The sequence below is a fragment of the Balaenoptera ricei genome, chromosome 1 (genome assembly GCF_028023285.1).
Source record: "Balaenoptera ricei isolate mBalRic1 chromosome 1, mBalRic1.hap2, whole genome shotgun sequence".
Taxonomy (NCBI): Eukaryota; Metazoa; Chordata; class Mammalia; order Artiodactyla; family Balaenopteridae; genus Balaenoptera; species Balaenoptera ricei.
Window position 1 is genome coordinate 18,833,562 of NC_082639.1, and position 71,565 is coordinate 18,905,126.

A 71,565-nucleotide genomic window follows, 5' to 3' on the forward strand; every position below is an offset into this window, starting at 1 on the left:
TGGGGCTGCCATGGGGGGAGGGGTGCCAACAGCAATTTTTTATGTAGAACCTGGGGATGTTGCTAAATCCTACAACACAAAAGATGAGCCCCCAAAAGAATTATCCAACCCAAACATCAGCAGTGCCAAGGTTAAAATACCCTGTTGTAGAGTATGACCCAACTGACCCAAGTTCCATTTTACAAATAGCCTGTCTGTTCCCAGTGACTCTGAAAACCACACACTTTGCTAATCAGCAACGATTACTTAAATGACTTAACCTAGCCAATGTCATTACCAAAAACAATGTTTGACTTTAAGTATCAAAATACTTCCAGAATGATTAAAACACAAAATTAACAATGACAGAAATCAGGATATATACCATTTAATTCCCTTGAATCTGGTCTATATTAATCTCAATCTGAAAAGTTAATTTGAACTGTTTTGAAGTAGATAAGCAAATAGTTTCCATTGCATATTTTTCTGGACTATGATAAAAATTTAAAGATATGTCAAGCACCTGGCAAACAGCAAAGTGCTCTACAAGTCTTCTGAAAATGTTTATCACAATATATAAAAAAATGAAGAACTTCACTTATTTGTTCAAATTTGTCATAACCATGTGTTTAGATAGGTTAAATTGTTTATTTGCTCTTTTTATAATAATCTCATAAATATTTTTAACAAATTGCAGTTAACATATATGGGTTGTATGACACAAATCAAGAATACTCTTCCACACAAATTCTGGTTGTAAAGTATCAATATTTCCAATGAGAGTTCTAATGGGGAACCGGGTTTTTAAAAAATTCATCTTAAGTTTACTAAGTAGAGAAATTCTTTAGTACTTTAGTAATCATTCATCTCCACATCTACATTCTGTGTATTTTCTCATGGTCAACAAACTGATTCAAATGATTTAAGTTATCCCACCACCTAAAGAGAAAAGTCTCGGCAATAATTTGAAACCACGGAGTTATCTTAATTTCACCATGGGCTGCCTTTTCCAGAAGTTCTTCTAGTTCTTCCTTTGATACGTAACAATAGCTTTTAATCTCATTGGGATCTGGATTCAAGGTCACGTTCTTCTTCACAAACAAAATGTAATCAATTTCATGTTCTCCCCAGATACCATCAGATTGAGCCTTGTAATGAATTCGTGTTAGATAATTAATTTCTTCTGGAAGAACCTCTTCCATGGGAATTCCCAACTCGGCCTTTAAACGCCTCTGTGCTGCTCGCCTTACTCCAATTGCATTGTTTTCTTCAAGCTCTAGTGGATTATTTAAGGGATGACTACAGCAAGTATTCGTAAAACAACCTGGAAAGGTAATTTTAGCGTCTGATCTCTGCTAAAGCAGGAGCTTATTTTCAATGTTGAATAAGAAAACACTAAAAGCTCGATGCAATAATCCTCTCTCGATGTTCTCGTTCAGATGGCAGTTCTTCTTGGTCTCCGCCCCGATCCTCCGGTCGTTCTCGTCGATGAGGATGCACATCTCCGCCAAGAGCTGCACTTGCCGCTCGTCCAGCTCGTCAGTGCTCACCTCGGGCATCGCGGCCCAGCCTGCGCACCGACCCGGGGACCTCAGAAGACGACCAGCCGGAGGACGATACTCAGAAACCTCATTTAAGATGGAGTTGGGAGGACTGAAGGGAGAACTCTCAAGCTCTACTCTCGCTGTCAATTGCAGACTCAACAGAAAGAGACATACCTTTGCATCTCCAACAGGAAGAGGGTTACTATTTTACTACCCAGCAGGAGGAGGAATTTCTCTTTGCCTGGCAACAGCCTAGCCAATAAGAGACTGTTGTAACTCAGCCAATGAAAAGCACTACACTTCGAACTCCCAGTTTCCTCCAATAGACTCTGTGTTTATAATGGCCCCTCCCAACTAACCTCTTTTCCCCTATAAAAGAACATTCCTCTCCGTGTTCTCTGGACTTGCCTGTGGTTCACCATAGACTGCATGTCCCAAATTGCAATTCTTTGCTGTTCCTGAATAAACCCGTTTTGCTGGTAAAATAACAGGCTGTTTTATTTTTTTTTAGGTCTTCAGCTGTTACCTTGTGGGAGAATTGGTGGGACCTGGGAGACCCTCCCCAGTAGAGATCTACTGGAATGAGTTTGGGTTGCAAGGCCGCCACATAGGATTTTCTGTATCCTTCCATGGACCATTGTCGCAACAGGGTGAGCTGCCAGGGTGGTGGGTACAGCTCTGGCTTCATTGTAGCACCCTTCTCATGTACTCAGCTAGACGGATTCCAACTGCAAGTCCCTGCAGCTCCCTGGGAGGGAGTGGCTCTCTACACAGGACTGATGGGAGGTGGTGGATAAACCTCTCAGCTCCTGTCCCTGGCAGGGGAACAAATCTGGAGGGTCCAACACTGAATTCCCAAAGCTCCCTAGGAGGACTGAATCCTAGTTGCCCAGAGCCATGACCTGTTTGATTATGCATCTGGACTGGCTGCCTCCCCTCCGTCTCTTCCCACTCCCCTGTTGATGCTTCCTGGAATCGCTGCACTCTTTACACCCCCCAGTCCTCGCCTCTGGGTCTGCTGCTGGGCACCCAACCCAAGACCCTGTAGTCTCAACAGCGAGAAGGAGGTGAGGAACCTTTGAGAAATAAGAGCACACGCTCTTCCATTCGATTTTGCCTTTTTCTCTAAAAATAGAGCTCTTTATTTATAGAGCTCTTTATTTAAAACAGTTTAGGGTAGGCCCCAACAAACATTAGGAAATTATCTAAATACGACATAAACATAAAATAAAATTAGATGTCTAAATATGACATAAACATAATAAAATTAGATGTCTAAATATGACATAAAATAAAATTAGATGTCTAAATAGGACATAAACATAAAATAAAATTAGAAATAACTACAAATATCTTAGAACAATATATACTCTCCTCACTACCCTAAAGAATGGGAATGTTGCTTTCACCCAGGCATCACCCGCTCTGCCCCTGACATCTTTCATGCGTGGCCCTGGAGTTTCCACTATGCAGTTCCTGGCTTTTGGGGACGTGAAAGGGCTTTGTAAACAGTTCAGTGCTGAGCACACCTGACAAATGATAATATTGAATAGCATGCTCTTTCCTAAAGCTGCCCACGGTTTTTTGTTTATGACTTAATGACCATAAAGGAGCTGGAGTTTAGAATTAATAGAAAGCTCAGCCTCTGTCAGAAATTAAACTTTGAAAAAATGCTTAAGAAACACACAAGGTTTCAGAACAGAGATAAAGCGGTTCCTTCACACAAGCCTAAGACAATAGTGAGGATAGCTTTTAGTTATTTGGAATTTACTTCCACGAAGCAGCTCGGCTGGTTCCAGAAAGGACGCTGGGCTTGGTCTGGGTATTGTCCTGGGAACTGGCCCTGAGCCCCAGCCTTCCCCAGCTCCATGGCTCCAGTTTGTTCTTCCTCTTCTGTGCTCAATCATGGATGTGGACAAGCCTCATTGCAGGGAAACCCCTGCAGAAATGCATGTATGTGTGTGAGTCCCAGGAGTGGTGAAGGTCTCCTGCCAGCCTCGTGCCCCTTGGAAACCCTTGCCGAGACCTCGGTACTGTTTACATGGCCAAGGGAACAGGGGTTGGCCCAGCTGGCCAGAGACCGACAATCTCACCCTCAGAGACGTACACAGTAAGTCAACATTTTAGCTTCCTCGTTTGAAACAAAAGACAGGTGTTCAATTTAAAAAGGGGTTTGCGGGCTTCCCTGGTGGCGCAGTGGTTGAGACTCTGCCTGCCAACGCAGGGGACATGGGTTCGAGCCCTGGTCTGGGAGGACCCCACATGCCGCGGAGCAACTAGGCCCGTGAGCCACAATTACTGAGCCTGCGCGTCTGGAGCCTGTGCTCCGCAGCAAGAGAGGCCGCGATAGTGAGAGGCCCGCGCACCGCGGTGAAGAGTGGCCCCCGCTTGCCACAGCTAGAGGAAGCCCTCGCACAGAAACGAAGACCCAACACAGCCAAAAATAAAATAAATAAATTTAAAAAATAAAAATAAAAAAAAAATAAAAAGGGGTTTGCTAACGTTTTCTTTAGCAGTTGAAACTCCTAAGCACAATCTTACGTAGAGGGCCACTGGAGAAAATCAGGGCCCAGGGAGGCTGCTCTGGTTGCACTGGGGTGATCCTACAGCCCACGGCTCCCCCTGAGATTAAGACGCCTCCCGTGAAGCCCAAGGCCTTTTGGGAACACAGTTTGAGAACCCCTGGACCAGATGCCCTCGAGAAGCTTTTCCAGATCTTTCATTAATGTCCTACCTTCGCGTTGGCTTCAAAACAGCACAGCCCGGTGGATAAAATGCTTATGAAGATGCTTTTTACACAAATGGAGGAACTTAAGTCCTGGCAGGTGAAATGGCAGAGCCAAGGATTGTTCTGATCCCTCTGGTCCCTGCAGGGCCACAAAACTGACCAAACCTTGGTCTAACGAGTGAAGACTCAGCTCTGCTCATCCATATACTGGTGGGTGTAGGTTAATAAAGCTGTTGTTTGAGAACATCCATCACTACCCTCCGGTAAGGACAGTCACCTGTTTCCAGAAGACAGTGGTTTCTCAAAACTGGAAGAGGAAATGGGATGTCTTTACAACCACAATGGTCACCTAAAGGGTCTGAAGTGCTAAGATGGGGATCACAGGCCCAGGGGTCCGACTCCCTGCTGGGTTGCTACCCCACCACCAATGAATCAGACCCCCTAGAAGGTGGGCCATTTGGTATTTTCTTCGCTGGGAAAAGGGAGAGGGACCCTTGGCTGGGCTCCATCTTCTGAGAACTCAGTTTCCTGACCAGGAGGCAGGGGTCAGTGAGAGCAGGAGGCAGGAGAAAGACTAGAGGTGAGAACTCCAGTCACTCTGAATTTAGGGTCACAGGTGGGAGATGCCCAGCGGTCCCCTCAGCGTCTGGGTGGATGGAGAATCCTACCAGCCACCACGTGGTGAGTGCCAATGGTGTGGCAGGCATCACACGCCTCTGTCGGAACCCTCACCGTGCCCCAGGTGGGAGCTGTAGAAAGGAGACTCGGGTACAGAGAAGGAAGGTATCTCCCCTAAGGCCACACAACTGGGAAATGGCAGAGCTGGGATTTGGACCCAGGCCTCTTTGATAATGGCAACTGTGCAATGCATGACTCAGAGACTGGGATTTGAAGGACCATGCCCTTCCTCTTCCTCTCCAACACCCTCAGCCAACTGGATTTTTCTTCACTGGGGCCCACCCTAGGGGACTCAGAAATCAGGATGCCGAGCCTCGGGGAGGAGGGAGCCCAGCGGGTGCCTTTCTCCAGAAAGGCATGAGTCCTGCTACACTTGGTGTGCCTCCAGATTTCTTCCCTCCCCAAATCCAGATGGGCCCTTGTGCTGTCAGCCTTCAATGTCCCCTGTGACCTGACCTCGCCTCTTTCATGTTGTGCAGGGATGACTTTTCCAACTGGCCTGTCACCCCGGGGACAGTGGGGTGGTCTGACACGCAACCAACCTCTGACCTCCGCCCATCCCTGTCTCCACCCCTCTTGGCTCTCGGCCCAAAGCTGGCAGGTCACAGGACGGGGTGGCTTCTGACTGCTCAACCTGGCAGACACCTCTAGCTGGGTTCCCCGAGGTGCTGTAAGAACCCTCTGCTGCCCCAGCGATGGTGCTCCCAGGATTTCAAGTCTTGGTGGCATGCTGGGTCCCCAGAGAGCTCAGCAGCACCAGACTGGGAGGGACGGCTCACCTGGCCAAGTAGTGCCCCAGTGTCCTACCTCTGACCTCAATCCCCTGGAGGCTCTCAGCCCCGCAGCTGCCGCCACCGCTGTCCTCACTTTCTGATTCCCTCCCACCCTCTTCTTCCTCCTCCTCCTCCTCCTCTTCCTCTTCCTCGGGGCTGCTGTCCCAGCAGAAGGTCAGTGTCTGAAGAGAAACTGGGGGCTCCCTGGGGACCAGAATCAGCCCTGGCGATGGTAAGCCCCAGCTGACCCAGGAGGATGGGTTGTCTTTTGGGGGCTCTTCCAGGGAACTCGAGTCCTCGGAGAATTCGGGTGGTGGGAGAGGCTTCTGGAGCTCCTTCCCACCCGGTCCTCGGCCTGGCCTCTTCTTGGCCAAGTAGCCAGAAGACCCAGCCCCGTCCCAGGGGGAGGAGCCTGCAGCGCTGGCCCAGCTTCTGTCTGAAGAATCGCAAGCAGGGGAGCCTTCGACCTGGACCAGAGGAGTCCAAGGCCCTCCCGCCTCAGCATGCCCCGGGCTCTGGGCTTCCTGCCCCAGGAAGCGGGGTAGCTCAGTGTAGGGCTGGAAGCTGACACCTTCGTCCGTGTCCTCCTCATCTGTGTTCTCCTTGTCGTGCTTCTCCCCTTCAGCGCTGTCCTTCTCGGATCCCGCCTGGACGGTGGCTGGGGCCCTGACTCTAGGGGTCAGCCTGACCCGTCTGGTCAGCTCCTTTTGGGGACAGAGGATCAAGACATGCAGGCACTCTGGGCCACTGGGTTGAAAGGTTGCCCCGGGGTGTCTGTGTCCAGAGAGGTCCTGATTTGGGGAAAGGGGAGAAGAACAGAAAATTCAGCCTTTCCAGAAGAGTGACTGTTCTAATTTGGGTTCCCCTGGAAATAGACTCTGAGACAAGGCTTCAAATGTAAGTAGTGTCTTTGGGAAGTGATCCCAGGAAGTGTCAGCAAGGCATAGCAGCCAAGAGCGGGGTGTTATCAGGCAATTTACCCCGAGGGCAGCTGGAACTTAGCCCTGCCGGGGACACAGGCCTCAGAGCACCGTCGGGTGAGGCATGGAGGGGGTGGTGGCGGTGTGAATTCTCTGGCACGTGCAGCTGGTGATGTGCTCGGGCAGAGTGGACGCCAGAGGCCAGAGAAAGCCTCCAGGTTTCAGGTGCCAGCTGCAGGAGGTCGAGCTGGTAACTTACCACGTAATGGGAAGGCAGAGGGATAGGGCAAGGTGCAGACCCATCCAACACAGAGGCTGTCCTTCAGTTAGTGGGAATTCCCTGCAGGTCCCATATCCAGGAACGTTGAAACACTCCCGTGTGGCAGGGACTCTCAGAATCCATCCTCAAAGCCCCCACGGACCCGAGTGCCCACGGAGCCTCATCTACCACAGCCTCACTTTCCAGGCCTTCATCTGAACAAGTCTGACCTCTCCAGGCTTCCCCTGTCCCAGCTGGCCCCAGGTTCTAAGCAAGCGAGCTGGCAGACCGGTGGGGAAATTCCAGCGTCTTCCTGGGCAAGACTGACCCTCGGTTAGATTGTGAATCAAGTGCTGGGACCCTTTTAAGATGTCCCCTTTAGGTGCCACCCTCCCGCCTCCCCTCTGGGCATCTCTCCTGAGGCATATTTGCTATTTTAATTTGGTGCCAAAGGAATGAATTACTAATGGTGAAAATTTAGACAGGAAGATAGATGTTTCGCAGTCTGGGCCATCTTGATATTCTAGCTGAACTACCTCTAAGTCTAGCTCCACTTCCTTGCTCTTCGACAACCCTCCCTCTCTGTCGCACACCCCCAGATTTGCCATACCAGGGCCTGTGGCATCTTTGCCTGATGAAACCAGGGGTTCCCCCTGAAGCTCTTCCAGATCACAGGCCCTGTGACAACGACCAACAGCAGTGGCAGCAGAAGGGGTAGCAGCACCAGGAGTGCCCAGTTGGATCCTAGGAAGAAAAACATAATAACAACTAGAGAAGCAGGGGCTCCTGTCTATCAACGGCATCTGTGCTGTGGGCTTCACATACATTACCCTATTTAATCCTCATCAGAATAAACCCATCCTACAGAGTGTGGAAAGCAAGGTTCAGAGAGGTTATGTAAGCTGCCCAAAGATACAGTGAGTGGGGTGGAGCTGGGATTTTAATGGAGGTGAGTCTGTCTCTAGACTTGTGCTCTTAACCACCATATTATGAAGATCCTAAGGCCCAGGGGAAAAGTCCCCACCTCTGTACCACTTTTGCACCCACCTGGGGCCTCCAGGAAGAAGCAGGTGGGCTCAGAGAACTCGCTGTATTTAGGGTAGCCAAAGGTGTAGATAGTTCTGGCGCTGAGGCAGTGGTGTCCGCTGGTGTCTGGTTGGAGAGAAATCTGGACTGGCTGGCCATGGGGAGTGGCTGGAAACGGGGTCTGTTTGGAGAGAGAAGCAGAGGTGGGTGGACCTGCTGGGGGGCACTGGCTCCATGCAGCCAGGACAGGGCAGGGTTGGCAGGACACAGCTGTGACTCCTACACCTTTTCTTGCATTAAGGCTTAAGCTTTCAGGGAGCACGTCCCAACACTCTCTGGTTTCTCTTCCGCGGAGTTTCGAGGTAGAGATGGTCTGGGTTCAAAAGCAGCCCTGCCACTCAGGGTCACTCCCATGCACACCCCACCAGGGCCCACAGGCCCTCACTTTCAGGGACAGATGCCTCAGGCTTCCTACCCTCAGGGCGTGTCAATCAATTAGGGCGGGGGCGGTGGTCACTCAGCCATGACAGACACAGAAAACTCTAGGGCTGCCTGTCCAACACAGTAGCCACTGGCCACATGTGGCTCTTGAGCACTTGACGTGTGGCTGGTACCAACCGAGATGTGCTCTAAGTGTAAAATACACACCGGCTTTCATGAAAAAAGAACATAAAACATCTCAGTAATTTTTATATTAACTACATGTTGAGAAGAAAACATTCTATTGGATGAAATAAAATCTACTATGAAGATAAATTCACTTCTTTCTTTTTACTTAATTTAATGTGGAACACTTAAATGACACAATGTGGCCTGCGTTATGTTTCTACTGGACAGTGCTGGTTGAGAATATCTGTGAGGTTCTTGAAGGCGAGGACCACATCGGATGAAGATCTATCAATATATCTCTGGGATCCAGAGTGTGCAGGAGGTTAGGAGTGTGAGCGCTGGTTCAGTAAAAGACAGAATGGACAAGAACGGGGGTCCGTAGACTACATAAAGCTCCATCTTTTTTTTTAAATAGAGTTTTCCTGGAACACAGCTATGCCTGTTCATGTACCTATTTACTTATGGCTCCATTTGTGTTACAGATGGAGTTGAATAGATGTGACAGACGATAAGGCCTGCAAAGCCAAAAATATTTACTATCTGGCCAATTACAGAAAAAGTTTGCCAACCCCTGCCATAAATAAATATATACAGACATATGCACATGCATACACAGAAACAAGCCTGACATTGGATATACACCACATAGTTATTTGCGATCATCTCTGTGTACTTTTGGTTTCCTTCCTAGAATTTATCTGTATTTTCTAGGTTTTTTTTTCTAATGAATCTGGTGGCTTAACAAGTAGGCTAAGTAGGTTCTTGGAGCCTGTCATACTTCAGTCAGATTAAAAAAAAAAAAAAAGCTTTCATAATTTAAAAAAAAATTAGGTAGAAAACGGCTGTTTATTACCTGTAATGTGCAGGGGAAGGATGTCCTGAACTTGGCCTCTTAGGGGGAGGAGGGAAGAGGTGGGCCACAGGCCAATCACACTGTGCAGAGTCAAGGGGTGACTGCCAGGAGTGAGGGGTATGCAGGGAAGGCTTCCTGGAGGAGGCTTTCAGGGCTTGGAGGGTGAAGAGCACTGGGGTTTGGTGGGAGAATGAGGAAGGGGACCCAGCCTGGGGGCATGAAAGGGGTTTCTCACCTTATTCCTGGCCCCCTCTTTCCAGAAAGCCACCTCATAGTTCAGATCTGGTTGGGGCATGCAGTGGGGCAGCTCGTACGTGGCATTGACACTCAGGATCTCGTCTGTCCGGGTGAATACCAGGACAGGTGGGGCTGGCTCCACTGGCAGAAACAGAACAGGACCCATCAGGACCTTCTGGGGGCCACAGGGCATCCATCCCCCTGCCTCCAGGCAGGCCTGCTCCTCTCCCAGCCCAGAGACAGTTAACCTTCCTTTACTCGTGTCATCCCTTCCACTTGGGTGCCCTTCACATGTCACTGGTCTGTCAGCATCCTGCTCATTTGTATTAGTTTGTGTTGCTGCCATAACATATTACCATGAACTTAGTGGCTTAAATCAACACGGATTTATTATCTCTCAGTTCTGTAGATCAGAGTCTGGGTGGGCTTGATGGGGTCCTCAACTCTGGGTGGAAATCAAGATGTCAGCTGGCCTGGGCTCTTATCTGGAATTTTGGGGGAGAATTCACTTCCATGCTCATTCATGCTGTCAGCAGAATTCAGTTCCTTGTGGTTGTGAGGCTGAGGTTTATTTCTATGCTGTTGTTAGCTGGGACCCTCTCTCAGCTCCTGAAGGCACCTGCATTTTTTTTTTTTTTTTTTTTTTTTTAATTTTTGGCTGCGCTGCACAGCATGTGGGATCTTAGTTCCCTGACCAGGGATTGAAACCGAACCCCCTGCAGTTGAAGCACAGAGTCTTTATTGGACTGCCAGGGAAGTCCTGGCACCTGCATTTCTAATCACGTTGCCCCTTCATCTTCAAAGCAGAAACACCATGTTGAATCCTTCTCACACTTCAACTCTCTCTGATTTTCCCTTCTTCTGCCTCCAGCTGGAGAAAGTTCTCTGCTTTTAAGGGTTCATGGGATTAGATTGAGCCCATTTGGATAATCCAAGATAATCTCACTACTTTAACACCCATAAATTTAATTAAAATCCCTTTTGCCATGTAATAGTAACATTCAACATATTCAGAAGTTCAGGGATTAGAGCATGAATATCTTTGGGGGAGTCATTCTGTCTATCATGGTCCTCCCTCTGACTCCTTGAAATTCATGTCCCTCTCCAGTGCAACATACATTCTCCCCATCCCAAGGTACCCCAGGGTCTCATCCCATTACAGCATCAACTCAAGTTCTAAAATCTCATCATCTAAAGTATCTAAATCAGGTTCAGGTGAGACTCTGGGTACAATCCATTCAGTACAGCTCCTGGGACACAATTCCTGTCCATTTGTGGACCAGTGAAAATAAAGTACAAGTTATCTGCTCCCAATATAAGGTGGTGGGATAGGCGCTGGGTAATAGTTATAGACATTTTGGTTCAAACAGGGAGAAATAGGAGGTAAAAAAGAGTCACTGGGCTGAAGCAGTTTTGAAATCCAGCTACACAAACTGTACTAGGTTTTAAGGCTTCGGAACTACTTCTCCTTGGCTTTCAGCTCTGCTCTCTGGGCTCTTGGTTCCACCCTCTGAATCATCCTTCCTTTTCATGAAAGGTAGCAGGTATTTGCAGCTAAGTAGTTTTACCAGTCTGCTTCCTTCCAGTAGAAACTGGGGGACCAGTAGCCTTCTTTCTTTTCCTGTCCTCTCTGCCCCTTTTCGTTCAAGCTGGCAGTGTTTCTGCTGATATAAAATTCTCAAGAATTTTATGGGTCTCCTGTGGATGTCATGAGGACCCACTCCATTAGACAGAAGCCAGTTCCACAAATCTTTTTGAGATAAGCCCTTCTCTATTTTTGGCTTTAGCTGAGCTGGCTGAGGGATGACACTTCAGCTTTCTAGAGGCTCCTTGATTTGACTGAGGGGAACTGAACTGTGTGTCATACCCTTAAATCTCTTCAAAGAGCCTTTTTCTTGACTAAACACTTTGATCTTTCTGAGGTTTTAGTAAATGATTGTACAACCACACACTTTGCTGTTTCTCTACGTCACACTCTTGGCAGCAATTTCTTAATTTTAGTATCTTTTGCCATCTGGATAGGTTAAGAATTTCCCAAATCTTCAAGTCCTGGTTCCTTTTTGTTTAGGCTCTTTCCTCAATTTCTCTCTCTCCTCTTTGCATTTTGCTATGATTACCAAGAATAAACCAGGCCATGCCTTCAACACAACATTATCAAATCTCCTTGATAAATGTCCAAATTCATCATTTACAAGGTCAGCTTTCCACATACCGACAGGACACAATTTTGCTAATCTTTTTGCCAGTATATAAAAGGCATCCTCCTTCCTGAAATTTTCAATAACATGTTCCTCACTTCCTTCTGTGAGGCAGTGCTTTTAGTATCCATACTTCTGCTAACAGTCTGTTCACGATGATTTAAGAATTCTTGAAGGATACTTAGATTTTCTCTATGATGCTCCTCGCTTCCTTCCGAGCTCTCACTGGCAGAATCTTTTTTTTTTTTTTTTCTGGCAGAATCTTTAATGTCCATTTCTACTGACAGTCTGTTCGAGGTCATCTAGATTTGACTGATGGTTTGAAGATGGTGGGGGCAGTGACTTGGAATAAAGCGATGAGAGAAAATTAATACACCATTTTCAAGGTCCAGCTGAAATGCCACTTTTTCCATGCAGCCCTCCCTGAGTACCAGCCAGCAGGAGCTCTGGCCACACTGGTCATCCCTGTCCTGTGTTTGTGCTCAGGGAAAATGTGTGGCTTCCACAAGGTGCCACTACTTATGTGTTCAGGAAATATCCACTGGACACTGATATGTATTAAGCCCTGGGCAGGGAGCTGAGAGGAATGGGGAGATGAGGCCTCCATAAATCTTGACCTCAAAGAGTTGGAGGAAATTAGGGGGAAATGAAATACGTAAACTACCAAAACTCAAGAGAGAAAGTGACCAGGGTCACAGCTGAGGGCAGAAAAAGGCAGGAAGGGTCACTCAAGCTTGAGGTGTGCTGCAGGAGAATCAGAAGAACTTCAGGGAGGAGGAGGCAAAAAACAAAAGTAACCTCCTTTTTGCATCTTTCCCTCTATTGTTCTAATTCTTATTCCTATTCATCCAGCGTCTGCAGTGGTTCATCCATCATTCTTCTAGCCAGACAGCCTTTCTGCCTGCCTTCCCATCTTTCTTTTCCTTTCTATCCATCTATCCATCCTTCCCAACTATGCTTCTTTTCCTTCCCATCCACGCATCCTTCTCAACCATCCTTCCTTCTTCCTAAGCATCCTGTCTTCCTTTCTTTCCAATTGACATTTCTTCCTTCCTATCCATCCTGTCTTCCTATTCATTTATACTTTCTTCCTTCCTTGTATCCAGCCAATCAGCCTACTTTTCTACTCCTCCATCCTTCCTATCCATCCATTCTTTTCTTTCCATACATCTTTCCTTCCTGTTTTTCCTTTCTCCTTTGCCTCTCCTTCCCTTTTACCCTTCCTTCCCTTCCCAGGCAGCCAGCCTTCCTTCTGTACTCTCTACCCACTGATCCATCTGTCTGCCTTTCGTTCCTATCCTCCACTTCACCATCCATACTAGCTCCTTCATAGTAAGCATTTACCCATCCATCTAGCCTCCTCCTTCCCACTCATCCATCACTTCTTCCCCATCCTCTCCACACTTTCTTTCTTCTTACCCATGCATCCTTTTCCTCCTTTCGTCCAACCAACCAGCCAGCTTCCTCCCATCCAAATCATCTCTTCTTCCTTCTCTGCCATTCTTTCCTGCCATCCTTCATTAAATCCCTTCTTCATCCCCCTTCAAGCCCTATTTTGTCCTCAAACATTTCTAGAAGCCTGGGTGGTAAGTTACAGATCTCAGCTCCATAAGGCTATCGCCTGAGTATTTATCCTCTCCTCCTTACTCTTGACCTGACCAAGCACCTTGTCCAAGATCAGAAAGAGCCATTTCACATCCCATGTCCATCACTTACTAGCTGGCAAGTTCCTTAACTTCTGTGAGTCTTGCTTTATTTATTTTTTAAAAATAGGGTGATGAAAATGAACCCCACAGGTCTGTTATGAGGATTAGAAATAAAATACATTGGGGAAAAAAAGCACTCCCCTCACTCAATGTTAACACTGGTGATTTATGAAGGCTGTAAGCATGGGGAATGTTTTCCTCTCTATTTTTATCTCCTTCCCCCCCCCCCAAATTTCTACCATGTACAGAAATTACTACTGCAGCCAGAATTTTTAAAAATTGTTTCTTAAAGAGAGAGATTGAACATTAAAAAAGTAGGAATAAATATATAAAGTGCCTTGTGTGGTTCATGACCAAGGTTGTGCTCAAAAGAAGATCATGAACCTCATTAGGAGGAGGTACAAACTGAACTGCTGGGGCTGGTGGACTCCCCTAACACCCTGCCATGAAGTCAGGCTACTTGGACGTGGGCCAGGGCCCATGGCAGGTGGCCCCAGAGAGCTGCCCACTGCTTTGGGGAAGTGGGAGACAGATGGCTAGGATAGCAGCGCCTCTGAGCCAAGCTCCTGAGCAGACAGCCTCCCACAGGTCCCTCACTTACCTTCAAAAAAGTAATCCATGGACTTGGACTCCACCCAGGGCGACCTGGCTCTGGGAGAAACCGCTTGCACACGCCCCTTGAACTTGTTGCACAGGTCTTGTTTCTCCAGGCACATCAGAGAACACACTAGATCTTTGGTTCTTGCACACTTTTTTACTCTCCGCCACTTTGTGGGGGTTGCAGAGCTGAGGGAGGAGACAGGAGAGTGTGGGTCATGGATTCAGCCTCTTGGGGGTGAGGAAACTTAGAGAACACGTGATCACTCGTCCCTCCATCCCACCTGATCGTCCATCCATCCATCTGTCCAGCCAGCCAGCCATCGGCTGAGACAGAATGAGAACAGTCCAGTTAAGAGCTCGGGCTCTGGAATGATAGACAAGGGTGGGAACCCTGGCTCTGCCCCTCACTAGCTCTGGGACCTTAATGCAGGTCACTGCCCCTAAGCCTCAGTCTCCTCATCTGTCATGGCTCCCCCACAGGGTCGTCATGCTAGTAACCGTTTTCCACGCGTTTATTCATTCAGGCATTTATGGACCCCCTGCTGTGTACCAGGCACGGTGCCAGGTGCTATGTGGATGTCAGAGGGGAACACACAGGTCCATGACTACAACCTCCTGAGAACACTGAGGTCCAAAGGAGGGACCTGCTTGCTGGGAATTATTCTTGGGGAATCAGCAATTCATGACAGACAGGTCCTGCCCTCGGAAACTTACACTCTGGAGGGAGGGGATGGGAGACCATCACCACATCAACAAGATAAATCCAGGAGCTGGTAAATGCAGTGATCATAGGGTAGTGCGGGGGTGACTGCTCTCTGAAGGCGGCTCAGGAAAGGCCAGGAAGATAGTGCTGAAGCTGAGGCCGGGATGCTGAGAAGGGAGCCAAGAGAAGGCCTGGGGGAAGGAAACGCAAAAGCAAAAGCCTTGCGATGGGAAGGGACTTGATCTGTCCAGACAAAAACAAGGCCAGGGTGGCCAAAGCCCAGTGGACAAGGCCGGGAGAGGGTGGACAAACTGGACGTGAGGGTGGAGGGGGGTGGGCAGAGCAGGCAGGGTCTTGCCATCTTGGCAAGGGGTTCAGATTTTCTTCCAAGTGTCATAGGAAGCTATCAGAAGGTTCTGAAGAGAGGAACTGAGGTCATCTAATTTATGTTTTTAAAATATCACTCTGATAAACCAGCTAGGAGACTGCAGCAGTGGTCCAAGAGAGAATGGTGGGTGAGATGGCAAGAAAAGGTTGGATGTAGGACGCATTTTGGAGGTAAAGCTGATGAGACTTGCTCATGGATTGGACGTGGAATGTGAGGGAAAGGAGAAATGAGGACTCTTCCTGGGTTTGGAGACTGAGCAACAGGTGACCAGAAAAGGCTGAGATACAGGTAGGCAAAGAGAACAGATCTGGGGGAAGAATTCCCCTGTTTTGTGCTTTGGTGAAGTTATACTAGGTAAACATCAACGAAAAAAGGAACTGGTACAGGCATATTAATATGAGACAAAATAGAAACTTCAAAGTCCAAAGCGTTAGTAAAGGTGAAAAGAACCACTACACAGTAGTGAATGATTCTACTTACCAGGAAGATATAAAAATTCTAACTTATATGTGCCTATTAAATAGCTTCAAACTATATTCAGCAAAAATAGATAAAACTACAGGAAGAAAAAGAAAATCCACTATTACAATGAGAAATTTTTAATATATCTCACTCAGTAATCAACAATTGAATAAAGAAAAATTATTAGTACATATGTTAAAAAAATGAACACCATAATTATCAAAGTTCGTCTAATGAACGTATACAGAACAAACAAGAAACTGGTTGAGCCACATACGAACCCTAAACAAAATATTATCAAAAATATTAACAAAAATAAAGCAACTCTCAAATTTCAAAGAATAGGTATCTCTCAAACTATTTCCTCTGACTGCAAATAATCCAGTTAAAAATCATTAACAAAAAGAGAACTAAAGGAAGTTTGAATATTTTAAAATGTTTTAAAATGACTCATGGATCAAATATTTGCAAATGATGCAACCAACAAGGGATTAATTTCCAAAATATACAAACAGCTTATACAACTCAATCAAAAAGACAAACGACACAATCAAAAATGGGCAGAAGACCAAAATAGACATTTCTCCAAAGAAGACATACAGATGGTATGAACAGGCACATGAAAAGATGCTCAACATCTCTAATTATCGAGAGATGCAAATCAAAACTACAACAAGGTATCATCTCACACCAGTCAGAATGGCCATCATCAAAAAGTCTACAAATAATAAATGCTGGAGAGGGTGTGGAGAAAACACGACCCTCCTACCCTGTTGGTAGGAATGTAAATTGGTGCAGCCACTATGGAGAACAGTATGGAGGTTCCTTAAAAAACTAAAAATAGAGTTCCATATGATCCAGTAATCCCACTCCTGGGCATATATATGAAAAAGACCAAAACTCTAATTTGAAAAGATACAGGCACCCTAGTGTTCATAGCAGCACTACTGACAATAGCCAAGACATGGAAGCAACCTAAATGTCCATCAACAGACGAATGGATAAAGAAGATGTGGTATGTATGTATGTATGTGTGTGTATATATATATATACGGGAATACTACTCAGCCATAAAAAAGAATGAAATAATGCCATCTGGGGCTTCCCTGGTGGTGCAGTGGTTGAGAATCTGCCTGCCAATGCAGGGGACACGGGTTCGAGCCCTGGTCTGGGAAGATCCCACATGCCGCGGAGCAACTGGACCCGTGAGCCACAACTACTGAGCCTGCGCCTCTGGAGCCTGTGCTCCTCAACAAGAGAGGCCGCGACAGTGAGAGGCCCGCGCACCGCGATGAAGAGTGGCCCCCGCTCGCCGCAACTAGAGAAAGCCCTCGCACAGAAATGAAGACCCAACACAGCCAAAAATAAATAAATTAAAAAAAAAAAAAAAAAAAAAAAAGCCATCTGCAGCAACATGGATGGACCTAGAGATTATCATTTTAAGTGAATTAAGTCAGACAAAGACAAATATCATATGATATCATTTATATGTGGAATCTTAAAAAAATGATACAGAAAAAAAAAATTAATTACATGGGACTGAGTGAACTGATGAGGATGAGTATAATTTTTGTGACTTTCTGTCTGAATTAAAAAAAAAAAAAATCCCACAAGGACTCAGAGGCAAAGAATATACAAATCAATTTTCACTGCAAAGTAAAGGAGCTGTTACAGTGGAGGATTACTGGACTGAATGTCAATATTATGACATAGTATGAGTGTGTTTCATGTTTGGTAATTGCAATCATTGTTGCTTTTGTTGTGGTCATCCATGTACAATGCTTAGTGTCAGTCTATTTATCTCTTGTAAAAATAAAATACAGTGTGTGTGTGTGTGTGTGTGTGTGTGTGTGTGAAAAATAAATAAATAAATAAATAAACCCAAAAAAAGACAGTGAAAAAAATAAAAAAAATAAATAAAAATAAACCACAAACAAAAAACCCAGTTTTAAAATAGTCAAAGGACTTGAATAGACATTTCTCCAAAGAAGATAGACAAATGACCAATAAACATATGAAAAGATGCTCAACATCATTAGCCATCAAGAAATACAAATCAAAATGTCAATGAGATATTACTTTACACCCATTAGAAGAGCTACAATAAAATTTTAAAAAATAAATGTCAGGGAAGATGTGGAGAAAGTGGAAACCTCATGTATTGCTGGGAATGTAAAATGGTACAGCTGCTGTGGAAAACAGTTTGGCGATTCCTTGAAAAGTTAAACATAGAAGTATCATATGGCCCAGTAATTCCATTCCTAAGTATAAACCCAAAAGAATTTAAATCAGGGACTCAGTGCCAATGTTCAGAGCAGCATTATTCACAATAGTCAAAAGGTAGAAACAATCCAAATGTTCATTAACAAATGAATGGATTAACAAAATGTGATATATACATTTAATGTGATATACAATTAAATATCTTACAGCCATAAAAACAAATGAACTTCTGACACATGCCACAGTATTGATGAACCTTGAAAACATTATACTAAGTGAAATAAGCCAGACACAAAAGAACATATACTGTATGATTTCACTTATAAAAAAAAAAAAATGATGCAAACTTATTTACAAAACAGAAATAGACTCACAGGCACAGAAAATAAATTTATGGTTACCAAAGGGGAAAGGGGACTGGGGAGGGATAAATTAGGAGTTTGGGATTAATATATACACACTACCATATATAAAATAGATAAACAGTAAGGTCCTACTGTATAGCATAGGGAACTATTTTCAATATCTTGTAATAACCTATAATGGAAAACAATCTGAAAAAGAATATATATATGTATAACTGAACCACTGTGCTGTACACTTGAAACTAACACATCACTGTAAATCAACTATACTTCAAACAAAAAGACAGGAGACTCAAAAATCACACATTGGAAAATAAAATAAAATGACTCATGGATCAAAGAAAGAATTATGATGGAAGTTAGTAGATCTCTAAAATTGAATGATCAAAAATATAATACAAATAAAAATTTATGAGATGTAGTTAAGCATATAGCTTTAAATATTTATAACAGAAAATAAGGAAGGATAGAAATTAATAAGCTAAGTGATCAACTGAATGAGTCAGAAAACGCATGCTAAAAACATATCCATGAACAGATTGAAACTGTAAACTACTACTTCAAAATGGATTATAAAAGACATTTTTAAATAATATAAGACATGGAAGAACAACACAAAACAGAATCAGAGAAACTCAGAAAGGAGATAACAGAACACAGGAGTCAGATAAGAAACAACAACAACCACATTTCATAAACTAAGAATAAATTAGAAGAACTATAAGAGCAAATTAATACAGCAGATAATGCCTTAAAAGAAACAGAAAGTGAAAAGAGAGAAAGTTTCAAAAAATAAAAGAGAACTGAAATGTAAATGCTAAAGTTTGAAAACTTCTAGAAGAAAGCACAGAAGAGGATCTTCGTGACCTTGAGTCAAGCAAACATTTCTTAGGACACCGAGAGAAAAGAAACCTGATGTGTTAGTCTGCCAGGGCTGCAGTGACAGAATGCCAGGCTTGGGGGCTTACACCACAGAAATTTCTCTCTCTCACAGTTCTGGAGGCTGGAAGTCCAAGATCAAGGTGTCTGCAGGTTTGCTCTCTCCTGAGACCTCTCTCAGGAGATGGTTACCTTCTCTCTGTGTCCTCACCTGGCCTTTTCTCTGTGTGTGAGCAGCCCTGCTGTCCCTCTTCTCATAAAGGCACTAGTTCTATTGGATTAGGGCCTCACCCTTAGGACCACATTTAATCTTAATTACCTCTTTAAAGGCCCCATCTCCAAATACAGTCACTTGGGTGTTAGGGTTTTAACATATGAGTGACTAAGGGGGGGAACACAATTCAGTCCATAACAGGGAATTATGAATTAAGCTGCTATGAAAGTTCATGTACAAGTCTTTGTATGGACATATGTTTTCATGTCTCTTGGATAAAGATCTAGGAGTAGAATCTGGGAAACTCGGTAACTGAATGTGTAACTTTACAAGAAACCATCAAGCTGTTTTCCAAAGCGATTGTACCATTGTAGTTCCCATCAACAATATATAGTCAGTGTCCACAGGGGATTGTTTCTAGACCCCCCCCCCCCGGAGATACAGAAACCTGTGGATGTTAAGGTCCCTTATATAAAATGGTCTCGTATGTGCATATAATGTATGCACATCCTCCCATGTACTGTAAATCATCTCTAGATTACTTATGATACTTAATACAATGTAAATGCTATGTAAATAGCTGTAAATACAATGCAAATGCTATGTAAATAGCTGCTAGTGTGTGGCAAATTCAAGTTTAGCTTTTGGCACTTCACAGATTTCTTTTTCTTTCTGGATTTAAAAAAAAATTTTTTTTGATCCATGGTTGGTTGAATCTGTGGCTGCAAAACCCCAGAATATGGAGGGCCATCTCCATGAGAGTTACTCCACATGTTTGTCTATGCTTAGTATCATCAGACCTTTTAACTTCAACCATTCTAGTGAATGTGAAGTAGTATTTCCTTGTAGCTTTAATTTGCACTTCCCTAATGACTAATGACGTTGAACATCTTTTCATGTGCTTATTGGCCATTTATATATCTTCTTTTGTGAAGTGACTATTCAAATATTTGGGGGGTGATTTGTCTTCTTATTTTTGAGATGTAGGAGTCCTTTATTTTGGATATAAGTTCTTTGTCAGTGTATATACTATGAATATATTTTTCTCAGTGGCTGGCTTTTTCATTTTCTTTGGGCTTTTTTTTTTTTCTTTTAAAGAACAAAATTTTAAATTTGGTGAAATCCAGTTTATCAGTATTATTGACTAAATTGTTTACACACATCTCCCACCCAATTCATATGTTGAAGCCCTAATACCCATGTGACTGTATTTGGAGATGGGGCCTTTAAAGAGGTAATTAAGATTAAATATGGTCCTAAGGGTGAGGCCCTTATCCAATAGGACTAGTGCCTTTATGAGAAGAGGAAGGGACACCAGGGCTGTTCTCACACAGAGAAAAGGCCAGGTGAGGACACAGAAGGTGACCATCTCCTGAGAGAGGCCTCAGGAGAGAGCAAACCTACTGACACCTTGATCTTGGACTTCCAGCCTTCAGAACTGTGAGAGAAAAACTTCTCTTGTTTAAGCCCCCAGTCTATGATATTTTGTTATGGCAGCCCTAGTAAATGAACACAGATTTTGGTACCATAAGTGAGGTGCTAATGTAACCAATATCTAAAATTGTGTTAGTAGCTTTGCATCTGGGTAACAGAGGCTGAAAGAGTTTTGAGGTTCATGTGAGAAAAAGCCTAAATTGCCTTGAAAAGACTGTTGGTCAGAATATAGATGTTAAAGGTGATTCTGGAGTGATCCCAGATGGAAAGGAGGAATGTCTTATTGGAAACTGGAAGAAAATTGATCCTTGTTATAAAGTGGCAAAGAACCTGACCGAATTACGTCCTAGTGTTTTATGGAAAATCAGAAGTGGAAAGTGATGAACTTGGATACTTAGCTGAGGAGATTTCTAAGCAAAGTGTTGAAGATGTGACCTGGTTTCTCCTTACTGCTTATAGTAAAATGAGAGAGGAGAGAGAGAGATAGAAGGAATTGTTAAGCAAAAAGGAACCAGAAATTGAAGATTTGGAAAATTCTCAGCCTATGCATATTGCAAAAAATGAGAAAGCGTGTTCTGGAGAGAACACCAAGGTTGCGCTGGAAAATCATTTGATAAGGAGATCATGGGTGCGACTCACGGATTTAATCAGCCACCTCAGCAGAAGCCAGGAATAGATATGGGATTATTACATGTATCACCCTAATTCTGTTCACTGAAAAGATCTCAAAGCAATAGTTCAGTAGTGATCAGACAGCTACACAGACTGTGTTCTTTAAAACCATTTCTCACCGAATGGAGACATGGCTGATTTCAGGTTTTAGGTCAGGAATTGTGCAAATGAGTCTGGAACATCTTTTCGCAACAGATAGCAATAAAGATATCATGACTTACTAGGGTCAAATTCAAAGGACTCAGGAGCCAACCTGAAGAGACATTCACGGGCTAAAGATGAGACAATTCAAGCTTCAATGAGTAGAATAAATTGCAATGAATTGAAACCATCACATACGTTTAACTACTTGAGTTCGTAATGATAATAAAAAAACAAGTCAATCACCTTTGGGACATGATAGGGAACAAGTTCGTTATCTTGAAAACTGGTAAATTAAAGGAAAAAAATTCAAGCATTTATTCTGTCTTGCCTACATGAATAGTACCACTGAATATCAAACACTACATGAGAGGAAGCATCTCTTTATAAAATTAATTCCAGCTAATAAATGAAAAAATACCATTAGAATATCATGGTTTTGGAATCCTCGCAGGTGTTTCAGAAGTGTAAAAGGAAAGGAAAATATCATAAAGGTCCAGAGGTTAGGCTTTCAATTCTTTCATCAATTTATCCCACCTCCGCTATGCCCAGCTGTGTGGCTTTGAGCAAAATACACTCTCAGTGCTTCAGTTACCTCCACTGTAGAGCAGAGTCACTGAATCCTTCCTCGTAGGGCGGTGTGGGATTAAATACGTTTCATGTATGGACACAGTGCAGACACAGAGCAAACACACGGGCCGTGTTAGGTATTGGTATTTCCTGCCTCCTGATACAGTTCTATACCATTCTTTCTTTTGAAAGCTCTCTCACAGTCTGTCCTTTCCCAAGCCAGGCCCCCATCACTCACATCTGGATGCTACAGATGGAGGGACTGTAATAGAACAGGAAGAGCACAAGCTTTGGGGTCAGACAGACTTGGGTTTTTCTTCTGGTTCCATCACTGGCTTCCTTGGGCAGGTCACAGCACCTCTGAGTTGTTTCCTCACCTCTAGAACAGGGGAAATGCAGGACCTACCTGGTGATACTGGGAGGAAGAAGGGAAATGCTCATGCAAGGCTCCCAGGACTCAGCCTGGCACAGGGTGGGTCCTGAGTACGTGGCAGTTCCTGCTTCCTCCTTCTCACCAATTCTAGATTAATCCTCCTGAGTATCTGCTTTCATTAGCTTACTCTCTTACGAAAGAACTTCAGATGATTTCCATCTATGTGCAAAGATGGCAAATCTGCTTTCATTTGCAAATTCCTCTGCATCAGCAGCGGCTGCCTGGGCTGCCAAGTTCAGAAGGATTCCAAGGCTCCGTGCAGGCTCCGTGGGGAAAAGGGTAATCATCTAGCGATGCCTAACACAGCTCTGCGAGAGATACACCTGCCTCCCTTATCTGCTGGAATGCCAAGCACCTCATCCAGGCCCTAAAGAATTCCCTCACTGGGCCCTCACAGCTCCATCCAAGCCCTGCTCTGACTTTTCTCAAAGACCTGCCCCCACTCCCGGCAGGTCTTTCACCTGGGCGCTGTTCTCCATTCAGCATGATCCCTACCTCCAGAGCTTTATCAAACGCCCTCTTCCAATACCTGCTGCAGGCCGTCACCCGTGGACACAGAGAACCAAGCCCCTCCAGCCCCTGCCCACCTCCTCGGTCTCCCCCTACCACCCCACCAGCCCGGAGGCGCCCCTCCACCTTTGATAGGCCACAAAATAGGTCATGTTCTGGGGATTGCCAGGTCCTGGGAGCCACGTCAGGTACACACTGAAGTTCCAGGAGAGCAGCGTCACGTTCTGGGGAGGGGCCAGATGGGGCCTCCCTGTGGGGGAGAAAGAGGTCATGAAGTCTGGAGCCATTCCGAGCAGCGCGGGCGGGCAGTTGGGTGCTCAGCGAGTTTAAGAACCAGGAGTTATCTGGGGTGGCTGAAGCACAGGGGGCGTGATGTAGGCTGGGAAGCTGGGGTGTGGGATTCCAGTCACAGCCATGCCACCAACTGGCTGTACTGCAGCTCCTTCCCCTCCTTAGACCTCAGCGGCCCATCTGTGACACGATGGGAAGCCCACCCTGGCACCTGAGGGTTCCGGCAAAACAGTGCAGCACAGGACCATCTAATAGATTCCTGGACTCCAGGAGGGAACGGCCCTGAGGGTGTCAAGGAGCAGAGGCTCTGTCTTGTTCTCAGCCATGTCCCCAGAGCCTGCCTGCAATGGTCCCTGGCACATAGTAGGTGCACAATAAAAATCTGTTGAGTGAATGAATGAATACTGTGATGACTTGGATTATTCCCAAGGTCTCCTAACTGGTCTCCCTGCTTCCAACCTTGTGTCCACAATCCATTTTCCATATAGTAGCAAGGGTTAAAATGAGAGTCACATCATGTCACTCTTTTGCTTTAAACCTCCAGTGGCTTCTGTTTCATTCAAGGTAAAATCCAAAGTCTTTACAATCACCCACAAGACCCTACTCTATCCAACCCATGACTCCCCTTGCTGGCTCCTCTCCAGCCATGCTGGCCCTTTCCTGTTCCTAGAGCACGCCGGGCACACTCCCACCTCTAGGCCTTTTCACGAGCTGTTCCCTCCGCCTAGACTGTTCTCCCCCTGGATATCCATCTGGCTCACTCCTCTGCTTCCTTCACATCTTTGCTCAGATGTCATTGTCCCAGTGATTCTTTCCCTGACCACCTCTAACTGGCCCCTACTTCCCTCCTTGGCACCTCCTCCTTCTCACTGCTAACCCTCATCTTCTGAAATATGCATCTGATTACACAGCTGCCCAGCTTCTGCCCTTCCCTTGTCCTCAGAATAAAGTCTATGCTCCTTATCAGGATACGTGAAGCCCTGCCCAGCTTGGCCTGGCTGGCCCATCTCGTTGACCTCTTCCTGACAGCTCACCGACACACCTCACCAGCCTGCTCACCTACATACGTCACCAGGCTGCAGCCAATCTTCCTTCTCGCCCTTCTCAAACCACCTCATTCTTCTGTGTGTCTTTGAACCCAGGTGTCTTTGACAGCGTGGTATTCACCATCTAATCTTTTAAAGACTTGATTCAAACGTCACTTCCTGACATCTTTCAGAGGAGTCTTCCTGACATCTTTCGGAAGTGGTGGTGATGCTGCTGATAATAACAGCAGCTAATGTGTGTTGTGCCCTAACTATGTGCCAGGCACTATGCAAAGCACGTTACCTGCATTTTCTCCTGCAATCCGCCCCACATCCCTAGGAGGTAGGTACTAATTATGATCATCACATTACAGATGAGGAAACTGAGGCCCTGTCAGCTAATAAGTTGTAGAAACAGAATTCCAATCCAGGCCTAGCCAACCCCAAAGTCTGAGGTTTTTTTGTTTTTCTTTTTAACATCTTTATTGGAGTATAATTGCTCTACAATGGTGTGTTAGTTTCTGCTTTATAACAAAGTGAATCAGCTATACATAAACATATATCCCCATATCTCCTCCCTCTTGCGTCTCCCTCCCACCCTCCCTATCCCACCCCTCTAGGTGGTCACAAAGCACCGAGCTGATCTCCCTGTACCATGCGGCTGCTTCCCACTAGCTATCTATTTTACGTTTGGTAGTGTATATATGTCCATGCCACTCTCTCACTTTGTCCCAGCTTACCCTTCCCCCTCCCCGTGTCCTCAAGTCCATTCTCTACGTCTGCAAAGTCTGAGTTCTTGATCACACTTCCTCCCCTAGGTTCTCATGGGGCCTGTTCAGCCTTATTCTTCCAACATCTATGGATCATTATTGGTCAAAGACATCTATTGATCACTGCGTGCCAGAGGTTTCAGAGAGGACTACAACTCCTCTCCTGCCCTTTAGGAGCTCATGGTCCCGTGGAGAATGCAGTGCCTTGAAGTGTCGCGTGGGCCATGAGGGAAATCCACACAGGTTATAGAGCGGCATCAGGGACGGAGGGCCCTTTCTGCTGATGGCTCTCAGCTCGGCTCCACACCCCTGGCCTTTTAGACCAGCCCATCCTGTGTCCTCTAGCTGGGACTGCATCACCAGGATGCGGATGCCGACAGCCCTCCCAGCTTCTGGACGTCCTAGCAGGTGGCTGGCACGAGGCCAAAGTCTGTCTACAATCGTCTTATTTGAGGACGGGCCTCAATGCTGAGCTTGGCCACAGTGGAGAAACAGCAGCTAGAGTAGTTGCCTCCTAATGAGCCTTCGAAGGGTGCCAGGCGCCGGCGTGAAACTTTATACACAAAACCTCATTCAATCCTCAGGACAAACCACCCTGTGGGGTAGGTGTCATTCCCTTCCACGGAAGGCACTAGGCTCGGGTACAGATGGTGAATAATTTGCCTGAGGCTACACAGCCAGTATGTGTGCGAGCCAGGATTAGAACCTGGATCCCGCTGCGCTTCACCCTAAACCTTCACACCACAGTTTGTGTTGTGTACACTAAATATTCCTCGGGTGTAAGGATAGCTAGGTCTAGACAGCAAAACTATTGAGTTTGATGGTGAAAAAGGGGTACAGAGGACCCCCTCCTCTCCTCCCCGCATAGGTACACTGTCCCTCATCAGCTGCAGTAACACTGCTGCGAAGGTTCCAGGGGCTGGGGCATCCCTGAGCTGACCTGGGTGGGTGGACCGCCCTGTACCAGCTGCCCATCCCACGGCCAAAGCTGGCCATGCTCACTTCAGCTTGTCTTCTCTGTTCTGTGTGTCTCACCAATGCCTTCCTTCTTGGCTAATTCCCCTTAATTGCTCTGAGCCTCAGTTTCCCCCTCTGAAACGGGAGGAAATAATACCTATCTTCTAGGACAGTTGGGTTGTGATGCTAAACTAGAATAATGTGGTGCCCAAGAAGTTGCTCAAACAAATGCTGGCTTTTAACTTTAGTATTAGATGATGTCCAAGGGCCCTTCTAGCTCTTAAATTATTAGTCTAAGACTAGGGACATATCCTGGGGACATTTTGGTGTTCTTCTCCCTGGATTGGTTGGGGTTTGGTGGTTGGTTCCTATCCCAAGGTATTTTGAACCCTGTCACCTTATTTACCAGTGAGAGCTCAGAAAAAAAGGTGGCTTGTTAGAATGACAGCACGGCATGGGCTAAGCTGGCACTCCTTCCCCTCAGGCCTGGGTGGAACTTCTGACACCCCGAGTCGGGAGGAAGGGGAGGGCAGGGCACTTCTGCTTGATTTCCCCGACTAGTCAGGGTCTGTGATATTAATGCAGCGGATAGGGCTTTTAGGAAACCTTAAAAAGCACTTTATAAACAAAGGCAGCTGACTTTTGAACGGCCACTATCTTTTTTCCTGTTCGTTTGAAGCTGACCTGGCATTAGGAAGCTGGATCAGTTCCTTCCCGGAAAGGAATTTCAAAGACCCGGGTCTGTTTAGTCCTCAGAAAAAGAAAACTGGTGGTGGGTGGGCTCTGCTAATTCGCACGGGTTGCAGCGCACAGACTGATGCCCAAGGCACTCCCTCCCCGGAGCTCTGGGTCGGAAGGTGGGTGCGGACCGGACCGGATGGAGCACCCCGCGGCCCCGCGCCCACCCCGCGGCCCCATGCCCTTACCTGGAGCGGACTGCAGCAGGCACAGGAGCAACGGGGCCCACCGCCGGGCCCCGGTCATACCGGTCCTCCTGTGGCCCAGGGTGGGACCAGGTCCCTCCTCCAGGCCCACCCAAGGCAGGTGACGCGACTGGCAGCCAATGGGAGGCCGGGCCGCGGGCCCGCCCCTCCGGGGCCAGGACTGGGAAGCTCCCGGGGCTTCCCTTGCGGCGGCCCCGCTCAAACCCTCCGGTAGCTCCCAGGGCCTCTACTTCATTTTGTTCTGCCCGATCCCGGGGGTGGGAGGTGAGGGGGAATCAGTAAATCCGTGTATGGAGGGAGGGGAGAAGAGGAAAACTGTTTATTATTAATAATCACAGTTAGGAATTCCAATACGAGACTTTTAACAGGACAGACGAGTTCAGGGCCAGTTTAAGAACACCATTGGCTGTATCCGAGAGCTTTCTAAGTGCCAGGTTCTAAGCCAAGCACTTTCCCATATTATCTACTTTAACCCCCGCGAGCATCTGGTGGGTCTGTCCTGTTATTCTCTACATCCTTCACGCGGGGAGTGACAACCTCCAGAGCTTCATGGGCTTGCTCCTGGGAAAGCTGGTCCCTCTGGTGCCAAAGCCTGTAGTGTGTTTGTTACCAGTCACCCAAACAGTAATCGCTTTCAAATAGAGGAACCAGCCTCCCCACAGAATAGTCTACAGCCATTAAAAACGATGTTGCCAAGGCATATGTAGTGACTCAGGGATGTTTATAATACACTCAGTAGCAGAAAAGCAAGTACCGAAATATGGGCCCATTAAAGAAATGTGTGCCTATAGGTATGGATAGTTTTGGAAGGATATACATCAATATGTTAGTGGTTGTTATCTCTCAGTGATGAGGATATTTTTAAAAGGTTTTCTTCTTTTTGTTCATGTTTAATTTCTAAATTTAAGTAAGTAATCCTAAACTAAATTAGTCATGTTAGTTTCTAATTAATATGTCTTGCTTTTCCAGTAAGAAAAGTCACTTTATTCTAAAAATAATCATAGCTCTTCTTTATTAAATATGTTATTTTCTGTTCTTCCACAACTCTCAAGGGAGGTATTGCTTCCTCTTTTCAGAAGAGGAAACTGCCATTCTGAGAACCCAGAGAGCTCATGCAGGTGCTGGATTCTGGATTCAGACCCAGGCCTGACTGACTCCATGACCACACTGCCTCTGGGTAATTGCTTTGTTCATTCTCTGGGTCTAAGTGACGGACCTGGTGACCGTTGGTCAACTGTGACCCAGCCCGTGAAGTAGGACCAGTTATGTTGCAGAGAGCATCCTGGGGCTCATCTCTGGTTGGATGCTGGCGCTCAGTTTGGATCCCAGCAGTTTTGGGGAGAGAGACAATGCCTTTTCACAGGACTTGGTTGCCCAGTGTTTGGCCCTGGGTACAGACATTCAGAAATTTCAGGATACTTCTGGGATTTGCCTCAGGCTTTCAACTCAATCAGCACTTCTTAACAGGGGCTCACAGAGGCCATGTTCAGACCTCAAAGGCAAGGAAGATGGAAGAGGTCTCACATGGGAGCGCACTTAAGTATCTTTGAATCTCCCTTGAAGCTGTGACTTCATCTGACCAACTGCAGTTCTTTCAGACCCGGAATCCCACTGAACTGGGAGCAGTTTGGCAGGGGGCACAGAAGTGTCTTCCTTTGCCACCTGCTCCACATGTTTGGCTCATCTGAATCTGGCACCTGTTCTTTTTTCTAAATAAATAAATAAATAAATAAATAAAATTTGTTGGCTGCGTTGGGTCTTCGTTGCTGCGCACGGGCTTTCTCTAGTTATGGTGAGCGGGGGCTACTCTTCATTGTAGAGGGGGCTACTCTTTGTTGCAGTGTGCGGGCTTCTCATTGCGGTGGCTTCTCTTGTTGCGGAACGTGGGCTCTAGGCGTGTGGGTTTCAGTAGTTGTGGCACGTGGGCTCAGTAGTTGTGGTGCACGGGCTTAGTTGCTCCGTGGCATGTGGGATCTTCCCAGACCAGGGATCAAACCCGTGTCGCCTTCATTGGCAGGCAGATTCTTAACCACTGCGCCACAAGGGAAGTCCCCACCTGTTCTTTTTGACAAAATCTGCCACATGCTTGCTCTCCCTTGCTCCCTTCCTCCCACCCTATGATTTCAAGTTAGGAAATTGTGTGTCTGCATCAATACCTTGCTGCATCAATACGAAAGGACATTTTGTGACCACAAAGGTCAGGTAAGTTGCATCTCTCAAAACCTTAAAAGACGTCATCTTGAAAAAATGGAAGAAAGATGAAAGAGAAAATCTCAGCCAGTTACCATGACCTAGCCTCTGTGCAGGTCCTCAGGGTGTTGCTTCAGTTTCTTTCTGGTATCTCAAATACTGATAATAAGTCAATTCTGGAATAAAATGCGTATATCTCTATTGAGATCTCTTTATCTCAAACAGTATTCAATAGCATTAATATTTATTTGAGTCCTTGTTACACAGCAGGCACTACAGTTTACATATATTATAGTATTTAGTACACACAACAACCCCATGAGGTGGGTATTAATATCTTTTTTAACAGATGAAACTCTGAGAGGTAACATTGCTTGCCCAAGGTCACACAGCTAGTTAGTGACAGGGCTGGGATTTGGACTTCAGTCTGGCTGTCCTCAAAGCCTGTGGGTATAAAACATCTGCTACTCAGCCTTCTGATGGTTAAGGGCAGACGAAAATAAAATGTCCCGGTCTTGATCACTTCCTGATTTGCAAAGATCATAGCATTAAACTCTCACCAGTGCTGCAGTGCCAGCTTCCTCTTTGGTGGAAGCAGTGGTGCTGGTAAATGTTTAATGCCTGGGTCTTGTGGGGCAGGGGAAGGCCCTAGTTGGTAGCATTTGCCAGTTTCTGTGGTATAGATAACTCCACCAAGGTCAATTTCAATTTGAGGCCCTAAACACAAAGTTGGGAAGAAATGCCCACAATGGGCTCTCCTGAGTCTGCAGGAGACTGCTTCAACACAACACAGAGTGGAAGAACCAGAACTGAGCTCTTCCATGTTTGGAACAAACTACATCCCAAGCCCTAAGTGGCATATGGGGCTTGTATTGAAGTCTCTGGTCCATAGCGTGAGACTCATGATCTCTTATGTGGCAGTCAAAGGTTTTTACAATGGGGCCTCCACCTACCTTTTGAACCTCTCTCCAGTTCTCTGTGCTCCACCCACACAGAGAGTCCTCCTGGAGTCTCTCTCTCTCTCTTTCTCTCTCTCTCTCTGTCTCACTCTCGTTCTTTCTCTCTCTCTCTCTCATCTTTCAAACACTGCACCTGGGATTCCCTTCCCAGGCTTATCTTCCCCCTAGTCTTCTAGTCTTTTAGTCGACTCCTATTCTTGCTTCCTGTCTCAGCTCATGAGTCACTTTCTCAGGGAACCTTCCTTAACCCCTGACACTGTTTTGTTCCCAATCCCTCTATATGTCTCCTTTGGCAGTACTTAATCACCATTTCATAGAAATCATTTTTCTGCCTTTAATATCTCTCCTCCTGGATATATCCTCAAGGCCTGGCACATAGTAGGTATTCAATGACGAATGAGTAACAGACTTTTAATGTCTGGGGCTTAGTCAACACATTTCCAGATGCCCAAGACAACTCAGCCCCACTCCTGGCTCTTAGCTGACACATGATAATCACTCTGTAAATATTTACTAAGCTGAACTTGGCATATGACTGATAATTGAAAGACCTCAGTATCTCTTCTGAAAGTATGACTTCACAGTCATACCTCCCTCCATAGATGGGATTTTACAATCATACCTCTTCCATTGACCCCGAGAATAATGTGTATAAAACCACATTACTGTATGATGACTTACAGCTTCCCTCTTTCCTTCCTGGGCCAGCAAAGGGTCCAGGAAGGTTGGATCAGCGGACATTGGAAAAGGTAGGTGAGGAGGAAAAAGCTAAGAGCCAACTGGGGCTTAGGTGTTTGGAGAAGAAAGAAGCAAGTTTAGGAGACAGCTACCATGACTATGAGATGAAGAGAGAGATGGAGAAAATGGATTTTAAAATTTTTGTTCTGTGTTAGGACTGGAATATGTTTTAGCATTTTTTTTTTTCAAGAGACTAAAGATTTTAAATGGGTTGAAACTACTGTTGTTTTGACTGCTGTTTTTCTTGCTCTTGTTTTAATGCAATGCTGTCGGGGGTTGGGGGGAGGCAGGCCTCAAAACAAGAACAGGAAAGCCCATTTTTATATGGTAGTATTACTGAAGACTTTATCAGTGGTAGGGGCAAAAACCCCAAAATGGCTTCAGCCAAAAAGGAATTCTGCAGGCTCACCAGACTGGGAAATTCAAGAATGGATGTGGCTTTGGGATGGCTCTGGCAGAAAAAGATTCTGATTGGCTTGGCTTGGGTCACATGCCATTCCCTGAACCAATCAAGGTGGTCAGGGAGGATGGAATAGTCTAACTGGCTAGTCTCAGTATTGTGCCCTGGGGTGCGAGGGATGAATGGAACACCCTGATTGACAGCCCCTCCAACCATGTGGAGTGGAAGATGGGCAACGCCCCAAAGAATGGATGCAGAGGAGACAAACAGCACATAGCCACTACAGAGGGTTACATATGAGGAGACGTCAGAGATCATCCACACCAACTTCCCACCCTGGAAAGATAGGCACCCAGATGCTGCTTGGAACCCTCCAGTGATGAACCCTCACTACCTTTCGGGGCTGTCAGTTCTGTTTCTGAACAGTTCCAGTTTGGAAATTCTCCCTTAAATTGATCTAGCTCCTTGTAATTTTCGCCAGTCATCTGACTCTTCCTTTTGAGGCCTCCCCAAATAAAACAAAGCCCATCCTTTCCATGTCAACATTTCAAATGTTAAGGTCTCCGGAACTTTCTTATTGGATGGTGCAGGGGTGACAGCCAGTTTCCTTGGGATAAAAGCACCAGCCTGGAAATCTGGAGGCCTGAGCTCCAGCCCTCATTCTACCTTTAATGCAGAATAGTGGCCGCCCTGGGAGCAGGTGTATGCTGTTCCCATTTCACAGATGATTATACCCAAAATTCATATTTGAAATCCTAACCCCCAAAGTGGTGGAATTTTGAGATGGTGCCTTTGGGAGGTAATAAGGTCATGAAGGTGAAGCCCTCATGAATGGGATTAGCACCCTAAGAAGAAGGGACACAAGAGAGATCATTTTTCTCTCGGCCATATGGGGATATGAGGAGAAGACTTCTGCCATCTGCAAACCATGAAAAGCGCTCTCAGCAGGAATAGAATTGGCTGACACTTGATCTTGGATTTCTCAGCCTCCAGAACTGTGAGAAATAAATGTTGTTTAAGCCATCCAATCTATGGTATTTTGTTATAGCAGCCTGAAGTGACTAAGACAGATACTGAAGTAAAGGGAAGCTAAAGGGCATGCCCAAGGTCACACAATTGGAAATGGGGAAGCTGGAATTTGCAGCCAGGACCACATGATTCCAAAGCTTCCAGTCTTTATCACCCTATGGCCTTAAGCAAGTTACATCCTTTCTCTGGGCCTCAGTCTTCTCATCTGTAATTTGGGAACTTTAGTGTGCATTAGAATCACCTGGAGGGTTTGTTAAACCACAGATTGCTGGGGCTCATCCCTAGAGTCCCTGATTCAGTGTTTCTGGGGTGGGGCCTGAGGATTTGCATTTTAACAAGTTCCCAGATGCTGCCAGTCTGGGTTCCACACTTTGAGAACCACCATAGTAATTGATTCCAGCTCTAACATACATGTCGCAGGGTGGGAGAATTTTTACCTTTCCACTTAGCTTGGCTTAGTCCTTTATTAAATGGTGTGTGTGTGTGTGTGTGTGTGTGTGTGTGTGTGTGTGTATGAGAGAGAGAGAGAGAGAGAGAGAGAGAGAGACAGTGCAGGCAGCAGGAACTTAGCTCCACAGTAAAGTTAATTGAAGGGAAATTCAAGAAGTAGGTAAATAAATGGGGATAATGTGGAGTAGATGTCCAGTCAGATTTGAAGGGAATCAAAAGGAACAGGCTCAGAATCCTATAGGTTTTCTAATTATAATAATTCCACTTATTGAGCACCTACTATGTGCTACTGCTTTCATTCCTTTATCTCAGCTAACTCTTACAGCCAGTCTATAAGGTAAGTATCAATACTGATGCTTTGCCAATGGGAAACTGAGGGTCAGAAAGGTTAAGAAACTGAGCTAATGGGAATATAATAAGGTACAGCTGCTGTAAAACACATTCTGGTGGTTCCTCAAAAGGTTACATATACAGTTATGATATGACTCAGCAATTCCACTCTTAGGTACATACGCAAGAGAACTGAAAACATGTCCACTCAAAAACTGTACATGAATATTCAGAACAGCATTATTCATAGTAGCCCAAAACTGGAAGCAGCCCAACTTTCCATCAACTGATGAAAGGATGAACAAAATGTGGTATATTCATACAACAGAATACTATCCAGTAATAAAAGGAATTATGTATTGATACATACTACAACATGGGTGAACTTTGAAAACATTATGCTAAGTGAAAGAAGCCAGACACAAAAGGCCACATGTTGTATTCCACATGTATATCCCATTTTTTAAAAAAATGTGGACCATTTTTAGTCTTTATTGAGTTTGTTACAATATTGCTTCCGTTTTATGTTTTTTTGGTTTTTTGGCCACAAGGCATGTGGGATCTTAGCTCCCCAACCAGGGATTGAACCCACACCCCCTGCATTGGAAGGCAAAGTCTTTAACCACTGGACCTCCAGGGAAGTCCCTGTGTATCCCATTTATATGAAATGTCCAAAATAGGCAAATCTATAGAGACATTAAGTATATTAGTGGTTGCCAGGGGCTGGGGGAAGGCAGGAGAATGGGGGAATGACTGCTAGTGGGTATGGGTTTTTTTTTTCAGGTGATTATAAAATGTTCTGGAATTGGTGGTGATGGTTGCAATGACTTTCTGAATATATTAAACATTGTACACTTTAAAAGGGTGAATTTTATAGTAGGTGAATTATATCTCAAATAAAGAGGGGGTAAGCGTTCCTAAGGGTACACAGGTAGAGAGAGATGGAGCTGGGATTTGAATCCAGGAGCTTATGGCAGCCTGGAAAGAGCCCGTGGTTACCCATCTCGGCTCAACCCTTAATCTTTGGCAAGGCCCCTCCTCCTTCCCTTCTGGCCTCAACCTCTCCTGCTTCGGGCTGAGGGGCGTTGGAACCTTCTGGCCCTGAGGTGAGAGGACTCCAAGTCTGGCGCTGCCCCATTCGATGGGCCCGGGCGGGGGCGCAGAGGGAGCGGGGGAGGAGGGGCAGGACCGCTTTCCTCCGAGAACACCCTGTCCCTTTCCTGTAAGAACTGCCAGGCTCATTCCAAACCTGCCTTTATCGCTCCTTACCGGCCTGGGAAAGCCCCCAGGCACTCGACAGCGGTTCCCAGGTGTGCAGGCCGGCGGGCGTGCAGGGACCGAGGCTGCGCGTGCAGAGACCCGGCGGCCCGCCCCTCCTTCTGGGAAAGTGGAGGCGGCCAGGCGGGCACCTGAGGCCCCAGATCCGCGCATCTCCGCGCCGAAGTCTCGCCTCCCACCCGCTTCTTCCATCCGCCCCCTTGCCGACCTACTGTGTGCTATATCCTCCTGGAGTCTCCTTCCTCCCTTTTATTCTTTCTTTCTCTCGTATCTGTTTATTTTTAATAATGAATTTTTAATTACACACGCAATAGATGAATACGTTTTCCTTTTAACACATAATCCTCTGTCCTTTCTCCTCCGCCCCCCTCCCCCGCCCATACACACCCAAGGTAAATGCTATGATCAGTTTGGGGTGATTTTTCATGAACCCATAGAAAATATATCGTGTGTCTTTGTGCGTGGTTTTTATATACATTGTTTTCTATAAATTGTCCTACTCTATCATTTTGCAACCTGCTTCTGGCATTTTTCACTCAACAAAAGTTCGTAGAGAACTTTCCACATTGGTACATAGAAACCATTTTTTTTTCTTCATTGCTCAAAGTATTTCACAGTCTGGATGTGCCATATTTTATTTAACTGATCTCCAATTGATGGATATTTAGAATGTTTTTACTTTTCCACGATGACAAGCCGCCTCCACGATCACCTTTGTACACCATACATGCTTGGGCAGATGTTCCCTGGGGTAGATAACAGAGATGTAGATCTACTGGGTCACAGGGTGTGTACATTTCATAATTTAACAGATATTGCAAATTGCTCTTCACAGGACTGAACCAATCTATTTCCTATCTGTAGTGTACATAAGATTCTCCTCTCCCCAACATCCTTGTCAACCTTTGATCTCGTCAAACTTAAATTTTTTTGCCAATAGTGTTTTCTTACTGTTGTGCTAATTTGCATTTGTACGGGAGTTTTCTGAAAGTTCCGGGTTGCTGGTGTGGGGAAAGAACCCAGGAATTGGAATTAGGTGGCCTGAATACTAAACCCACTCTGTCAACATCTGCTGTGTGACCTTGAGCATACCAGTTACCTCTCTGATCCAGGGCATGTTCATATACACGATCTCTCTGCAATCTGTATTTCTCTTGCTGCCTGAGAATCTTGGTTATAAGCTTTCTTTTTTTTTTTTTTTTTTACCACCTTCTGGCTGTGTGATCTTTGGCATGCTACAATCTTTAAGTCTGGGATCTTTATCTGTAGAAAGTATAAGCTTTCTTTTGGGTTCCCTGTTTCTTTGTTTCTGGGACCTAAGGTTTCTTGGTCCCCAAGGAACCCCTTCCTCCCTCTCTGCTCACTGCCAGGACTCTGAAATGCATGGGTAAGGCACGGTGTCCAGAAGTTCCCATTAGAATGCACATATGTGCCCACCAGTGGACAAATCTTCAACTTGCCCATTCTTCACTGAATTCCGACCAGCTTGCTGCAGGCAACAGGGGCAGGACACCAGATAGAAAGGGCTTTATTATTATTTTTTCTTTTGTAAAACTTTACTGTAGAAAAGTAAAATCTGCTAGGTGTAGAAAATTATACAGAAAATTTAAAAAACACAACCCCATTCCCTAAAGAGACTCACTGCTGTCTATCTTTGATTTATGTGTACATAGATAGGTATTTTAATACACATTTTGGTACTAATTTTTCACTTAGCATTATATGATGAGCATGTCATTTAAAACCTGTTTTTAAATCTTAATTTTTTTTTTTTTTTAACGACTGTTTTCAGAAAAGTTGTACCAGTTTGGGCTCCCATGAGAAGGTGTGGATGGGTAAGCTTTGAAAGGAGCAACATGGCCCTCACCCACTTGGACACCCACTGTGGTCTCTAAGGAACAGAAGACTATCTGGGAGGGATCTCCTCTGAGAGGGCAGTCAGAAGAGCCCCAGGTACCACCTCCAGCCTTCAAGCGCACTGGATCCCCCAAAAGCTTTCTTAGGAAATCAACTGCATTTCACAAGCGTGAGCACCAGGGGGAACCACACACCAAAAGAAAGTGACCCTGACTGTGATAAGTTGTGTTGAACCGAGAGCTTTCTGGAAGCACTCCAAGGTAGAGAGAAGGCCATCTCTCCCAACTTCCTTGATATTCTCCTTACTGGACCTCCTGCACCCCCTGGGGAGGGTTACCCTCAGATGTGCCCATAGGAAGCTCTGGGAGTTGGAGCGGCACGTCTGGAAGCGCCAAGGCAGGGTACAGGATCGTGGTAGGAGCGCTGGTCTGCAGCTTCCCCATTGTGTGTCTTTGGGTCAATTACATCACTGTTCTCAGTTTTTCTCATCTGTCAAGTGGGGGTGACAATTCCCTGTCCTTTTTTACTCTGTGTGTGTGTGTGTGTGTGTAACTTATGTAAAAGTACTTTGAAAACCAAGAAGGCCTACGGATTCCATCTGCAGTGGAGGCTAGAGTGTAGAGGGTAAGGGTGCGTGTAGCAAGGCTGGTTAGGTGGCTGCTATGGCAGTCCAGGGAAGAGGATGGTGCTGGGAGCTGTGGAGGTGATGAGCAGTAGTTGGATTCTGGATATATTTCAAAGGTAGAACCAATGGGATTTGTTGAAAGATTGGTTATGGGGTGTGAAAAGGAGAGAGGATCAAGGGTGATACCAGAGCTTCTGGCTTGAGCAAACAGAGACCAGTGATGCCTGGTACTTAGATGGGGAAGATGATGGGAGGATGGCTTGGAGGTGTACATCAAGTGCTCATATTTGGACATGATAAGTTTGAGATGCCTTTTAGGTCACTGAGTAAATGAGCGAAGATAGAGGTCAGAAGATTGAGCCCTGGGACTTCCCTGGTGGTCCAGTGGTTAAGAATCCGCTTTCCAATGCAGGGGACGTGGGTTAGATCCCTGGCTGGGGAACGAAGATCCCACATGCCGCAGGGCAGCTAAGCCCGTGTGCCGCAACTACTGAGCACGTGGGCCGCAATTACTGAGCACGCAGGCCACAACTAGAGAGCCCAAGTGCTGCAACTACAGAGCCCATGCACTCTGGAGCCCGTGTGCCACAACTAGAGAGCCCATGCACCGCAACTAGAGAGAAACTTGCACGCCACAACAAGGAGCCCACATGCCACAGCAGAGGATCCGCATGTCACAACGAAGATCCCGCGTACTGCAAGTAAGACCCAATGCAGCCAAAAATTAAATAAATAAATAAATAAATATTAAAAAAAAAAAAAAGAAAAAGAAAAAGATTGAGCCCTAATCCCTTTCTTGGGAGTACTGAAAAAAATCACACTACATAGCAGTGTAGACTATATCAGAGATGAAAACATACTTGACATACACTCTGCCACATCCCTTGCAGCATCCCTGGCGGACATCACTGCTTCATCATGACACTCAGAATCCTTCTCAACCCAGGGTTTTACCAGCCAAGTGGAGGTGATACAAAGGGAAAATCCCTCTATCATCCTTGGACTTGACAGGCGTGCCAAGAATGTAGATAATAAAACCATAGGTTTTTGAGTCAGAGAGACCTGGGCTAGAAAGCTAATCTTGCTACAAACTAACTTGAGACCTCAGAAAGAGTAATTTATCCTTTCTGCCTTAGTTTCCTCATTTGAAGAATGGGGTGAATTATAGTTCCTATCTCATAGGTTTGTTGTGAAGGTTAAATGAGATAATACAAGAGGTGTACTTAGCACAGCACCTGGGACACAATCAGCTCTTAATCCAGAAAAGCAGCAGCAGCAGTAATAGTTACTGGCCTGTATTATTCCAGCTCAAACATTCTAGAACATACCCCCTTCCTTGCTATTTCTGACCTCCAGGACAGAGATGTTGTAATGCTGGGGCTTTCCAGCAGGAGGCACTGTTGACATTTATTTCTCTATTGCCTGCAGAGATTCAGAAAGTCGGGAGAAATTTCCTCTGGAGGAGTGTCCTCCAAGGACTGTCCTGGCAGCCACTTAGACCCCTTTTTCCTGGTACAATAAACCGAGCTCTTTGTTCCTCCCAAACAACAGTGTCTCAGCTTTCTTCACTGGGTTTGGTCCTATTTTCTCAGATACGGTTCCTGGCCTCCTCCTGTTTATGGATTCAAGCCAAAACACTGAACCTGGCATCCCAGGCCCCAGCCAGCCTCTCCTCACTGTCTGGCCTCCCAGCTGCTGCTGATTTCCTCAAAGTGACCAGGCGTGTGCCGGTGGCCTTCCTTTTGCATGTTGTGTCAATTTGGAATGTGTCCCATGTCCTCTCTCTTCCCCTCAGCTCTGTAGGAACCCTTTTCCCAATTCTTCCTCTTCCAAGCAGGAAAGAGATGGAGGTGGGTTCCACTAACCCCACTGAGCGGACGGGACGGAAGCCAGACACATGTTCCATGAACCGCCCAGGCTCGGGTCACGGGCAAGCTCAAGGAGGAACCAGAAGCCTGGTCTCCCCAGCCTCAGGCTTGAGTGAGTCACTTGCCACCCAGACCTCATTCATCTTCAGACTCAGGCTCTCATTTGGCCTGTGATGAGCACCTGTGACTTGCCAGGCCATGTGCCCATCGCTGGGCCAGCCTGAGATGGAAGCAGACCCTGTGCCAGGCCTCAAGGGGCACAGCCCTGGGGGGACGAGACAGCACTCCAGTGGGCCACGACAGTGCAGAGCAAACGTGCTATAACGGAAGGACGGGCCACCAGGGTGCTGGGCAGGGGGTGATTTCCGGATGCCTGTGGTAACCCTCCACACTAGAGCCTCACCAAAGCACATGCCTGTTTTAAAGCGTCTATCTTGGGTCCAACTTTCTCCACCCTCAGTGGCCAAAATGGACTGTTCCTCAAACTCCATACCCCTTTCTTGGCCAAATATCACCTCCTCCCTGCTGCCTTCAGCACCCCCAACACATGCACAGGCACATACACACACACACACACACACACACACACACACACACACACACACACTGCCGCTTAGAGTAAGATGACCTCATGGGAAGGCCCTGGAAGAGGGCCAGTCAGCTGGGAAGCAGCCTCTGAACCCGCACTGCTCTTTTCCCACCCCTCCTGCTTCACTGCCCACTACCCCCTTCCACGGGTTCCCCTCCATGGTTTCGCATCCAAGGCCTGGAGAGTATCTGTCCCCAGCTTTTATCCCTCTCCACTGGCAACCCCAGTTTGTACCAGGAGATGCCAGGACTTATGGCCTGATGAACTACTGCATGCCTCTGCCGCCTGCCCTCCCTCCCTCCGTGTATGAAATCTGCAATCTTTGGCATGTGCTTGTTACACAGAATGCCACCAGTAAGTCATCAGCTGTCATGACAAACAAACGAGAAAAAGAAAACAATGAACAAATGAGAAAAAGAAAATGAAAAGCAGGCTGCTTCTCAGGGCTCTGGTGCCCCAAACCACAATGACACACCTGGTGGTTTTCGGTGGAAGGCGGCATGTCACGTGAGTCAGCTGAGTTGGGTAGTAGTTATTCTATAGGTTAATAAAAATAATTTCTTTATTTCTTTTTAAAAATTAAATTAAATTTAATTAATTTATTTATTTATTTATTTTTGGCTGTGTTGGGTCTTCATTGCTGTGCGGGCTTTCTCTAGTTGCGGCGAGCGGGGGCTACTCTTCGTTGCAGTGCGCGGGCTTCTCATTGCGGTGGCTTCTCTTCTTGCGAAGCATAGGCTCTAGGCATTCAGGCTTCGGTAGTTGTGGCTCATGGGCTCTAGAGCACAGGCTCAGTAGTTGTGGCACATGGGCTCAGTTGTTCCATGGCATGTGGGATCTTCCCAGACCAGGGATCAAACCTGCGTCCCCTGCATTGGCAGGTGGATTCTTTACCACTGTGCCACCAGGGAAGTCCCTCTTTATTTCTTCATAAAAAGATACACATTAGCTGTTAGAAAAATTAGGAACTAGACATTTTAGATACAACAAACTAAAAGCAAAGATGTATGGGTCACCTCACCACGTAGAAATGATCAATTCCTGGGAATTACACACAGACCACACACCTTTCTTTTTTTCTTCTTCTTTTACACAGTGAACTCTTACTGTAGACATCGTTTTAGAACCTGCCTTTTAAAAAAACTGAGCAATATATTGTGAGTGAAAATAGCTAACACTTGCTGAGACTGACTCTGTGTCAGGAGCTGTGGAAGCACTTTGCATGTGGAGTTTCATTTAGTCCACCGTGTGAAGTTGATTATTTACTGCCCCATTTTACAGATCAGAAAATCAGAGTTAAGTGCTCTTTCAACCTTAAGAGGCAGTTAAAAGACCAGCCTCACAGTTAGGAGGCCTAGCCTGGGAGGCGGGAGGTGAGATTCCAGCTCATCTCCCTGGTTCAGGGCCTCAGTCTTCTCATCTGAGAAATGGGGGTGTGGGGCTGGAATGACCTTCCCCAGTGGAGGGGGGCTGAAGACCCCTTCCCCACTTTCAGAGGCCACCTCCTCCGAGGCCTCACTTTATCCTCGGCCTGAGGCTGATGGCAATCACTAATATTCACTGAGCCACCTGCCAGGCCATTCTAAGGACTTTGTTTAATCCTCCCAGCAGTCCTTTTTAAAAAGGTCTGGGTTATTTTTATCCCCCCTTTACAGGTGAGGAAGCTGAGGCACGGAGAGCTAGAGTGCTTTGCCCAGCGTCATTCCATGAGTAAGGGGCAGTGTGAAGATTCAAACCCAGATCCATCCAGTCCCAGACCTGTGTTCTTAATGATTCCCAGTGGCTTTCCAATGTTTCCTCACCCACAGAAAAACAGACACTTTACATCCTAACTCAGTAAACACACGTGGTATCAAAATTTAACTGGAATACAGATTTCATGAGCTAAAAACATATCTGTACCACGTGAGATGCTCTCAATATTGTTTTTTCTAGTCCACAAAGAAAAAAAAATCCTGGCTGCAGCAGCTACATTGGGCTCAAAATGGGTCGTGACCTGTAGTTTGAAAATCATTGCTTATGCTGTTCCTTCTCTGCCCCAGGGAAGGCCTTTTTAATGGGTTCAAGGTCTTTCTCATTTGATCCTAGGAAGTAGCCAGCACAGGCACTGTGACCCTATTTCAGAGAGGACGGAACTGAGCACCAGAGAGGGGTAGGGCAGTTCCTGCCGGGGGTACCCAGAGAGCTCTGGGATTCCCATCTAGAGACAGGTCGAGGGCAGATTTGACACAGCAACTTTATTGAGCACCTGCTGTTTGCAGGGTGTCACACACCTTACAGCACAAGGTTTAGGTCAGTTAAACTTCTCAGCAACCCAGACAGCCAGGTGTGGGGGGAGGTTAGGGATACCTTGTTACAGTTGAGGCAACTGAGGCTCAGAGAAGTTGAGTGACTTGGCTAAGGCCACACAGCCCGTTAGAAGCCAGGCCTGGTTCGCGTCCCTACTTTGTTCCCGGAACCAAGCTCGGGGCCTGAAACCTAACAGACGCTCAGAGAACGTGTCCCTCTGGCTGGCCCCAGAGCCCTCTCCCTCTGCCAGGGCTCTGTGATTTCTGCCTTGGCCCCCTTTCTGGGAAGCATGGCCCTGGGCAGGGCTGGCTCCAGGGTAGTTCGGGGCTTGCTGGGATTCCACCTGGGCAAGGGTCCCTGGGGTGCGTACTCTCTGCTGACTTTCAGTTCCAGGTCCCTACACGCTAGCTCCTGGCCCTGCCCTGTCAGCTGAGAGGGAGGGATTCACACCACTCCCCTGGGCTTGGGGTGGAGGAGCCCTGCCAGCGTCTGTGCTCACTGGGCCTCTCCCACCCCAGCCGCTCCCTGCTCACCTCTCACTCCCAGGCTCAGCTCTGGGGCCTCTAGTGAGGCCCAAGCCCTCTCTGGTCCTACCTCCAGCCTGGGTCGGGGTCCCACTCCCAGGGCTCCCTCCTCGGCCTGCACTTTCCCTTGGGAGAGAGACCGTGGTGAGAGGGTTGAGCCTCAGGTTTGACCCCAGGACTGAGGTCATGCTTCCCTGGTGGAGAGGAGCAGACACGGAACCTTGCACTCTCCGTTCTTTTCGGGCTGTGCATTGTCCCTGCCCCGGAGGAGGGAAGGAGGGGACCCTGGAGTCCTAAAGCTAAGCCTCCCTTCCCAGAGCAGGAAGGGGTCTGACCCCACCCCCCTAGCAGGAAGCCCAGAGCTGACTCAGGAGGCGGTTCTAGACCTGGGAGGGGAGGAGGGGAAGGAGGGAGGGCTGGAAGCCAGGGCAGCGCGCCAACAGCTGGGCTTTGACATGGCTCTGCATGGTGTGGAAGGTGCCAAGTGTTCAAGGGGAGTGCCGTTTTCACCTCCACCCTTCTCCCTGCCCATCTGGGCCTCACCCCTCCTAAAAAAGAGCTGGCTCAACACTCCCTTCCTCCAGGAAGCCTTCCCGGGTTGACCCCACCTCACACTGCCTGACGTCACTTTGCATCTTCCATGAGGGAAGGAGGTGAGACTAAGACGAGCATGGTGCAAACTCACGGTCCATCTGGGAGCTTACACATCTCAGAAGACTTGGTCTGCCTTCCATGTCATGCACAAATGATGGGTCCCTCTTTGAAAATGACCCTCAGGACCAGTTTGTGGATGAAACATACACACACTCCCACACACACAGAGGCACACAAGTACATCTATCATCTATCATTACTTGATCATCCTATCTTGTTTTTGGCCAGGAAGAGTAGATGTTTCCAAAGTGAATTCTGGACGATGCCCATTGATGTTAACCCACCCACCTGACTCTCCCACCAGAACAAGAGAGTCCCGTGGTCAGATAGATTTGGAACCCTGAGATTTAGAGGTTAAACAATGCTAATCCTATTTCTGTACTGCAGGCTTTCAACAATCTTTTACTAGTCAATGCACATTGTGAATCTCCAAGTATCTGCAGTTTCCCAAATTTACTTGACCTTAGAATTTTTTTTATACTGGAGCCTCTCATAGGCCTAGAGTGCTACTGGGCACCCTTTGGGAAATGCTGGGATATAGAATATTCTAGAAAGGGCAGACCCAGCTGAGCAATAACTTATATCAACAATACAGCATACTTCTATGGACGGAGGGCTTACTCTATGTCAGGCTCTGTGCTAAGCCTTTACCTGATAGATCTCAGCAAATTCTCAAAACGACTGGTGAGATGAATATTATTCTGGAAGCAAAGAGGGCTATCTAAGTCATTTGATGGGTTAATTCATGATAATCTCCCAAGCTATGGATTCTGCATTATCTGGAGTGATATTCAAAATATTTATCAACCTACATGGCACTGGCCAATTTATTGGAGATCTTATTTCAAATGACAAAAGCAGGCAACATTCCACATGGATGACTTTTGCAGAGGGCTGCACCAACCAGGAACTGCCTCTGCCCCCTGGGTGGCCTTGGCCATTACCTTCTCGGTGGGAATGGCCTAGGCCACTGGTGAATGAGCCAGCTGCCCACTGCCCGCCGCTCAGTCCAGGGGAGGCCTGGGTCTCCTATCCAGAGCAGCACCGCCTCAAGGCCAGTCGCCTGGAGACGGGGGCTGGGCTGGCCAGGCTTGCCACCCACTTCCCAGAGCAAACAGTTGGATGTGATCCCCACAGGAGTGGTGCATACAGCGTGCTCCCAGCTAACGGACCCAACATGCTCATCACTGCCCAGATGAGGCCTGGTTAATCACTGACCAGAGAACAGAGGTGATTGAATCCTTGGCATACACTCCTGCCCCTCGACAGTCTGGGGGTCTTTGCAGCCTGGAGGCCAGTGTCTTCGCCCACCCTGCGAAGAGGTGCATTCGCCGTTAACTCTGGCAAGAGGGAGTTGGTTCGATTCTCTGGGTGTTGAGACCTTGGGATGGGAGCCTGGGGAGCCACAGGGTTTTTTCTGCTTGGCCGAGAAGGGAGGCAGCACCTGCCCATCTCAGTTGGCTTGAGGTGTGATCTGGTTGCAGAGGCAGAGGCGTGGAGGGCCTGGGTGCTCTGAGAAGTGCACGACGGGCAGCACGTGTGGCCGAGCCCCGGCTGGGCCTGCAAGGCTCCCTGGATAAGTCACTTTTCCTTCTGGCCTCAGCGTTCCCATCTCTCTGATGAAGGTTCTGGAGACACGATTGCTGGGGTCCCTCAGCCTGCTTGTTGGCCCTGCCCCCATTGTCGAGCACTGCCCCATTCCTCCCTCTGCCCCTCAACCAATACCCTCTCGCCTAATCAGACCCTGGCCTGTGTCTACCCTGACCATTCTCCTCTTTCCTCTCCACAAAGCCCTCTCCACTTTCCTTCTCCCAGGCAAATGCCTGATTAAACTCCCTTCTCCTCCATGAAGTCTAAAGTACCTCCGGCTACACCAGCCCCTATGCGTCTCATTCTCTCCAATGGTTCCCACATGTGGAACCACAGCCTCTGAACTTCTTCCAGTTTTCTGGAAGACTGACAGTGGCTAATACTATGTAGCACTGCCTACGTGCCAGGCACCGGAGTAAACCTCATTTGAATGTTAACTCATTTAATCTTCATGACAACTCTGCTCTTATTCCCAATTTACAGATGAATAAGGTGAGTCCAGATTGGTTATGTAACCCGCCCACAGACACACAACAAGGATGTGTTGAAGCTGGGATACAAACCCAGGCAGTGTGGCTCTAGGGCTGTGCTGTCCCATAGGGGAGGCTCCAACCACATGTGGCTATTGAGCCCTGGAAGTAAGTTTAGCCTGAACTGAGATGTGCTGTAAGCATCCAATGCACAGCAGGTTTTGAAGGCATGGTATGACACAAAGAATGTAAAATATCACATTAATATTTTTTGCATTGATTACATGATGAAATGGTATTTTAGACATAATGAGTTAAATAAAATAGATCATTAAAATTAATTTCACTTTTCTTGTTACTTCTTGATGTGACTACTCGAAAATTTAAAATTATGTATGTGGCTCATATATATTTCTATTGGACAGTGCTGCTCTAAATTCTGTGCTCAGAAACACTGTGTGGAACTACTATCTACTTCTTGGGTGAAGCGGGTGGGGCAGGTGAGGAGAGTGGTGATGGTGGTGATGGTGATGGTGGTATGTTGATGGTGGTGGTGATGGTGGTGGTGGTGGTGATGGGGATAGTGATGGTGGTGGTGGTGGTGGCGATGGTGGTGATGGTGACGGTGGTGGTGATGGTGGTGACGGTGGCGATGGGGATGGTGATGGTGGTGGTGGTGATGTTGGTGATGGTGATGGTGGTGATGGTGATGGTGATTGTGGTGATGGTGGTGATGATGTTGGTGATGGTGATGGTGGTGATGGTGATGGTGGTGGTGATGGTGGTGATGGTGGTGGTGAGGGTGGTGATGGTGATGGTGGTGATGGTGGTGATGGTGATGGTGGTGGTGATGGTGGTGATGGTGGTGATGGTGATGGTGGTGATGGTGATGGTGGTGATGGTGGTAATGGTGATGGTAGTGATGGTGATGGTGGTGATAGCAATGGTGGTGATGGTGGTGATGGTGGCGATGGTGATGGTGGTGGAGGAGGTAAGGACAGTGGGATGGAGGTGATAGTGGGGTGGTGATGGATGAAGCCATCTCATTTATAGCATCTAATATTTTAAAAGAAACATCTGTTTTTCTTAAAAAAACATATCCATTGTAAAAAACAGTTCAAACAATAGAGTGAAAATCTCCCTCTATTCTTTTACTTCAGAGATTGCCAGTGGTTTAATGGGGTGCAATCTTCCAGCCTTTCTGTAAACAGAAACATGAGGAGGATATAAACTTAAAAAATTGATGGTTTGAATTTGTAGCAGCATGGATGGACTCGGAGGGCGTTATGCTAAGGGAAATAAGTCAGATAGAGAAAGACAAATACTGTATGATATGACTTATATGTGAGATCTAAAAAATACAACAAACTAGTGAATAGAACAAAAAAGAAGCAGACTCACAGATGTAGAGAACAAACTAGTGGTTACAAGTTGCAGGGTGGAATATAGGGATGGGGGAGGGGGAGGTACATGTTATTGGGTGTAAGATAGGCTCAAGGATGTATTGTACAACATGGGAAATATAGCCAATATTTTGTAATAACTGTAAGTGGAGTGTAAAAATTTTAAAAATTGATGGTTTGATAATATATATGCTGTTCTGTAACCTGGTTTTTTTTCCTCACTTAGCCATGTATTGTGTCTATTTTTCTCTATCAGTACAGATGAACTTAATTCATTCTTTTTACCAGCTATATAGTACCATTGCATGGTTCTGTCCAAGTTATTTAACAAGCCCCCTATTAGTGTCTATTTGAGTTGTTTCTAATTTTTACTATTTTAAGCAGTGATACAATGAGTATCTTGTATACCTGGTCTATCTTTGAACTTCTGTGCCAACATTTCTGTAGGATTGATTTGTCAAAGCAGAGCTACTTCACTGAGGTGTCTACACATTTATTATTTTGCTCAGATTGCCAATGGCCCCGCAGAAACTACCCTCCAGAACACAGCACATGCAAGTTTCTGCCCCTCGTCGTAGCTTTATCAGCTTTTGCTAGGATGTGTGTAGAGCCTCTCAACTGTCTTCCCACATTCACCCTGCTACCCTCCAGTTTTTCTCCTCACAATAGCCAGAGATCCCTTTTCAAAATACAAATCTGATCATGTCATTGCCTGCCACCTCCCCCAAGAAAGCGCCTTTGAGGTCACACTGCCCTTGGGTTAAAGACAGAATCCTTCCAACACCCTAGAAGGCCCTGCAGGATCTGGCCCCTGCCCACCTCCCCAGCTCCTTCTGCTGCAGGTTCCACTCAATCTCTGCAGCCACACTGGTTCTCTTTGAGTGCCCTGCATTCTCTGTGTTCTTTCCCACCTCAGGGCCTTTGCACGAGCTTTATCCTCTGCCTGGAACACCCTTTCCAGCCCTCATTCCACCCCTTCACCTATTTAACTCCTGCTTATCCTCCATCTCCCAGCCCAAATGGCACTTCCTCAGGGAAGCCCTCCCTGATGCACCCCCAGACTAGGGTCTCAGAGGACACCCCATCCCCACTCCTCACTATTGATAAGCGCACATCTGTCTATGTGATTATCCTCCTCTTTGAAGGCCAGAGCCACTCCCCATGGCACCCCCAGGTCCCAGCACAATGTCTGGCTTCCAGACATTCAGTAAAGATTTGTTGGATTTTTTTTTTTTTTTTTACCACATGCTTGTTCATAAAACCCTAACCCGTATAATGTGTTCTTGTTTGACCCTCCCTGTGACCTTGCAAAGTAAGCAGGGTTTGGAGTATTGTAGCCATTTTACGCAGGAGGAAACTGAAGTGTTTTTTTTTTTGTTTTATTTATTTATTTATTTATTTTTGGCTGTGTTGGGTCTTCATTTCTGTGCAAGGGCTTTCTCTAGTTGTGGCAAGCGGGGGCCACTCTTCATTGCTGTGCGCGGGCCTCTCACTATCGCGGCCTCTCTTGTTGCGGAGCACAGGCTCCAGACGCGCAGGCTCAGTAGTTGTGGCTCACGGGCCCAGTTGCTCCGCGGCATGTGGGATCTTCCCAGACCAGGGCTCGAACCCGTGTCCCCTGCATTGGCAGGCGGACTCTCAACCACTGCACCGCCAGGGAAGCCCGAAACTGAGGTTTTGAAGAGCAAACTTCTTTGGCTAAGATCCCTCAGCAGGTAAATGATCCGGGCACGGGATTCGAACCCAGCTCTCCCACCGATACTTCTCACACCTCGACTCTCCCGGGGTTCCCAATCCTTCCTTTACTATCTGCAGAAAATTCCATCTTTTAAAAAAAAATTTTTTATTTATTTATTTTTGGCTGCATTGGGTCTTCGTTGCTGCACGCAGGTTTTCTCTAGTTCCAGCGAGCAGGGGCTACTCTTCGTTGTGGCGCGCGGGCTTCTCATTGCGGTGGCTTCTCTTGTTGCGGAGCACAGGCTCTAGGCGCACGGGCTTCAGTAGTTGTGGCACGCAGGCTCAGTAGTTGTGGCATGTGGGCTCTAGAGCGCAGGCTCAGTAGTTGTGGCGCACGGGCTTAGTTGCTCCGCGGCATGTGGGATCTTCCTAGGCCAGGGATCGAACCCATGTCCCCTGCATTGGCAGGCGGATTCTTAACCACTTGCGCCACCAGGGAAGTCCCAGAAAATTACATCTTTATCATTTTTCTTTTGCATCTATTGCTGATCTTCCATCTGGGCTTTCATGGTTCTGAACAATCAGAGAGTCACAGCCAGTGTTAGAGGTGAAGGGATCTTGCAGGTGAGGCTCAGGTGCCTCATTTTCCTCACAACAGAACCAGGGTGCAGAGAGGGCCTGCGACCGGCCTGCCATGACCCCCTCGGAGCTTCTTCATTCCCTAGTGAACAAACACACGCTGAGCACCTGCTCTACCTCAGTGCTAAGGACACGGCAGGGAACGAGACTCAGTCCTTGATCTCAAGTTGCTGACATTCTACAGGGGAAAGACAATCAATAAACCTGATCATTTCAGAATATGAGAGGTTTTATGCATTTTTTTACAGAAAAAAAGGGACAGGGAGTGATTGTCCATGGTGGTTGTAGAGGGTCTCTCCGAGGAGAGGAGACATAAATGATGGGAAGGAGGGAGCCATGGGAAGTTCTGCGGGGAGAGCATTCCAGGGAGAGGAGACAACGTAGAAGGCACGGACAGCAGGCCCACATGCTTAGCGCTCAGTGAGCAAGAGTGACGGGGGAGGGAAGGGGGTGTTGATGCAGAAGGAGAGGTGAGCAGGGACCAGATCAGACAGGATCTTGAGGTCGTGGTGAGAAGTGTGGCTTCTATTTCTAGTGTGATGGGAAGCCAGGGGGAAGTTCTGAGCAGTGGAGTCATACAATCTGATTTATAGTCTTACAGTACCACTCTGGCCACAGTGTGCAGATGGACTGTGGAAGGGCAAGGGTGGATGGGAGAGCAGGTTAGAAATGACTGGTGATTCGGACTGGGCGGATGGGGGTGGTAAGGAGTGGCGTCAGATGTGGGGTACATTTTGACAGCAGACCTACAGGAGGTGCTGATAGATAGGATGTGGGGCATGAGGGAAAGAAGAATGACTCCTGGACTCTTGCCCTGAACACCACTTGCTGGGCTGCAGAGCCTGGGGAATGATCAGGGATGGGGTGATGATCAGAGTTTGGTTTGGGACAAGTTTGAGATGCTAATGAAACATCCAAGTGGCCCAGTGAGTGGGCAGGTGGATATATGAACCCAGCCTGCGGCGGGGGTCTGAGGAGGTATACACTCAGGAATCATCAGCTTAGAAGCGGGATCAGGGGGGTTACCTGCCTCCTGATTCCTGGCCCAGTCCTTTTGCCACCGTTTCTCTCTCTGTCTGGCCCTGTCTTGCTTTCTCAGCTCCCTGGCAGATCCTCCCAGGAGCAGGCAGCCAAGGTGGGCCTCTGGGGTGACACAGAGCTCTGCCCTCTGTTTTCCCCGCCTGCCCTGGCCCCGTTCCTTTGGCAAACAGCCCTGGGGCTCCTAGGCTGCTGTATTTCAGAAAAGCGTTCCAGTTTGGCAAAGCAAATACAGCTGAGGAGAAAGGCAACACCTTGAAAAATAGCACCAGGCCCCCAAAGGAGAGTTTTCTTGGTCTTTTCTTTAACTTTCTCAACTGGCCTCAAGCCAAGAATGTGTCCTGTATTTTCTTCCTTGGTCCCTCCCCACCACCCACCCCATCCCTGGTGTCTACAATTCCCAGAGTGTTAATCTCCCATCGTAAGAGTGGGAAATCTCAGAAACAGCCTGGAGGTGCACAGCTGTCCTGGGCCCTCCTCTGCCCTCCCACAAAGCCCTGGGCTTCCAGTGGAATGGTGGGAAGGAGCGTGGGCTCTGAAGTGGGATTTCCTGGATTTCAGTCCTAGCGTGACGGCTGTGTAACCTTCAGCAAGTTACTTCCCTCTCTGTGTCTCAGTCTCCTAATCTGTAAAGTGGGGCCAATAATAGTACCACCTGACAGGATTGTCGTGAGGAGTGAATGAGTTAGTATATGTAAAGCTTAGAATGGTGATGATTATGATTTCCCTGGGCTGGTCAAGATAAAGAATACAGGCCCCAGAGCAGCACTGCCTGAGTTCAAGTCCCAGCTCCATGACTTACCACTTAACCCCTGAGTGCCTTGGGTCCTGTGTAGAGCAGAAATGTCCTCACAGGTGTGGGGGCCTTGTGCAGGTGGTGCAGGTGGAGCCCTTACCAATGCCTGACATGGAGTCCTGAGTGCTCTGTGGATGTTGACTTGATGGAAAATCAGTGCACTTCCTTACCTGGGCTTCCTAAATCTGGCCCAGGCCTCTGACCTCTTCAGCCCAGACTGAGATCACTCACCGGCAGGCTTCTCTGCCTGGACTCATCCTGATGATGCCTGAAATTCCACCATTATTGCTTCACTTCTTTGGCTGAACACTTTGCCATCATTAAAATACAGATAGCCCAGGAAAGGGTCACCAGTTCCGTTTTCCATCATCTATCACTTGGTGTGAGGACATTTATCAGCCGTTTTCCTGAGAGGGATAGGGGAAGGAAAAGCATGCTCTCGCATTGTGCCCCTCCCCTGGGCTTGACCCTCAGGCCCTCCTGTTGCCCTTGAGGGGAGTCCAGGTTCCTTGCCCTGGTCCATGAGCCCTGTCAGGATCTGGTCCGCACCCACCTCCCACTGTGCATGCCCCACATGACCCCTTGGCCAACCTGGATGTCTTCTCACCCAAAATTTGGGCTGTCTGGCCCCAGTGCCTTTGTTCATTCGAGTCCCATCACCAAAATCACCGCCCCCATCTTCCCATCCCCACTCACACTGTTCTTTGGCTCTCTTGGATGGTCTGTGTCAGGGTCTCTGACCCTCAGCGCGCCTGACGTTTGGGATGGGGTAACTCTTTGTTGCAGAGACTGTTCTACAATGTGCGGGACGTTTAGCAGCATCCCTGGCTTCTGCCCACTAGGAGACTGTTGCACCTCTCCAGCTGTGACAGTCCTAAATGTCTCCAGATGTTGCCCAATGTCCCCTGGGGTGGGGTGGGGTGGGGTGGGGTTGAGAACCACTGGCGTATAATGTATGGCAAGGGGCTGGGAGTCGGCTAGACCTTGGGTTCCCGTCCCCCTCTGTTCCTGCTAACTGGGGAACTGGGCGGGAACTACCACAGCCTTGGTTTGCTTGGCTGCAAATCGGGCACCAGAGAGCCTGTCTCACAGATGACATTGTTTTAAACAACTGCTGCAAGGTTACCGTGATAGCTGCTTGAAAAAGTGAAGCTAAAACTCAAATGATGGGGCTTCCCTGGTGGTGCAGTGGTTAAGAATCCGCCTGCCAATGCAGGGGACACGGGTTCGAGTCCCGGTCTGGGAAGATCCCACATGCCGCGGAGCAACTAAGCCCGTGTGCCACAACTACTGAGCCTGCGCGTCTGGAGCCTGTGATCCGCAACGGGAGAGGCTGCGACAGTGAGAGGCCCGCGCACCGTGATGAAGAGTGGCCCCCGCTCGCCGCAACTGGAGAGAGCCCTCGCACAGAAACGAAGACCCAACACAGCCAAAAATAAATAAATAAATAAATTTATTAAAAAAACAAACAAAAAACACTCAAATGACAACCTTCCCATCCGCTCGGACTAAATTCCTCCTCCCAGTTTCCTGATTTCAGGAAATGGCAGCCCTGGGCCTCCACCCTGTACAGGCAGGCTCCCAACTCTAGAGTCTTTCCACACCCCTCATCTGTCCATCAGCAAATGCTTTGGGCACCTCCCAAACCAGCCCCGGTCCAGCCTTCTCCCGACTTCCACTCCTCTCACCCCAAATCTCCACCGTGGGCGTCACAGCAGCCTCTTCACCGGCCTCCCGATTCCACGCCGTCTAATCCGCGGTCCACACAGCAGCCAGCGGGTCCTTCTTCCAGCAAACTCGAGTCAAACCCTAGTTAATTGCAAACTCCGCACCAGGGCCTCTACAGCCTCGCTGGCTGGCCCTGCCTCCCCTCCCCCCTGCCCAGGGGGCACCATCCTCCCTGGTCTCTCCCTGTTCCTCAGACAGAATTGCGACCACCGCTATCTCACCCTGGCACCGACGCTGATGGACACCCTGCCCGGCCCGTGGGCCTCGGCGCTCACCTGGCCGGCACCTTCACGCCCATCACACCCCCGCTCCACTGCCGTCTGGGGGCCTCACCAGACCCCACCTACAGCAACCTTCCCCCCCCCTCCCCAGTTACACGTGGTCCCCTTAGCCCACTTTATTCTCTTCACAGCATTTATCAGGATCGGAAACTATGCTCTTTATTTACGTAGAACCTTGCCTATTAATAGTCTTCCCCAACCAGAATGGTTAGCTTCTTGGGAGAGGAGCCATGTTCTGTCCACTGCTGCATCCTCAGGGCCAAAGACAGTACCTGGCACACAGCAGGCGTCCGATAAATTCTCGGTGGATATGTGAATCCAGCTGTAGAGTGTTGCCATCTTTAAAATGCAGCTCAGAGGCCACCTGCCCCACCCTATCCCCCCATGGAAGCCATATTTCCCTCCCGTGAGCCTCCAAAGGATCTGTATCTCCCTCCCCTGGCCGAGTCGCTTGGCCCTGTTACTTCTTTATGGAACACGGCCCATTTTCCCAGACCCGCTGTGAGCTGCCAGAGGGCAGGGACTAGGAAAGTCTTATTTCTGTGTCCCCCACAGACCCTGGCACAAAGAAGCTTCTGAATAAATACATATGGGGACAGTGGGTGCCTAGGGAGGGGCAAGAAGGGCCCTGTCGATTTGCTGATTATTTCTGGAGCTTGGCAGACAAACTTCATCTCCCCTGCTGTAGCAGTTTAAAGATGACTGCAAATTCTCTGACATTTCTCCTGTGGAGAGGTGAGGTCGAGGTCCCCTTCCCTTGAACCTGCGTGGGCCTGTGACTGCTTTGACAAACAGAAGACAGCAGAAGCGGTGCCCTTCTAGGTCCTGGCTCAGGCCTTGAGAGACTGCAGCTTCTACTTGTTGGCACTTGGAGTTTTGAGCTGCCGCGTGGACAGGTCTTACTACACTGGCCGGTGAAATCACGCGCAGAGGCCCCAAGACCTTGTGGAGAGGAAGAGCGGCCCAGCTGGGCCCAGCCTTGCGGCAGTCTCCACCCAGCTGCCAGGAATGTGGGTGAAGCTGACGGACCCTTCAGATGAGCCCAGCTGCCAGCTGAATCAAGCAACCTCAGTAATACCATGTGGAGTCAAAGTACTGCCCCACCAACCCCTGCCTGAATTCCTAACCCACAAAATCATGAGATGTAATAAAATGCTTGTTTTAAACCACTAACTTTGGGAAATTCTCTGGCGGTCTAGCGGTTAGGACTCTTACTGTCAGGGCCCAGGTTTGATCCCTGGTCGGGGAACTAAGATCCTGCAAGGGGTCTGTGATCTATTAGTGAGGTCTGCCATGGGTACAGGCGAGAAGAGGAGGAGCTTCCTGTGCTACACTTTTCATATTCCTGGCAAATTCATGTTGAATACAGCAAGACATGATTTCATTTAATCCTCACAGGTAGGGCTTATCATCTCCATTTTATAAATACGGAAACTGAGGAACAGAAAAGTTACATAGCTTGCCTATTAGTTTACTCAGCTAATAGGGGCAGAGCAGGTTCTGGGGCTCCAAAATCCACTAAACAAGGCAAGAACACAGGTGTTTTCTCCCATCTGTCCTGATTGATGGCTGACCTGATTGATGGCTGACCCCTCACCCCATCTTCTGTTTGCTAGCCCTCATTCTGGCTTTACTCTGGGGCTGAGGATAGCTGGCACTAAGCCAACGTCACCAGGGCCCCAGAACAGCTGGGTTTCCCCCTCTGTCATGGGAGGCTGGTGCTTAGGTATCTCTAAAGGGTGGAACCATATAAGTTTGTAAAGAGCTAAGGAAATACCAGTTTCATGGCTCCTGAGACCAGGAAAAGACAAGCACTCCATTCAGGGTTCTTAGCAGTTACGCAAAGCTTTCTTGGGGAATTCAGGAGCCCAGGATGGGGGAGGGTGTGGGAGGGGTTGAGAGCTCAGGCCCAGCTCCACCCCTTCCTTGAGGTGTGATCCTGAACAAGTGATTTCACCATTCTGACTCTCAGTTTTTTCATCTGTCAAGTGGGTATTATTAGACTTACCCTGTGTGGTAATTTTGAAGATAAAAGGGATTTAATGTAAGTAAATTCCCAGAGCCATGCTTGGCACACATGGGTGCTTGTTAAATATTTCTCGATGAATGAGGGAATGAATAATGAACAGTTGGATAACACTTTACCAAGCTGAGGTGTGTACTCAGTTCTGGATCTCAGCTGGCTGGCTGGCTCCCTGTACCCACTGTGCCTGGCACAGTGTAGGCACCTAATGTGTATTTGCCAAAATAATTCTTCTAAGTCCAACCTAAGGAAGTCGTTTCCAGGCACCAAAAAAAAAAAAAAAAAACCAATACAGTACATTCCAAAGCAGACAGAATTTATTCAGGTGATGATAATACCTACCCTTTTCAGACTCCATATCAGGCAGCCTCATCTGTGAACCAGGAAATAAGCAAACAAAGAGCTCTGAACACACGAAACAGACAGTATAAAGTTCATGCTCCAGTACCTACGGTTTTTCTCCTAGAAGTACCCTCTGGTCTTCATTTTTAACCTAGTTACCCTTGGTTTACAAACAAATCCAATAAGCATCACATGGTGGTTTTGAAGCCCGCCTTTCTCAGACGAGAAGAAGCAAGCTGGAGATGAAGAAGCCCTCAAAGATGGAGAAGCACTCAGGCAGAAATGATTCCAATGGGAAATTGGGCTTCTCATCCATAAGACAGGAATGATAACGAAATTCAATAATACCCATGATAATGCAAATTCTGGTCAATTGCAGCTGGCAATTGGCTCCTGGTCCCCTGGAAGCTACGACCAGCTAGCTACGCAGACAGCTCTAACTTTGCAACACACAATCTTGCATTTCACATGATTGATTCTAACCCCCACCACCAGCCCATGAGATGGGTTTTATCATCCCCTTACTACAGAGCAGGGTTTGTCAACCTTGGCACTATTGACATTTAGGGATGAATAATTCCTGGTGGGGGCCGTCCTGGGCATTGTGGAATGTTTAGCAGCATCCCTGGCCTCTCCCCACTAGATGCCAGAAGCACCACCCCACCCCTGAGTTGTGACAACCAAAAATGTCTCCAGACATTGCCAAATGCCCCTGGGGCGGAATTGCCCCCGTGGAGAACTTCTGTTAGAGATTTAGGAATTGAGTCTCAGAGAGAGTGAGAGTTCCCCAAGGTCACACAATTCCATGGGCAGCCTAAGCTCTGAGCCCCTAAAAATTATGCCAAGTTACCCCACAGAGACTGTTGTGAGGCTCCAATGAGATCATATCCTGGAATAAAGGTCACAAATAGCTGTTCTTAAGCCATCAGTGACTGACTCGAATCCTTGCAGATGACCTTTGTACTTGGGGATGAATTTCCCTGAGCTGCATCCTTGGCTTCTCTGGCCCTCTCCTCTCCTGCCTTGACAGCATCTGCATCCCTCTGGGCCTCACTCTCTGTGATCTGGACCTGGAGGAGTCTAGGTGGAGCGTTCTCTTGGGGGGTGGAGTGGGGGGCCTCTTGCACACAGAGGTAGACAGGGAGCTGGGCATTTACCGAGCTCACTGAACCCAAAGCTGAGGGAGCATGGCATGTGACACAGAGAGCTTAGCAGTGTGACGCTGTCTGTTCTTATTTCCCTCTGATCCCCCCGGCCTTAGTAGCATCTTGTTTAAAGGGTCTCAGCTGTGCTGTGGGGAATGGAGGCGAGAACTCTAAGGCCAGGCTCTAAGCAGACCATCAAAGGGAGCACTATGGTTCCGTCCCCAAGACAGCAGGGATCTGTGAGAGGGTGAGTCTAGAACCACAGGACTTGGAGCTGCCCTGCTCTGCGGCCAACTTTAGAGGCTGTGGGCTTTGGCAGGCAGATTCCTTATAAAACACCGCCCTCCCCCAGATTAGGAGCTAGTTCAGATCTTGAGCGGGAGGGGTCTGGGAAGTGTCTGCACACAACTGCACCCTTATGGCTCCATATACACATCACATCCCCAGGTGAACATTTTAAACAGTTCGCTGGGTATGGTGGTCACAGACCCTGGATATTCAGGGCAGCTGCTTTCAAATAGTCAGGTGTTTTATTCCAAATTGTTAAATGATAAAAGTTTTAAAACAGTGATAAGCATGAAGTTTTTCTTGATGTGAATTGTCATTCAACAATTCATTAAATAACTGTTTATTGAGCATATCTGTATGACGTATAATATTAGGCACAGCAGTGAAAAGAACAGACAAAAATCCATACCCTCACGTAGGTGACACTCTGGTGAGAGAGACGGACAATACCAAGCAAGAAAGTAAAATGGAGGACACGTTGCAGTGATGGTGTTAAGGGGAAAGAATAAAGCAGAGAAGAGTTGGTGAGGGGGGAAGTAACATTTTAAATGAGGGAGATGACAATGAGAAGGTGATTGTTGAGTAAAATCCTGAAGGACATGAGGGTGCCAGCCAAGGGATATGAGGGGAAGAGCATTCCAGGCAGAGGAGACAGCAAGTGCAAAGGCCCTGGGGTGGGAGTGTGCCTGCCTCATAAGAGGACCATCTGGAAGTCTGAGCAGAGTGAGTGAGGGGGAGGGTGGGTGGGTGGGGGCAGAGAGGTGACAGGCCCAGGCCATGTTGTGACCACAGGGTGTGGTAGAGAATCTGAATTTTCCTCTCACTACAGAGGCCATGCTACACAATGTTAACAGTGTTTTTTCCTAGGAAGCAGAATTGTGGGTAATTTGTCTTTACTTTGTGTGTTTGCCTCTTAATATAATGAATATATATTGCTTTTAGAGAAAGAAAGGAAGCCAAATAGCTTTTTAGTTTTAAAAATGTATATTTTTGCTGAGTTTTGTGTTTTCCCCCTGTTTCAAAGCAATTCTTAAGCACATCACAAAATTTAACTTGTATTTTGAAAGATTTTTCACGTAAGTAAAAACCACCTGAAGTCTTTTATGGAATGAAGTGGGTAAAAATAATTGTATTAAGAATACAAAGTAGAGTACATTTATAAGGCAGGAAATACGTTTTCCTCCAATCTAATTATTGAGGTGTCCCCAGAGTATAAGGAATGCCTAGCAGGGTGAATGGAGCTGGAGAGAGTCTGGGGCAGCGGCTAAGGGCACCGCTGGGAAGCTGGCTGCCATGATCTAGTGCTTATTCCCACTCTGTGACCATGGTAGTTTTCCTAACCACCTGAGGCTCAGTTTTCTCATCTATAAAAAGGGAATAATAATTATGCCAGTATTCGTACAGGAAACAAAAGCCATTCAATGTATATTAAACAAGAGGGATTTAACACAGGGAACTGGGGGCTTACAGAATTGCTGGAAGGACTGAAGGAAAAAGCTCTAGGCTGGAATTCTGGGAACTGTGTCCATAATTGACTCACCAGGAGAGCTATAGCCTCTAAGACCATGTTCAAGCCACACACCCCTAATTGCCAATCACAGGACAGGAAGGCAGATTTTGAAGCCACCATTGCAGTTGCTTCCTGGCACCCATGCTTAAGGGGCACAGAAAACTGCTGCAGAAAACCTCGTATTTCCCCAAACTTTGCTGGTCAGAATAAAAAACTAAAAGCAGAGGAAAAGGGGATTCTGCCTGTCTTCCACCTGCAAATATCTCACTAGAGCAACTAATTGGCAGAATCTAAGTCATAGCCAGAACCCTAGGTGCGAGGGAGTCTGGGAAATATAGTTTTTAACTTTCCAACCTTTTCACAAAAGGTGAGGTAGTCTGGGTCCTCTAAGAAGCAGAGGCCAAGACAGAATTAAACATGCAAGGGTGTTTTATTAGGGGAAATGCATGAGTAGAGAAAATAGGTAAAGAGCCAGGTGAGGCCGGGAGAGCTGTCAGGTTGCAAAGCAAGTTGACTCAAGTGAAGGGGAGATGGAGAGAAAGTTGGGTGGAAGCGTCTAAGGAAGTTTCAGCAAATCCATCGGAGGATACTTGAACCAACGTTGGTCTACAAAGTAGTTCATGTCTCCAAGGAAGGAGTCTGTCGTAGTATCCCCATTACAGTCAGTCATTAATGGAACCATCCCATGGGGATGGGTTTCAAAGCACTACTGTTGGGGCCCTTAGGCAATTATGCTCCCTGTAGTAAGAAGTTCTAGGCATGTTCTCATGGTCACCCCAGAATGGTGGAATGGAGGTCAATCCACAGAGCCTACCCTGATAACAATACCCGTTTCCTAGGGTAATTTGAAGGTTAAATGAGATAATAGAAGTAAAGCACTTAGAACAGTACTTGCCACAGAGTAAGTGCTCAGCAAATGTTAGGAGCAGGTTGGAGATTGAAAACCAAGGAGGCCCCTTCTGGCCCTCAAGGCCCTCTCTGCCCTCTGAGGGAGACCATGCCAAGCATCCTGGAAACAGATAATGAGAGGCTGCTGTGCTACAGGCAGGGATGGTGTACATGGCTGTATGTCCTCATCAATAGGGATGCCTTTATCATGATACAGGTTCTAGGCCCCACCCTGGAAGTGCTGATTCAGTTGGTGGGAGGTGGGACCTGAACATACAGAGATTGATCATAAGCCTGGGGTTCTGAGAGCAGCCAGGCTTGGGATCCCAGTTGTAGGTGTCAGAGGACGGCGTGCTTAGCTGGGTAGAGGGTGAGGAAAGGAAGGTAAGAAAGACTTTGAAGAAGAGATGGAGCCTGACTAGGGTCTTGAAGGATGTATAGGAGCTGAAAGTGAAGGAGCAGAGGACATTCCAAATGGAGGGAACAGTGCACATGAAGGCAGAGTAGCTTTAAGGACCTCAGGGTGTTTGGGAACCCACAAGGTTTGGTGTGATCAGGTCAAGGGTATTTTTTCTTTTATTGAACATTTACTAGTGGCCAGGCTCAGTGCTAAGGATTTAACACGCTTTACATCATTGAGTCCTCACAACAAGTCTATGAGGTCGGTATTATTATCCCTCTTATTTTGCAGATGAGGCTCAGAGAGGTTGAGTGACTTACCCTAGGTCACAGAGCTATTTTAAGGTGAAGTCAAGGTTGGAATCTATTTGTGTCCAAAGCCTGTGCTGTTGACATTCCTGGGAGAAGAGCCTGAAGGAACAGGTAGATATCTGTTGGGACACATGTGCATGTACAGTGTGACATCTAGGAACTCAGTCTTTGGTGTCATCAGAAGTGGGTTCAAACTGCCCCTACTGTCTCTGTGGCTTTGGGCAAGTTAGTCAGCCTCTCCAAGCCTTGTTTCTTCATCCGTAAAATGAGGAAATAATGCCCACCTTAGGGTAGGTCATGAGATGGAATGAGTTATGATATGTAAAGCACCTAACACAGTGCCTGGTTCTTAGTAAGCACATGGTAATTGGGAGCTATTATTATTAACTCATGCAAATGTGTTGGGACTTCAACTTGTAGAAGATGCGGAACCTAGAGGGTTTTAAGCTGGAAGATTGTAAATATCTCGAGAAGGTCCATTAGGGAGCAAAGCCTTAAGTTCAAGGAATGCCGCTCAAATGGTGAGCTTTCAGCCACTAACCAGTGGTCCAGGAGGCTTTGGGGGTAGATGTGATCATGGCAGCACATGGCTTTGTGGGTATTCTGGAAGTCTCACCATGTGGTCAGTTACCCACTGCCTGGTCCATCAGAGAGCAACTTATGTTACTTTGGAAAATCTCAGAAGGGGCTTCCTGGGCTGAGCTGGGGGTGAAAGACATCTCATGGTGCCCACTGCTATAATGTTGGGGTCACGACTTTGTAAAGACTCAGTTCCCCAAATATTAGAACAAACACCAAAATGTGACATATATGTATTCCTTGGGTGTTGGAATCATTGAGGATTCCTTTTCATCCCCTTGTGTTTTTGCATGTTTTCCACCCTGAGTTTGTGCTGATTTCTGTTTTTTGAACTAGCAAAATAAGTGTTATTTAAAAGGAAAAAAACCAGCCCTCGCGTAGGGAGGCTGACACACATCTCCTGCAGCAGCCCAGCGAGAAGGACTGATCACAGCCTGCCCCACCCAGAGCAGTTCCATCAGAACCATCGGGGCTGGCAACTCCTTTGTCCTTATCTGCAAGCCCGTGGTTGTGTGTGTGTGTGTGTGTGTGTGTGTGTGTGTGTGCGTGTGTGTGTGTGTGTGTGTGTGTGTCTGTGGTTAGGAGAGCAGTTCTCAGACTTAGTCTCAGGGCCAATTTATGCTCTTAAAAATTATTGAGGGGTTTTGCGGGTTATATCCATTGCTAATTTTCAAAATAGAAATTGAACCTGAGACATTTTAGTAATATTTATTTATTAATCCATTCAAAGCAGTGGTTGCCAACCAGGGGCAATTTTGCCTCCCAGGGGGACACTTGGCAATGTCTGGAGACATTTTTGTCTCCCACTGGGGGCTGGGGGTTGCTACCGGCATCTAGCGGGCAGAGGCCAGGGATGCTGCCAGCATCCTACAGTGCACAGGATGGTCCCCACAGCAGAGGATTACCTGGCCCAAAAGGTCACTGTTGCCAAGGCTGTGAAACCCTAAATTAAAGTAAGGATGATAATATCATTACATGCTAACATAAAAACATATTTTCATAAAAAAAGCAAAATTTTTCCAAATTAAAAAAAATTTAGCGAGAATAGTGACATTGTTTTAGATTTTTGCAGATCTCTTCCATGTCTGGTTTAACAGAAGATGGCTGGATTCTTGTATCCACAGCTGCATTCACTCTGTTGTAACATCACATGTCATGTAGCTTCTGGAAAATTCCAGAGAATGAGTTTTGTCAGAGAATGAGAGTGAAAAAGACAAATAACAACTCAAAACTATTATGAAAATAGTTTTACCTTGTAGACCCCCTCGAAGGGTCTCTGGGACCCCAAGGAGTCCAGAGACCACCTTTTGAGAACTGCTGCTGTAGGCAGACTCTCCCAGACTATTTCCAGAAAGAACCATTGTGATTTGGGTGTGAACACATCTGGCCCACTGTCCCAGGGGGAGGGCAGTGGGGGAAGGGATTGGTGAAAAGCCAAATGTGTGTTCGGTGCCCCCAAACGCAGCCCCCTTCTCTCACCGCCTTACCGTGTCAGCTGCTAGGCTATCATGGTAATTTCTAATGACAGCTCTCACGTTTCACCTCGGGTGAGAAAACAACAGGCCAGACAAGTGGGGATAAAAGGAAAGAGGAGAAAGGGTGGAGGAGGTGGGCTTTGCTGGCTGTCCTGAGGGGCAGAGGTGGGGGGGTTCTCTGTGGCTTTGAGGTCCCTGCGGGGTGTGGGGTGTGTGGACGGCCTGCGCCTTGGCCTTGCCTGGGAGCCCGGCCCTGCGAGCAGCCGTCGAGGTGGCCCGCCTTGTCTCTGAGTCACCCACCGGAGTTTCACAGGATGCAATAGGCTACTTTTGGGAAGGAGAGAGGGAGCCCCAGCCTCGGAGGCCCAGGTGGGGTGAGCCTCACCCCTTGTCTCAGAAGGAGCCATGAATCCAAGTCAGGAAGCCTGGCGCCCCGGGTCCCCCCTCTGGGCCGCACCCGTCACTGTCCCCACGCCCCCGGGGGGGGGGAGGGTTCCAGCTGCCGCTCTATGGGGGCCGAGGAAACAGGAGCCCGAGGGCATTTATGGAGTGCTTGCTGTGTGCGATGGGCTCTGAGCTAATCCCTTCCAGCGCCTGATGCATTTAACCCTCACAGTAACCTGCACTGTGGGAGCTGCTATTCCCTTTCCATCTGTGTGGATACAAGGCCCAAGGAGGAAATAACTTGTCCACGCGCCAAGCCAGGGACTGGAGCTGGGACTGGTGTAGGTTTCTCTAGATCCACAGCCCAGACTCGTAACCTCTCCTCTCTATAAATCGCTGTGCTAAGAGTCAGGCATTTACTAATGTACCAGATTACTGAACACTGTGCTAGATGCCCTGACACAGATGAATGAAACACTCCCCCGCTCTCCTCCCAGCGGGCCGTCTCCTTGGCCGGGATGTGCGGGGTGTGTGAGGGCTGAGCAAGCAAACAGGCGATGGCACCTGGTTGTGCCAAGTGCTGTGATGGGGTGAGCAGTGCGAGGGAGCCAGAGGAGGTCCTGACCCAGACTGGGGAGGGGGTGGGCAAGGATGGCTTCCTGGAGGAGGTGGCATGTAAGTGAGAGACAAGTCGGGGACCCACAAGCAAGGAGGAGGAGGCGGGTCCCGTGGAGGAATAAACAGCATCTTAGGGGCACACAGCTGGTAACCCTGCTCCCCCTTTTGACTCGTTACTGGGACACTGCCTCCTAGCCCAGGAGGAGTTCCAGGATTTCTACCACAAGCCCCGTCCCCTGTTTACATTCTATTTCTGGGGTAAGAACCAGATGGGGCACCAGCTGGGACAGTAACAGCAGCCCCTTCTCCTTTATGGAAGCTGGGGCCAGTGGTGGCGGATGGGGTCTCAGGGTGGCTTCCAGGCCCCAGGGTCAGGAGGTCAAGCCACTTTTAGAAATAAATATTTGTACATGGACCCTCCTTTCATGCCAGGCACTCACCTAGGCGCTGGACATAAAGTATCTCATTGGAATTTGACAATCCCGTGAGATTCAGGATGAATTTGTTTTAGGTGACAATCTTTTCACTGAAGACCTTACATAATTCCAAACTCGCGGGGTACCAGATCAATGCTGACAAAGCTGTCTCAGGTGTTTTCGTTTACCATCCAAAGTGCACAGCCGTGAGGCTGCGGAGTGAAGAGGTTACAGTTTGCTTGCTCGGCCTGCTGTGAGATCAGGTGGGTTTTGATAAGTTTTTCATGTGGGAAGGAGCCATGTATACTTTCATAGTTTTGTGATGTTTTGTTAATATGTCCTTCTATCGCCTAACCTCCTTCTTGGTGCCTTCACTAACATCATTCTGCAGATGAGGAAACTGAGGTTTTGAGAGATTAAGGAACCAGTCTGGGGTAAATAGCGGAGCTGGAATTGGGGCTCAGGCAGCCAGACCCCCAACCTCCCAATTTTCGCCCTGCTTCTCTTGTTCTAGAAACATCCTTGAATCTGGGAAGGCCTCCTCCCTTCAGCCTGCCTGAGCCACGCCTGGCCTAACTCTTGGATCACTTTTCAAATCTTTCTTTCCTCCAAGAGAGAGCAGCAGTGGAAGAGGGAGAAAAGTGTTTGGAACGTGTTTAAGATTTTCCCGAGTGACTCGGGCTGGGCCCCCAAAGAGAGCCCCAGCATGTATGGGCAAGCCCCCTGTCTTGGTGGCCCCTTTCCCCAAACAAGGAGATGAGTGTGGTGCCACTTGGGGAGAGAGGGGCTGTAAGGGGGGGTGCCAGTTGCGGGGGTTGAATAAAAAAATCTTAAAACTGATCAACGGGAGTGAAGTAATTTCTTATTGCTTCAAAATAACTTCTTCCTGTTCCAACACTACCAAGCATAAAATGGATAGCTAGTGGGAAGCAGCCGCATAGCACAGGGAGATCAGCTCGGTGCTTTGTGACCACCTAGAGGGGTGGGAGAGAGAGGGTGGAAGGGAGGGAGATGCAAGAGGGAAGAGATATAGGAACATATGTATATGTATAACTGATTCACTTTGTTATAAAGCAGAAACTAACACACCATTGTAAAGCAATTAAACTCCAATAAAGATGTTAAAAACAAACAAACAAACAAAAACAAAAAACAAACCAAAAAAAAACCAGGGTTCAAATCTCTGATCTGTAATTTAGGACTCATTTATTAGCTCCCTATTTCTCATCCTGAAAATAAGGATAATTACAATATTAAAAAAAAAAAAGAGTAATAAAGAAAACTTGGAAACTCCTGAGAAGCCCAAAGAAGAAAATGTAAAAACCCACAATCCCATCATTCATGCATAAACACTGTTAGTATTTTGGGTGTGGCTCCTTCCATTCTTTTGTCTCTGCACCTGTCTATATACATATTTATAGTTATAATAAAAATGTATTCATAATAACATTTTATTATTGTCAAAATAATACGTGTTCACCGTAGAATATTTAGAGAGTAGAAAGGAACAAAAGAAGAAAGTAAGAAAAGTTAATCTCGGCTAGTATGACTTTCTAGGTTTTTCTCATTTTTCTTGTGATTGTGTTATAATGAATATTGTTAATAAAAAGGTTTTCAGCATGTAGGCAGGCTTATTGAAATCATTTCTCCAAAGAAACAATTTAAAGATAAAACAAAGTTGTGGATTTTAACTTCTTTTAGGTCACAGAGGCTCTTGAGAATCTGAGAGCTATGGACACACAAAAATGCACGTATAATGTCTTCCTAAAACGTCAGGGGGTCCGCAGACTCTCCAGAGCCCCTGCCTAGGCACGTGGGCCCCAGTTTGAAAATTCCCCAGTTCTTCATGAATTATTATCAAGTGAAGAAGGGCTTTCGATTCCCTCAAGCTGAAAGGAAAGTCACACCCAACACCTCTGCTGCCCTTCACCCTCCTCTTTTTCACCTGAATATTTTTTGTGGGGGACATTTCAGTTTAGTTGACAGCTTAGGAGGGGGTTTCCACTGGTTTAGGATTTCATTTCTCTTTTAAATGTGAGTTTGATTTTATTTATTCTTTTGGCTGCGTTGGGTCTTTGTTGCTGTGTGCGGGCTTTCTCTAGTTGCGGCGAGTGGGCTTCTCATCGCGGTGACTTCTCTTGTTGTGGAGCACGGGCCCTAGGCGCACAGGCTTCCGTAGTTGTGGCGCATGGGCTCAGTAGTTGTGGCTCACAGGCTCTAGAGCGCAGGCTCATTAGTTGTAGTGCACGGGCTTAGTTGCTCCGCGGCATGTGGGATCGTCCTGGACCAGGGCTCGAACCCGTGTCCCCTGCATTGGCAGGTGGATTCTTAACCACTGCGCCACCTGGGAAGTCCTAGTATTTCATTTCTTGAAAAAAAAATTTTTTTTTGTTCTTGTTTTGTTTTTAAATAGTCAAGTTTTACACTGTGATGTAATTTCAAACTTACAGACAAGTAGCGCAAATAGTACCAGGAGCTCCTATACCTTCTGTTTTGTTTTGTTAATTACAAATAATAATAATAATAATATAATATATGCCAGTCGTAACACGTCAAACGATGCCAAAGTGTGTGAAGAAAAAGTTAATAAGCTTCCATTTCCCCCTCCAACACAAGGAATATAAACATTCTCTAAGTTCTTGTTAACATACACATACATGCATATGTATTTACATGGATATGTTCTTTTTGCCTTAAAAAAAACCCTTACTTTATATATACAGTATAGTCTCTATGTCTGAGATTTATGTTTTTGTTCCTTGAAGGCCTAGATACAGTTATACAGGGCTGGCTTAATTACTTCCAACCATCAGCAGAAGATGTTCAGAGAAACATGAGGGAAAGTGAAATGTAAGCAGAGAATCACGGGAATGATTGGGCAACTTCCAAGGAGTGCGAGTGGAGACATGGCAGCTCAGAGCCCAGCATTCCACAATTCGCTTCTTACATTTAACATTCTTTCTGATCTCTCTCTAGCTCAACTCACATTGACTTCATTCTTGCTATTAACGTCATACTTTTGCATTGTATTGCTGGGCAGGACTTTCTTCAACCCTTCCCCTATAGGTAGACATCCAGGGTGACTGAAACGGTCACAAGGCCTTATCTCTGTGTGGCTGGCAAATCCCTGGGGCTCAGCTCTCTGGCTTGTTAAAGGCAGCTGGAAGCAGAGCTGGTGTTAGAACCAGACCCTGTAATAGGTACCCCACTGCCCTTTGGAAGCACCAAGAAGATCTTTCTAGTGTGGGCATATGATATAGATTGGGGTAGTGGTGTGTTGGTAAATGTTTCACAACCAGCTGTCCAGGGGAAAAAGTCTGATTTCTATGCTGTAAAGACTCCCTCCATAGCTGGTTTCAAGCTACCAATCTGATATCAGTAAATGTAGAGTTAGGAAGAAGTGCACACACTGGCTCTTGAGAGCTGGTACCAGATGGCTTGTGCACACTGCTGGATCAGACCAATCAGCCTGTCTCACTGATGAGCTTGACTGTCAGTCACATTCACTCTGGGGTTGTCTATGGACAGCGCTGTGGGTCCATGTAGCCACTGGGGCAGGGCTGCCTCTTTCTCAGCCTCTGCAAGTCTCCTGACCCGCAGCCCAAGAGACCTGAAGTAAGACTGATAGTCCGTTACCTGTTGGCCACCCTCAATTCCCCTTCGGTAAATCTTTCTTAGCATCAGAGTTTATATATACGTAATACTTTCTGTTTTAAAATAGGTTAAGACTCACAAGAAGTTTCAAAAATAGTTTAGAGAGTTCCCACGTGTTCTTCACCCAGCTTTCCCAATGATAATATCTCACACAACCATAGTACATTGTCAAAACCCGGAAACTGATATTGGTGCAATACTATCAACTCCAAAGTAAGCCTCTTTGGATTTGACAAGTTTTTACATGACACGCACTGTGTGTGTATGTGTATGTGCATGCACACATGCATGCCCCTAGTTCTATGAAATTTTATCACATGTTTAGAGTTTATAACCATCAACCCAATCAGGATACAGAACTTTTCCATCACCACAAAGAAACTTTCAGAGCTTTTTCTAACAAAACTGTCCAGCACTTTTTGAGTGGAAAGAACATGGGTTTTGAGTGGAATCAGACCCATTATTTTCAAATCCTAGTCTCCCTACTATGTGACCTTGGGGTACATAGCTTAACCTCTCTGAGCCTTACTTTCTTCATTTCCAAAATGTATGGTTGACGTGAGGACTGAATTTAAAAATGATGTTTGAAAGTGTCAGGAATCTTGTAGATGCTCAACAAATGTTAGTTCCCTTTCTGGGTTCAGAGGAGGTTTGGACCCTTGCTCCCGCTGAAGAGTCAGGGACATTAATGAATTCTCCCTTCAAGACCCTGTTTTGCATTTACTGACGTAATATTTGGGGTGTCATCTCCTGGTAGACAAACTCCAAAATCCAAGACATGTGGTCATTTGCTATTTTGGTGAAACTACGATTTGAACCACATGCACAAAGAGGCTGGAGTTGAGGGGAGAGAGAGGTTCATTCAGCTAATAAACCAAGTGAATCACCCAGGATCTGCATCTTAGCCGTGGCTTTGTTAGCACCTTGCTACTTGTGCTGGCCAAGTAAATGCAAAGAGAGTGAAGAAGTCTAAGAAAGTGAAGGTCCCTAGGTTTTAGACACATTCAAGAATTAAACGCCAAACTGAGGAGGAAGTTGGATCTACACGAATAACAACAGCTACTTGCCGGGTACTGTTCTCTGCTTTATTGTGTGACTCCAACAAATCTTTACAACCACCCTTTGAAGTAGGTACTATATTCACCCTCATTTTATAGATGAGGAAAATGAAAGCACAGAGAGATTAAATAACCTGCTCAAGGTCACACAGTGAGTAAGTAATAGAGCCAAAATTTGAATTCAGGCAGTGGGGTTCCAGAGTCCACACCCACAATGACCATCCCCCACCATTCATGTGAACAAGCCCTCCTTGTGAACTCTACAGAAAAAATTAAAAGTTATTAGAGAAACTATTTCAGCCAGTATGCAAAACAAGACAGTTTTGTTGTTCCTAACACACATTTATTTAGTACCTATTACGTGCACACATGTGCCAGAATAGAATGAAGAGGAAAACAGATGTGATTCCTGCCTTCCTGGAGCCCACGATCCAGTGGAGGTGCCAGACACCAATTAAGGAGTCCCGGCAATCAGTCTAAAATCATAAAATTGCCACAGCTGTGGGATGCAGTCCAGAGTGTTCTAAGAGCAAGTGAAGGAAGGTTCTGACCTCGTTGGGAGGGTCATCCTTGAAGAACAGATAATTGAGCAGAGATCTGAAGGATAAGCAAGAATTATCTAGGCAAAGGGGGAGTTAGGGGGCACCTCTGAGAAAGCATTCCAGGAAGAGGGAACAAGAAGTGCCAAGATCGGGCTTCCCTGGTGGCACAGTGGTTGAGAATCTGCCTGCCAATGCAGGGGACACGGGTTCGAGCCCTGGTCTGGGAAGATCCCACATGCCACGGAGCAACTAAGCCCGTGAGCCACAGCTACTGAGCCTGCGCGTCTGGAGCCTGTGCTCCGCAACGGGAGAGGCCACGACAGGGAGAGGCCCGTGCACCGCGATGAAGAGTGGCCCCCGCTCGCCGCAACTGGATAAAGCCCTCGCACAGAAACGAAGACCCAACACAGCCAAAAATAAATAAATAAATTAATAAATTAAAAAAAAAAAAAAAAGAAGTGCCAAGATCATATGATGGGAAGAAGCAAGGTCTATGGAGGGAGTCATGAAAGGAGCCTGGAAGGCCACGGTGGCAGCAGGAAGTCTTTAAAAGCAGTGGAGAGCCTTTGAAAAAGCTTAAGTGTGTGTGGAGGGGTGTTTGGAGGAGCCCCAATCCAACTTATGTGATGTCAAAAATTCACTGAGTCCTGACCACAACCTTAAGAGGTGAGCTCTGCTCTCCCCACTCTGAGATGACACGACTGTTGACGTACATATTACAGGAGTACTGATGATCTGGGAAGTTCAGAAAGTCTCCGTGTGTGGCCCTCATCCTGACAGTATTTCTCCACCTCTTCTCATCATAGTCCCTCTTGAAATTTGAAGAAAGCTAGTGGCCACTCTGGTGAAACCCTTGCCACCAGAAAACCGAACCCACACACTTTTGAAAACTTTGTGTACAGTTTTAGGGGGACTCTGAACCTCCTGAGACCCTTGAGACCCCAGGTTAAGAACCCCTGACCAAATGATCTTTTTTTAAAAAAAAATCTCAAACTCCAGAGGGACAGGGTTAGCAATGATGAATCCAAAACGATGAATTATCAATGAGGGAATTTCAGGCAACAGCCTAGATCCACTCAGAGGAAGAAAGAGTATTGGGACAGTTTCCTCTTGGGAAGTGAGCTCCCAAGTGTCTAGGCTCAAATGAATGAGCTGTGTCATCTAGCCATCCACTTCTCAAGTAGTCAAGGGCCTCTACTCTGTACAAGGCCTTGTGCTCAACCCTGGGAACACAGAAATGAATCAGACACAAATCCAGTCCTCGAGGAGACCACAGGACAATGGTGGAGGCAGATCCAGCTGTGGATCCTCACTTTGGGGTTAACATTAAAATAAAGGTAATTACAAAATGCCAAGCAAAGCCCAACAACCCTTTCCTTGCTTGGGCTCTTAACATATATCTCATAAATGAGAATATGGTGACAAACAAGGGGAGTGCCAAGCAGTGATGAAACTTTATGCCAAGTTGTGGAAGAACTAGTCATATTAGAAGCTTCCTTTGCCCATAAGATGCCTGGGGGTGAGTTGGGAGAGAAAGGCGTCAAGAAACATTGAGTTAAAGGGCTGGAAACCTTTGCATGTCCCTAGGCTGCTGACTGCCTCCTAATGAAAGGCCACAAAGGGCAGGGGTCAGCTTCTCTCTTCCTTGTCCATTGACGGGGGTCCATCTTATCTGGTGAAAGATTAGCCCCAGATCACCACCTGCAGGAAGTCCAGGGCGCAATCATCAATCGCATCTCAGACCCGCACATGTCAGAGCCAAGAGGGAGGCTGGCCTCAGGGAGTCCCCTGAGCCTTCGCTGCTTCACCTGGGGCTGCAAGCAAGGAGGTGTGAAGTTGAGTAAATGCCTGCTTGCAGTCTGCCCACTTCATCCTCTCTACTCAGCATTCAAGGATAATCGCAGGCCTTGGGAGATGGGATGGTGGCTGGGAAAGGGAACAGTCCACAGTTCCAGTTCTGTCGTGATTTCTACAGTTTGTGCTATGCTGATTTGAGAGCATGTGATTATTCATTGGAGAATAATAACCATTCTTCCTATAGGCCAGGCACTGAGCTGCTTTCATTATCTCAAATAAACGTCTCAAACCTGGGAGGTTGGTGGGGTAAGATCACAGAGCTAGGAAACTGAAGAACAGGAATTTGAAACCAAGTGGACTGACTCCAAGGCTTGTGCTCCTAACCGCTATACTCCCCTGCCTCCTGTTGAGAGAGAGAGACAGATCTTGGAGCACCGGGGGTTCATCCCCAACACTCATTGATGGCCATAATGGCATCATCCTAAGGAAGCATCTGCTCCATCCTTCCTGCTCCAGAGTTCCAATGCTACTCTATGAAGCTGTCCCAGAGCGTCAGAGCATGCAATCTTCATCTCTTTTGAAGCACAGGTCCTTTCTACTTTGTATTCTATTTCTGCAAAAGTCTTTTTCTTTCTCCAAGGCAGTAGATGCTCTTTGTAGACACGGGTCGCGTCTGGATCATCTTAATGGTCTTCTTGATGCTGGTAACCAACCATAACGTCCTGTCTAGGCTTCCACTTCTTGAGCATCCGAAGTAATTTCCCCAACCTGGCCCTGGGGTCGGTTGTGCTGCTGGGCACATAAACTCTGTTTCAGGGCCGCGGACAACACCACTCTGGCCAGTGTCTCAGAACTATGGGCATGAAGTATGGACTCGAGTCCATCTGCAAGGCCAATGGCCCTGAGGAAGTGGCACATTAAGTCAGGGAAGTGAGCTGTGACTCCAGGAGTCCAGAAAGTTCTGGAAAATGGCTTCTTCCGGGCCGTGTCTGGAGGCAAACCGGTCCCTTGGGTGACCCGCAGCCCTGGCTCAGCTGATTGGGTCAAGGCACAGGGAGAGGCACGTGGGTGCGAGGCTCTGCCCAATAGGAGAGCTCAGTGTTGGACGGTGGCAAGTGGACCCAATCAGAGCTTCCCACGATCGGTACGACCACGCGGGGCACCCTGGGACCGGAAGTTCACATTCGGGGACCCAAAAGGTGGTTCTTCTGGGCCTCCATCTTGTCTCTGGAGGAAGGGGGCACTCCTCCTCACGCTTTCACGTGAGGCCCCTACGAGGTTGTTTCAAGGCTGGTGGCATTTCCCCCCAACCCCCGAGTCTTTCCTTAGTCCAGCTGGAGGTCACAGGTGTGCCCCTTGGTGGCCTTGTCCGGGGAGGTTTGCTATTCCTTTTCCCTGACATGGTCTTTCCTGTGATCATACACAAGCCCCACCTGCTCCAGGAAGCGTCCTAGCACCGCATTCGCTTCTTATAAGAAACGGAGTCCTCTGAGAAGTTGAGTGACTTGCACAGAGGCGCACAGCTAGGACAGAACAGCTAGCACTCAGTCCTTGGTCTGTCACCATAGCCTGCTCTTAGCCAGGCACCTGTAGTGTCTCCTGGAAGCGGTCCTGAATCCCATCCTGTTTTGCCCAACCCAGC

The 71,565-nt window shown here is 47.2% G+C and overlaps 2 protein-coding genes across 2 annotated transcripts; both read right to left on the minus strand.

Moving 5' to 3' along the window:
• Positions 1 to 691: 691 nt before the first annotated feature.
• On the minus strand, positions 692 to 2,651 carry LOC132348255 (isopentenyl-diphosphate Delta-isomerase 1-like). The gene is given in 1 exon segment (XM_059895715.1): positions 692 to 2,651. A coding segment is annotated over 1 exon segment (684 nt). The 5' UTR covers positions 1,539 to 2,651; the 3' UTR covers positions 692 to 854.
• A 192-nt stretch (positions 2,652 to 2,843) lies between these two features.
• IFNLR1 (interferon lambda receptor 1) lies at positions 2,844 to 27,175 on the minus strand. Its single transcript, XM_059895726.1, has 7 exons — positions 27,074 to 27,175; positions 23,231 to 23,354; positions 14,112 to 14,296; positions 9,605 to 9,747; positions 7,929 to 8,088; positions 7,492 to 7,625; positions 2,844 to 6,493 (listed from the first exon to the last, which is right to left on the minus strand). The coding sequence occupies exons 1-7, from the start codon at positions 27,129 to 27,131 to the stop codon at positions 5,705 to 5,707; spliced, it is 1,593 nt and encodes a 530-aa protein (XP_059751709.1). The 5' UTR covers positions 27,132 to 27,175; the 3' UTR covers positions 2,844 to 5,704.
• Between the last annotated feature and the right edge of the window lie 44,390 nt (positions 27,176 to 71,565).

Bases quoted from the DNA above. Each gene is read 5' to 3' on its own strand.
- IFNLR1 (XM_059895726.1), bottom strand. From the start codon at position 27,131: ATGACCGGGGCCCGGCGGTGGGCCCCGTTGCTCCTGTGCCTGCTGCAG. The intron at 9,748-14,111 runs GTAAGTGAGGGA...TGTTTCTGCCAG, and splicing joins CATGGATTACTTTTTTGAAG to TGGAGCCAGCCCCACCTGTC. The intron at 6,494-7,491 runs GTATGGCAAATC...TCCCCAAATCAG, and splicing joins CAAAGATGCCACAGGCCCTG to GACCTCTCTGGACACAGACA.